Below are 57,802 nucleotides of genomic sequence, written 5' to 3'. Positions count from 1 at the left end.
AAGCATCAGCACAAGCTTTTCTTAAATCCTCTCTAGGGTTTTCTCTGATACCCCTCAGTCTAACAGCGTACTCCATAGATCTGAATTGCATCATAATAATCTCCTTATCCATCCTTTGCATATTCCCCTCCATTTCAACAAATTTCAAATCCGTTTCCTTCGTTTTAGTTTCCAAATCCAAAGCCAGATGTTCAACTTTACTGTCCACCTTAAGAACAACTTCTGACAGACCTGTGGCTATAGTGTGTAGGTTTTTATCAAGCTGATCATGTTTTTTAATGGTATCCTGAACCATTTCTTTAACCTCCTTAATTTCTTTGCGTAAAAAAGCATTTTCTTCCCTTATAAAGTCCTTGAAATCCTGATAATTTATTGTAGCACCTAGGGAAGCCACCTTTTGTTCCGTTGCCATGTTTAACAAAAAAAAACACCACTTTCTCACAAAATACTCCTCCCAATAGGTCAAATTGTATAAACTAACTTTAAAGTTGTTAATAATTCTTTCAGCCGCCTCTAGCTGTCACCATTCAATTAACTTTCATTTTCCTTAGGTATTCAGCTGTAAATTAATACTTGCAAATGTTTCCTTCTAAGTTGCTCGGAGTTAAAACGTTGTCATTTAAGTAGGTCAGGTTATGTAAACTGGCTTAGAAATTGTTAACAGTTGTTTCAGCCGTTCCGCCTTTACTGCCCCGGCTATCAGCAAGCAATTAACTTTCGTTTTCTGTAGGTTTTCAACTATAAATCAACGCCATTTTGAATCCTTTGTTCTAAGCCCACGCCTCTCAAACTCAGCAGTAGCGTTCTTTTTTTAAAAAAAATTTCCCCCCAATTAAAACTTAAAATACTTGCAAAGGTCTTCCTTCCTTCCTTCCTTCCTTCCTTCCTTCCTTCCTTCCTTCCTTCCTTCTTGAGATGTTTTTAGAAGTTAAGGCTGGTCCCGGCGACTGGTTCTGCTTGTAGCAGAAGTCATCAAAAAGACAGGAGAATACAACAACTGCAAGGGGGGGCAGACCTCGTCGCACTCCAGAGGCTATAAATCCTCCTGGAGGCTACACGAGAGGCTCAACCTGACAGCTGAATCTCTCCCTCATAAATTCCAAGAATTTAAGAGTGTCCAAGGTGTTAAAGATCGTAAAAAAACGCCTCTACTGTCTATTGATCTGACAAGCTCAGAAAAAGCCTGCCGTCGGCGCCAGGGAACAACCCGGAAGATCGAATAATGTTTATAGGTGCGGACAAAGGGAGAAACAAAGGGAATTAGAGGAAGAGATTAAAAAAAAGAGCAGGAGTTAGTGTCTAAACCAGATGATAAGAAGACAAAAGAGGTAATTACTTTATTGCAAGGGCAGTTTAATATGTTAATGTCGGACCAGATAGCCACTAATCTTCTATATGCTAAACATAACACTTTTTGCAATGCTAATAAACCAGGTAGATGGTTAGCATATATGTTAAGGAAAAAACAAAGATCTCATAATATAGAGAAAGTAGAATACAAAGGGAAAGAAGTTTTTCAACAGGATATGATTAAAAAGACTTTTTTAGAATGTTACACCAGATTGTATGCTGGTGACAAAATACAAGGGTCAGACATAGACCGATATTTGGAGAAAGAGAAAATTCCTATACTCACAGATGAGCAAAGGGGAAGATTGAATCAACTTGTAACTACAGAGGAAATTTCCTGGCAATTAGGCAGTTAAAAATTGGCAAAGCTCCTGGCACAGTTGGTTTGACAGCAGTTTATTATAAAAAGTTACAACTAGAAATGATGGAACCTCTTAGGGAACTATTTAATAAAATCCAAATGGAAGGCAAGGTCCCACCATCCTGGAAAACAGCTTTTATTTCATTGATTCCAAAAGAAGATCAGGATCCTACCCAGCCAAAAAACTATAGGCCTATTTCAGTACTTAATACAGATTATAAAATTTTTGCTAAAATATTGGTAAACAGGTTAATGCCAATTGCGCAACAAACGATTCACAATGATCAGTCTGGTTTCATACAGGGGAGACAAATGAAAAGTAATGTAAGACAAATTATCAATATAATGGAATATTTGGGAAAGTATAACCAAGTCCCGGCAGTGCTTTTATTTTTAGATGCAGAGAAAGCATTCAACCAAGTCAATTGGCAATTTTTAATAAAAATATTACAAAAGATGCAGTTCGGAGAGCATTTCATGCAATCTATCAAAGCAATATACCAGAAACAGACAGCACAAATTATAGTTAATGGAGGCTTAACAGAATCTTTTAAAATTGAAAAAGGAACAAGACAGGGGTGTCCCTTGTCTTCACTATTGTTTATTTTAACCCTGGAATTGTTATTGAATACATGGGTCTGACGAATTAAAAGGAATTAAGATTAGGCACTACGAATATAGAGTAAGAGCATTTGCGGATGACTTGGTTGTAACTTTAACCCAGCCGGGGGAATCAGTTACAGGTTTAATGAATATAATTAATCAATATGGTCAAGTATCTGGGTTCAAAATAAATCTAGGGAAGACAAAGATGATAGCTAAAAATATGACTACGGACCAAAAAAAAAAGAATTAGAAAGAGTAACAGGATGTGAGATAGTAAAAAAGGTTAAATATTTAGGAATTTATATTACAACCTCAAATGGGAAATTATATAAGTACAATTATAAACCATTATGGCATAAAATACAGATAGAAATGAATAAATGGAAAAAACTACAATTGTCTTAGTTGGGAAGGATAGCAGCAGTTAAAATGAATGTTTTGCCCAAGTTTCTATTCTTCTTTCAAATGATACCAATACTTAAAAAGGACGCAAATTTGGAAGAATGGCAGAAAGGTATTAACAACTTTGTTTGGGCAGGAAAGAAAGCGAGAATAAAACTTAAAATAATGCAAGATATACGTGAAAGAGGAGGTTTAATGCCCAAGTTAAAATTATACTATGAAGCAGCAGTTTTAACAACAATTAGTGATTGGATTAACCTAACAGAGGATAGAATATTGAATATTGAAGGTTATGATCTGGTATATGGCTGGCATGCTTATCTAATATATGACAAGAAGGCTGACAATATTTTTAAAAGTCATATTTTAAGGAATGTTTTACTTCGTGTCTGGGAAAAATATCAATATAGGCTAAATGACAATATACCTATGTGGGGGGTGCCCAGACACGCTATAGAGAACATAAGTATAGAACAAAAACAAGATGAATGCATTAAGAGATGAAAGGGTAATTCAAACCTGGTTTCAGTATGGTCAGTTATAGGCTAGATGGAAAAAAGACCAGAAATCTGGTATTATCCAAAATGAGGATAATTTGATAAAACAAATTAGGGACCAGGGTCAAATGCACATAAAAAGGTTGTATAATGTATTGATAGAAATAGACTCAGAAACAGAATTAGTTAAAGATTGTATGATAAAATGGGCACAAAATTTTGAAGAACCAATAATGATGGAAACATGGGAAGAGATTTGGGTAAGAAATGTAAAATTTACACAAGCTCAGAATTTGAGAGAGAATTTTTACAAGATGCTGTACAGATGGCATTTAGATCCAAAAAGGCTAGCCTGTATGTATCCGAATCTAGAATCTAAATGTTGGAGATGTGAATGTGTTGGTGCCACGTATTACCATATTTGGTGGACTTGTAAAAAAGGTAAAGCATTTTGGATAAAAATATGGTGGGTTATTCAAAATATTTTGAAAAAGAGGATAAAGTTCACACCCCAGTTGTTTTTGTTAGGTATAGTTTCAGATTGTACTGTTATAGAGACTAATTTGATTTTGAACCTAACGACGGCAGCAAGATTGTTGGTGGCGAAATATTGGAAGATGGAAGAGTTGCCTACTATCCAAGAATGGATAAAAGTAGTAAACTTAGCAGAGATGGCCAAAATCTCAGCGTATCTGAAGGACCACTCAGATGAGAAGTATACCGGACTAAAAAATTTCAGTTAGCTTATGAATGAAGGCATAAGGAATGCTACAATTTATTCAAAGCTAGTTTAATAAAGGGGGAGTTAAAGCACAAGAATAGTAACGTGTTAAAATTAGTTAGCTTATGTTAGTGTATGGTTGTTAGATGTTTATACCCTGTATTTTGCTCTGGGAGGTCGGGGGGAGGGAGGGAGGGAAGAGGGGTAGGGAGGGGGGAAGAGGGAAGGGTAAGGGGGGTAATAATTGTAAAACTTATTAAAATTTTTAAGAATAAACAAATGTGGCAAGGAAAAAAATTATAATGTGAACTGGCGATTCATGATACTGCAATTATATTCCTTTTTAGGATCTTTGGCCTGCCACACTTTCTATTATTTTGTGCTGTTTCATTAGTGTAGTAGTTGGGAGGGACGGAATAGAAAGGAGTATTGTGGAATGTGTTGTTGTCATTCTTTTCTAGAAGCCCAAGGCCATCTTTGTCTCTGCACCTCTGCACCTGACCGGAACCAGGTGGGTGGAGATGCCAGCATGGCCGAAGAAGATTGGACCATGTGATGGATTTATGGGTGTGGGTATAAGATCATGAACTTTCAACTGGGTGGAATCCCAGGAAGCTTTAGATGTGGGATTTCCACAGATGTGCCAACATGTCTGACTTATTAAATTGGAACTTTAAGGATAGCTGTGCCTTGGACTCTGATTTAATTCTGCATGACAGATACAACAAATGGAACAAATAAACTTTGGTAAGAATTTTATTCAAGCTATATAAACAGTATATCACAAACAAACAGCTAAGATAATGATAAATGGAGAATTGACAGATTCTATTGAAATAAAGAGAGATACGAGACAAGGCTGCCATTATCACCACTACTTTTTGTCTTAATGCTAGAAGTTTTAAATAGAAGGATCAGAGAAGAGGAAGAAATAAAGGGAATGACAATTTAAAAAGAAGAATATAAGTTGCAAGCGTTTGCAGATGATTTAGTTTTCATTCTCGAGGAGCCACTTGAATCTGCATCTAAATTGATAGAAAGAATTAAGGAGTATGGAAAAGTAGCAGGCTTGAAAATAAATAGAATAGAATAAATAATAAATTTAATTTGTTAGCCGCTCCCTCTCCAAAAGGACTTGGGGCGGCGTACAATAAAAACCCATACATATATACATACACATACAAATACATATACACATACATACAAACACATACACGTACAAGGAGGAGGTAACAATCGTTAAATGCATACAATAGTAGTAATAGAATTAAAATTAACAATTAAAATACCCTCAGTTAAAATTACAAATTTAAAAAGACTGTCAGGAGGAATGGGATAAAACCATGATTGAGCCAGGCCAGCTAATTGAAAAAGGTGGGTCTTGAGCTTTACACGGAAGGAGTGGAGATCGGAGGTAATCCTTATTTATTTATTTATTTATTTATTTATTTATTTATTTATTTATTATTTATTTATTTATTTATTTATTTATTTATTTATTTATTTATTTATTTATTTACTGAGCGCTTATAGACCGCCCCCTCTCCCGAAAGGGACTCGGGGCGGTGTACAGTCCATATCAGAAATACATCATAAAAATAACTATAAAATTAAACAATTAAAATTATTAAATAGATAAGTAGATACGAAGGAGGATGAAAAGGTTTAAAAGAACTGTACAGCTGAGTAAATAGTTTAAAACCCCTACAAATATCCCATAAAATTAAATTTAAAAAACAATTCCCCTAAAATACCAGTTAAGAAATATGTTTGCCAGGAGGTAGCAGTTATGATTATGCCAGGCCAGCCAATCGGAACAGGTGTGTCCTCAATTTTTGTCGGAAGGAGCGGAAGTCGGTGGTGGTTCTAATGTCGGGGGGGAGGTCATTCCAGAGGGTTGGGCCCATCACAGAGAAGGCCCTACTCCTTGGCGCCGCCCGTTGGCATTGCCTAGTGGACGGCACTAGGAGAAGTCCCTCCCTGTGAGAGCGAATTGGCCGCAGGGATGTGTGTGGAGAGATGCGATCCCGCAGGTAGCTAGGTCCTGTGCCATGGAGCGCTTTAAAGATGGTGATCAAAACCTTGAAACGCACCCGAAAAACCACAGGCAGTCAGTGCAGCTCGCGCAGGAGTGGTGTTACGTGGGAGTACCTAGTACTCCCCATGACAGCCCGCGCGGCTGTGTTCTGGACTAGCTGCAGTCTTCGGGCGCGTCCCAAAGGAAGCCCCATGTAGAGAGCATTGCAGTAGTCCAGGCGAGACGTCACCAGTGCATGAGTGACCGTGCGTAGGGCATCCCAGTCCAGAAGGGGGCGCAATTGGCGCACCAGGCGAACCTGGTGGAACGCCCCCCTTGCCACGGCTGCCACATGGTCGTCCATTGACAGCCGGGCATCTAGGAGGACGCCCAAATTGCACGCCCGTTCCACAGGGGGCAATTGTTCGCCCCCTATGGCCAGCGATGGAGTCAGCTGGCTGAACCGAGGTGCCGGTAGCCACAGCCACTCAGTCTTGGAGGGGTTGAGTTTGAGTCTGTTGTCCCCCATCCAGACCCTGACGGCTTCCAAACATCGGGACATCACTTTGACAGCCTCGTTGGGGTGGTTTGGGGTTGAGATGTACAGCTGAGTATCATCAGCGTACAGATGATATCCAACCCCAAAACCACGGATGATCTCCCCCAGTGGCTTCACATATGCGTTGAACAGGAGGGGCGAGAGGACTGACCCCTGCGGCACCCCACAAGTGAGTGGCCTCAGGGTCGACCTCTGCCCCCCTGTCAACACACATTGCGTCCGGTCGGAGAGGTAGGAGCCGAACCACCGCAAAACGGTGCCTCCGACTCCCATCCCCTCCAGCCGGCGCAATAGGATACCATGGTCGATGGTATCAAAAGCCGCTGAGAGGTCTAATAGGACCAGGATAGAGGAACAACCTCTATCTCTGGCCCTCCAGAGATCATCAACCAACGCGACCAAGGCCGTCTCCATGCTGTGCCCGGGTCGGAAGCCGGACTGGCGCGGGTCTAGATAATCATTTTCCTCCAGGTGTCGTGGAAACTGATAGGCCACCACACTCTCTACAACCTTCGCTAAAAAGGGAAGGTTGGAGACAGGACGATAATTGGCTAGCTCCGTTGGGTCCAGGGAAGGCTTCTTGAGTAAGGGTCTCACCACCGCCTCTTTCAAGGCAGCCGGCAGAGACCCCTCGCCCAACGAAGCATTCACTAGGCCCAGGAGCCAGTCGCGTGTAACCTCCCAGGATGCCAGTACAAGCCAGGAGGGGCACGGGTCCAATAAACGTGGTAGGTCGCAGACGTCCACGTAACCTGTCCAAATCCTCGATGGCAACCGAGTCAAACTCCTCCCAGAGTGGTCTCTCAAGACTCGCCTCGGACGTCTCCACTAGACCACTGAAAGGGACCCATTCCCTCCGGATTTGAGTGATTTTATCCTGCAGATATTTCCCAAATTCCTCTGCCCTGCCCTGTAAAGCGGCTTCCCGCGGCCTCTGAAACAGAAGGGAGCGGGTCACCCGGAACAGGGCAGCAGGGCGGTTATCTGCGGACGCAATAAGAGCGGCACAATGTCGACGTTTGGCCGCTCTCAATGCCACAAGGTACGTCCTTAAGTGGGTTCGTACCTGTGCTCGGTCAAATTCGGAGCGGGAGGATCTCCAACGACTCTCTAGGCGTCTCTTGTGGCGTTTCATCACCCTTAGCTCCTCGGTAAACCAAGGGGCCAGGGTGGTTCGTTGCCGCAGGAGAGGCCGCAAAGGCGCCACTCGGTCTAGGGCCCCGGCAGTCGCATTATTCCATGCGGCTACCAGGTCCTCTACCCGGGGGCGGGTCAGGTCTACAGGAGGTGGCCCAAGCTCCATCTGGAACTTATCTGGTTCCATCAGGCACTTGGGGCGGAACCATCTAATACCTTCCGGCTCTGCCTCCCCGCAGCGGGGGGTAGCACCAGGGAAGTCAAGTCGGAGAAGTGAGTGATCTGACCATGACAGGGGAGTGATAGTTAAATCCCCTATTCCCAGATCACTCATCCACTGGCCAGAGACAAAAACGAGGTCCAGCGTGTGGCCTCCCTCGTGTGTAGGGCCCTGAATCAATTGAGTCAGGTCCATGGCTGTCATGGAAGCCATGAACTCCCGAACCCCCTCGGACGCTTCTCCCACCGACGGCAGGTTGAAATCCCCCATCACTAAAAGTTTGGGGATCTCAACCGCCACCGATGCGATCAGCTCGAGGAGTTCAGGCAGGGCCGCTGATGTATAGCGAGGAGCCAGGTATACTATCAGCAGGCCCAACTGTCTCCCTGGGCCCCACCTCACGACAAGGGACTCACACCCGGATGTCTGCGGCACAGTGGACTCCCTCGGCTTTAAGTCTTCCCGGATAATCACTGCTACCCCACCGCCCCTTCCCTGGGCCCGAGGCTGGTGGAATGCTCGATAACCTGGTGGGCACATTTCCACGAGGGGTAGACCTCCCTCGTGGCCCAACCAGGTCTCAGTTATTCCTGCGAGGTCCGGCTCCCCCTCTAGAATTAGATCATTGATGAGGGGGGCCTTATTGACAACGGACCTCGCATTGCATAACAACAGCCTCAGGCCCTGGGTCTGTAGATCCTGACCACCTAGTATGCAGGGGTTGGTACAAGCGACCGGGTGTGACCAACAACCACGGTCCAATGTTCCCTCTAATTTTTTTTCGATGTGAGCAGAAAAGTATAGTGTTTGAGCGGCACATTTTCATGCCTGAGCACCCGAATTTTTTTCACAGATGTCACCTAAGACAACAACGAAATCAGTATTATTTGAAACTCAAAGTTATGTTTCTTCAAGGTACCCGCTTAATTCAAAGTGTTATATAATATCAGTATCACTTAACAACGCTCCTGCTTAGCAACTAAAATGTTGGCTCAGAAACTCTGGCATTTGAAGCACGCAACTCTTAAAGCTGTCAAGTTACAAGACCCTTGCACCCCTAACCCTTTAGGGAAAAAAACCCCCAGGGGTCTTCAAACCTGACAGCTTTAAGATTTGTGGACTTCAACTCCCAGAATTTCTCCTCCAGTCCTGTTGGCTCAGGAACTCTGGCATTTGAAGCATGGAAGTCTTAAAGCTGTCAAGTTACAAGACCCTTCCAGCCCTAGAAAAAAAATGCAGAGCTCTTCAAACCTGACAGCTTTAACACTTGTGGACTTCAACTCCCAGAATTCCTCCTCCAGTCATGTTGCAGCGACGTCATCTGCGTGGATCTGCTCCATCTCTGCTTTCTTCATTGTGGGCAGGGCTGCTGCTGAAGTTGCCGACGAGTTGCCACCAGAATAACTGCTGCTACCTCCTCCTCCTCCAACAGCACCACCAGATTTGCTCCTGAGCTCAGCGCTGGGTAACCCGTGCCCGCTCCTCCTCCTCCGTGCTTTTGAAGAACCATGAGGCTTTTTTTCCCCCTGCTCCCTCCCCGCCTTCCTACTGTCTCCCGCAGCCTCATGGCTCTTCAAAAGCACGGCAGAGGAGGAGGAGGGGGCAGGCAGGGGTAACCCAGCGCTGAGCTCAGGTGCTCCGAGCAGAGGGGAGGCGCCGCTGCCACGCGCGGAGATGCCGGCTGGAGCTTTGCCGGCTTCATCTCAGCCGCAGCGCCGGGCGGCAAATCCGGCAGTGCTGCCTGTTAGAGGAGGAGGAGGAGGAGGTGGCAGCAGTTCTTCCGGTGGCGGTGGGGGCTTTGGGGCTTCACAACTAGCCTCAGTCGCCCCGTGCTCCTCAAAGCAAGTCTGGGGAAGTCCTTTGTAGGCGGCCCGTTCTAGCTGCCTGCAAAGGACCTCCCCAGCTTCCAAAGCCTGTGGCAATAGAAATCACTGCGCGGCAGTTGAAAACTGCTGCGCGGTGTTTTCTTGCCACCTGAGCGCTAGCGCAGCCGCACACCTTAGAGGGAACGTAGCCACGGTCTCCCAACCGACTACGGGTTCTTAATCTGTCCTCGCACCTGCCCCTCCCTACGACCGTTGGTATCAAAAAGCCCTGTATTGGAATGATATCTTCCCTCTCCTCCCCCCTTCCACTCCCTCCTCTCTCGATCACACCTGGTGGCCTGGCTCTATCATCACTCCTGACCTGATCTACCCACCCCCCAACCCTGGAGCCCCTACAAATTCTTAAAAAACGATTAATTAAAAAACCCCTTAATTTACGCTTCCTCCACCTCTCTGGGTTAATAAACCCGTCCTCAAGGTGGGCCCTCGAGAGGGCCGGAGGCCAAACCTGCGAGAGGGGGGACTCCCGCAGCCGCAGTAAATCAGACCTCGTGTGCGTGAGAATCATATAAAATCATACAGTTAAATCATAGGGGCAAGGTTAATTACAGGTGCTGAAGATGGATCATGGTTTGTCGTACAATTGTCTTTACCCTGGGTGGAAAGGGTAAGTTGGTGGGCTAGTCGACTAGCTGGATTTCTCTAGGGAGGATCTCGAGATGGTATAGGAGTCGATAAAGCAAGATGTTAAAAGGCAAAGCCATAGACACGATGATAGAAAAAATGGATGAAATTTGAAGTTATGGCAAGGGAGTCAGTACTCAATAAGGGTGGAAGGGAAAAAGTCACGCCTTCAGCAAATGTCCACCTATCCCCCTGGTATCTCTCCTCCATGACCAGGCCCAGGAAAAAATGGACATTTGCCTCCTCGGGAGCCCTGCAGCTCATTGTCCCGGGGGCTATTGTTCTCAAAACCGAGCCTGCCATGGTTTCCTGAGGCTTTCCAAACCTCCTGCAATGGCAGCACTCTCTAGCCCCCCCGGACCTCATTCTTCGTCTTACGACTCCCCTGGAGAACCAGGGGGGGGGGGGTCATGGCGACTAGAGGGTGTGGCGCTCAGCGTCTCCAACAGCCTCCCAGCCGCCGCCAACGCCAAAAAACCCCGCCACCTGAGCTGTGTGGATTGCCAGGGTAATCCTCACCTCCGACATTGATTTTCAGGCTTGCCATTCCAGTCTGCTTTGCTCCGGTGTGCTTTACTCAGCTCCCCCTCCACCAGCCGCTTCATTTTGCTCTCCTCGACTCGACTCCATTCCACAAAACGCAGCGGTTCCCCGGTTTTTCGACCAGCGCCCCGGCCAGCACGCCAGTCACCACCATGACTCCGCACGCCTCTCCGCTCGCCTCTCCGCTCGGTGCCTTCTCGCCAGCCAGCCGACCACCCGATCACCCTGCCCAACCTGTCATAGCCAGGGCAGAGCCGGGGGTGGTCGCCGACAAATCCCGACCCTCAGAATGAAGTTGAGGGTCGGCAGCACCTCTCCCAGCAGGGAGACCCCACCGCAATTCTGCGGAGCTCACACGACGGCCGCCATTCGCCTCGGAAGCTCCTCCTCCTCTTTAATAAAGATAAAACAAAGATCTTGGCAAAGAATATACCATCAAAACAAAAAGAATTGGCAGAAATACTTGGGGATTTTTTTAACACCTATTTGTAGTACCAGTGGCGTAGCGTGGGTTGTCAGCACCCGGGGCAAGGCAAGTAATTTGCGCCCCCTAACCCGTGGATTTTAGCACTAGATTAGTTAAAGAAACCCTTACCCCCTAAGCACATGTATTGTTTGTTATGAAAATATTGATGTAATTAAAGTAAAATGCATCTAAATACAAGTTTATTTTCAAACACTTTATTGAGTTTAGTGATCCTGCCTATGCCCTGCTAAGTGTCCAGCGTGCCCCCTTTCAATGTGGAATGACCAGCATGCCCCCTTTCAATGCAGAGAGACCAGCATGCCCCCTTTCAATGCAGAGAGACCAGCGTGCCCCCTTTCAATGCAGAATGACCAGCGTGCCCCCTTTCAATGCGGCCGCCCCCCCTGCACCCCCCACGCTACACCACTGCCACAGAAGCATCTTTGGACAATGATGGCTCGCTCGGCTAAGAAAGGGAGATGAGCACTGGCCCCTAGAATCAGACATAACCTTTACCTTTTATAAGTATTACAGATAGTCCTTGACTTACAACCACAATTGAGCCCAAAATTTATGTTGCTAAGTGAGACATTTGTTAAGTGAGTTTTGTCCTATGTTAAGAAATTGCGGCCAGTTTCTTGCCACAATTGTTAAGTGAATCACTGTAGCAGCACGGTTGTTAAGTGAATCTGGATTCCACATTGACTTTGCTTGTCAGAAGGTCGTAAAAGGGGATCCCATGATCCCACAATACTGCAAGTCATAAACACGAGACAGTTGCCAAGCATCTGAATTTTGATCATGTGACCGTGAGGATATTGCAACTGTCATAAGTGTGAAAAATGGTCATAAGTCACTTTTTAAAGTGATGTTGTAACGTCAAACAGTCACTAAATGAACTGTTGTAAGTCAAGGACTTCAGTCTGTCTCACTAGGTATAGATATTTGTTAATATTTTCATAATGACCTTTGAGGGAGTTCTGTATACAGTCACAATTAACAGAGAGTGCTTAATTTGAATCTCTTTAGTCATTTCCTACATTCTACCTTGCACTTGGCTAGGAAGAATTTATTATTTAAGAGTATTGCATCTAATTAAGATGTCAGCCTCTGCTTTTTAGTCATCAAAGTTAGGTATTTTCTATTGCAATTATCTAGTATTTTGTATAATTACATAATTATATTCCTTGCTTGAATACTTTCTTCCTGAAGATAACGTAATGATATTTAACAGAATCAAATGCACATTTCTTCCCTTAGAAATCATAAATCAAATCTACAGGTATAGGATGGAGGACATGGTGATGTCTTGGTAATAGAACTTATGCAAGCATTTTGAAAAGATAAAATAATTGCATACAATATATGAGTGAATGTTGCAATGTGGCTGCAAAAAAGGCAAGCACAATTTGTATACTTTTCAAATCACAGGAAGGAAGTGTTCCCTTTCATTCTGTGTTGGCCAAATCGCATGCTGAATTATTGTGTACAATTTAGAGCATCACACTAAGAAGGATTTAGACAGATTCGGAAAATAACAGCAGAAATAAATGCAAGGGAATTTAATATGCTCCAGTTATTGTGTCTGCAACTTTAGGATTATATTACTCAATGGCAGCTGTGTTTTATGTACTCCCAAACACAGAGACTTTCACAAGACCATCCTAATGTCCAAACACTTTATTTTGCTTACTATTGATTTAAATTCCCAAGAACAGAAACTGGATTGCCAAGATTGGTCAAACATGCCTGCTTGCAGAAGAATCATATTATGAGGGGTCTTTGGTGCTCTTTGAGCTTGCTTGTTTTCTTGCAGAGGTTTCATTACCCAAACTAGGTAACATCATCAGTGCTAGTAAGGAGTGTGGCGTCACTAGCACTGATGTTACCTAGCTTGGGTAATGAAACGCAAGCAACTTCAGGGAGCACCAAGGACCCCTCATATCAACCCTGAGGTACAAATATTTCTCTTTTATTAGAATCATACTACTTTATTCCTGAATCCACAGATTGCACACGTCTTATTCTTTAATTAGGCATGAATTTGTATGAATGCAATTTAGTCAACAAACCACAGCTAAGCCAACTATGGCTTTTCATGGAAACAGATTTCACCCCCACCCCCCCAGGTAAATCCATAGTTTGCTTACTCCTAATTATTTCGCTAAGCCCGACCTGTCTCCGCTCACACATAACATGTGACTTAAATGCACATCTTGATTTACAAGCCACAAGTAAGCAAACCACCACCTGTTTTACACAGCTGCATAAATATGTTCACCCGCTTTGGTTTCTTCCAGATTACTTGAGGGATGCAAGAGACTTTTGAAGTCCCACACAAACATTTAGCGGAACCCAAATTATGTTAGTATCAGAGAAAAAGGTCAGCCGGGACAGACATGTTTCACCCTGGCACGACTTCTATTCTTCGAAGAGCTGCGTGAACGGGAGGGCAAAGCTCTACCGAGCGGATTTCAGCCCAACCCACCCACCCCCAGCAGATCTAAGTTGGCCCCAAAAGTAGCAGCTCTGCAATCGTCTTAAAGGCGCAGGAGGTCCGTCGGGGGGGGGAGAGGGGGGAAGGCCAAGAGCGGCCACGAAGGACCGAAGGACCGACAAGGGGCAAATGTCTGGCGTAGGGAGGCGCTGGCGGTGTCTTTAAGGCGCTGTCCCCGCCCCGTTTTCAGACTGCTGGACACCCCGCCTTCCTCCTGCCGAACCGGCGGAGGAGGAGCGGGCAGTACCGTAAGAGCTACGAGCCGCAGGTGTAGGCAGACGAGTGCTCCCGCGAGTGCGCCCCTCTCAGATGTTGCGCCCGGTGTGGCCGGCCCCCCCTGCACCCCCCACGCTACGCCACTGTGTAGTACTCTTAAAGAGGATAACTATCTTAGATTGAAGCAACAAATTGCAACGGACTTGATGAAATGGGAAAATCTTCAACTATCAATGATTGGAGAATCTCAACAATTAAAATGAATATTTTACCTAGAATCTTATACTTGTTCCATACAATCCCAATTAGGTTGGGGAAGGACTATTTTGAAGATCTAAATAAAATGGTGCTGAAATTTATATGGCAGGGGAAAAAAGCAAGAATAAAACTTAAAGTGTTGCAAGATGTTAAAACAAGAGGAGGGCTGGGCTTACCTGACTGGGAGTTATATTATCAGGCAACAAACCTGATGTGGATTAAGGATTGGATAACATTAAGAAATGTTAGGCTTTTGAATTTAGAGGGTCACAACTTGCTGTTGGGATGGCATGCATTTTTATGGTATAAGGGAACCAAAGCACATGATTATTTTAGAAGATATTCCATAAGAGAGGCTGGAAGAAGGTTAAGAGGTTACATTCTTTAAAAATTCCAGTCTGGATATCAACCATCGAAGCCTTTTCATATTCAATAATATACAAAAAGGAACAAACAGTTAGATATGCTGAACTATTAAATGCAGAGGGGGAACTTAAATCCATTCAAGACTTGAAACAGGAAGGAATTGAAATTAATTGGTATTCTCATGTACAAATACATTCTAGATACAATGAAGATCGAAAAATGGAGGGTTTTTATGATAAAATGGCTGAATGAGATAAAAATTTAACAGGTACTGATGAAAAAGTAATTAAAAAACTTTATGGCTACCTATTAGAGGTGAAGCTACAGGAAGAACAAGTTAAAGAAACTATGTTACCTTGGGGAAAAAAACTTTGGGCATGGGATTGACCTAGAGAAATGACAAAAACTGTGGTCTCAAAACTATAAAATGACAATGTCAACTGCATATAAAGAGAATTTGTATAAGATGTTTTACAGGTGACACTTATCCCCAATGAGAATAGCAAGAATGTCTAAGAACAAATCGGAAAAATTCTGGAAATGTCATCAGACGCCGGGCTGATATTACCACATGTGGTGGAATTGTACTGATGCTAAAAGATACTGGACTATAATCCACACGTGGCTGGAGAAAATTATACATAAACACATAGACTTAAAACCAGAACTCTTTTTATTGGGAATCATACAAGAAACATACAACAAAGACTTGAAATATTTGATTGTAAATGTCTTAACAGCTGCTAGAATTGTATTTGCAAAAAATTGGAAAAATGAGAAAATACCAACACAGGAGGAAACTATTTGGAAAATAATGGAATGTGCTGAAATGAGTAAGTTGACATTTGAAATTAGAGAACTAGAGGATGAGCAATTTTATAAGGTATGGGATTTGTTTTACCAATAGACAAAAAAACTTGGAAATGAAATTGTTTATCTATGTATTACTAGAAAGTCATAGTCATTGCTATGAAAGTTTTTTGCTATGAAATAGAGTGCTTGATCGTATATAAAAGACAATAATGAATCTAATGTATAAGAGTAGGATGACTTGATATATAATTGTATAATTGTAAGTAGTGATCATGTTATACTGGAAAGATTTTTGTATGTTAAATGGACTAATGATGATGTAATTGATACATACATGAATTGAAATATTCAATAACTACTTGGATTAACAATGGAAAATTATTACTGGAGTTGAATATGTCACACTATAAGTATTGTATACTCTATGGATGATTGGTGACATTGTAATTAATTGAAAGTAATGATATACAATATGTGGAAACAATTTTATTTTGTATGGCCAATAGAGATAGGTGATTTTATAATTTTATAAAGATTTATTGTTACTTAATAGATAATTAAGGATTTAAGGAAATAAGGTTTGTTCGAAATGAAGGAATATTAATGGTAACCTGAACACATAATGCTCAATGATAGCAATGTATTTAGTTATGTTTGATGGACAACCAGTGATTTTATTTCTAATTGTAAAAGCTGATGCACAAAAGCTTGTAACCAAACGACATGCTTAACGAAATTGAGGAAAGTTTTTTGTAGGTGTTGTTTTGTTTTTGTTTGTTTTAAAAATAAAAAAATATATTTTAAAAAAACTAAGTTAAATTTAGTTAAGTTTTGTTTATTGGGGGGAAAATGTTATGATAAAGGACACAGTCAAATAAAGGAGGGATAATTATATATATGTATGTATGTATGTATGTATGTATGTATGTATGTATGTATATGTATTTGTGTTACAACCCCTTGTATGCCTAGATCTAAATAGATCTATACTAGTCTCCCTTTATTTATTTATCAGTACAAATACAACACACACACACACACACACACACATATATATATATAATTTGTTTTCGTAGATTTTCACGGGTGTAGGTATGCTGATTTTGTTGTATTCGGGTCTTTTCCTGTGTAAGGTTGAGATTTTCTTTGCACAATCTCAACCTTACACGGGAAAAGACCCGAATACAACAAAACCAGCATATATGTATGTATGTATGTATGTGTGTGTGTGTGTGTGTGTGTGTGTATATATATATATATATATATATATATATGTTGTAATTGTACTGATAAATAAATAAAGGGAGACTAGGATAGATCTATTTCGAGCTAATTAGCTCTCATCAGCTAGCCATACCCTTACTGGGATTAGAACCCGGGCTGTATATATCTTAGGCAGGAGTCTTAACCACTAAGCCACGGGTTCTCTTCCTTATCAGTTGAGCCAGGGAAATAGGTATGTATTTGTGTTACAACCCCTGGTATGACTAAATATGGGAGGAAGGTCACTACTTCCTCTTTCTGTCCTTCGGCTTATCACAAAGACCATGCAGGCAGAAAACCATATTTTTATTTTTACTGTTGCCTTTTTATATTTGTGTTGTAATTGTACTGATAAATAAATAAAGGGAGACTAGGATAGATCTATTTCGAGCTAATTAGCTCTCATCAGCTAGCCATACCCTTACTGGGATTAGAACCCGGGCTGTATATATCTTAGGCAGGAGTCTTAACCACTAAGTCACGGGTTCTCTTCCTTATCAGTTGAGCCAGGGAAATAGGTATGTATTTGTGTTACAACCCCTGGTATGACTAAATATGGGAGGAAGGTCACTACTCCCTCTTTCTGTCCTTCGGCTTATCACAAAGACCATGCAGGCAGAAAACCATATTTTTATTTTTACTGTTGCCTTTTTATATTTGTGTTGTAATTGTACTGATAAATAAATAAAGGGAGACTAGGATAGATCTATTTCGAGCTAATTAGCTCTCATCAGCTAGCCATACCCTTACTGGGATTAGAACCCGGGCTGTATATATCTTAGGCAGGAGTCTTAACCACTAAGCCACGGGTTCTCTTCCTTATCAGTTGAGCCAGGGAAATAGGTATACATAACACAATAACACAAATACATACACACACACACACACACACACACACACACACACACACACACACATATATATATATATATATATATATATATATATATATATATATATACGCATAGGTACAACATAAGGAAAGTAGATGTAAATTGGAAACAGTGATTTGGAAAGGAGGATTAGAAATATTATGGATGTTTAGCCAGAATAGGCCATAAGGATTCAGTGTTATTTGAAGATTTTAGAAATAGCAAATGAAATGCCAGTATGTGGTTATGTATTAAATCTTGATATATTTTATGATGAAGGACATTTAAACAATTATAGCCAAATGAAAATGGATGTATGATGATGGTAATATGTATAAATATATCTGAGTTAAAATACTTGAGTTAATATGAATTATGGTTGATGACTGTGGAAGAGATGCACGAAAGTCTTTTGTAACCAACTGATACACTTTCTACAGTATGTACAGGAGGAGGATTTTTTGTGTTGTGTTTGTTTTGAAAATTAAAAATTTATACACACACACACACACACACACACACACACACACATGGTATAAGGACCTGCCCCAGCTGGTCTCTCAGGAAAGCAGAACTCTTGACTCCATTGAGTTGAATCAAAAGAACTTTTATGAGAGAATGTGGTTGCAGTAAAATCAGGTGGAATCTGAAAAAGCTCACACAAAGCAATTATTTCATGCCCCCAACCCCCCTGAGCAGTCCCTCGGCAGCCAATATGATGCTGCAAGATTGTTTTGAGAACGCTGAGGTGCTAGGCAGATAACACTTCTCTCTCGGGGCATGGATGGCCTTGAAACCAGGCTGGAACTGGATGGGGGGGGGGAGTGTACTCCGTCTCCAAAGACAATCCCCCTCCCTAATTGCCAAGCAGTTACAGGGAAAGCAAAAGTATGCAGAAAATGCCAGTAAGTGTTCTCCCCCCCCTTCCAACAGAATGGCAGGACACGATAGCGGACCTGATAGATGGATACGATGAACGGTTGTGGGAATTAGATATGTCTAATTGTACAAGGAGAAGGTCTAAAGGTGATATGATAGCAATCTCCCAATATTTGAGAGGCTGTCACAGTGGATTGATCTATTCTCTAACACACCTGAGGGCAGGACAAGAAGTAATGGATGGAAGACTCTGGAAAGAATGCAGAGAAGAGCAACAAAGATGATTGGGGGGCTGGAGGCTAAAACAGATGAGGTACGGTTGTGGAAATTGGGTATGTTTAGTCTACTGAAAAGAAGGATTAGGGGAGATATGATAGCCGTGTTCCAGTATTTGAGGGGCTGCCACAACAATGAGGGTGAAAACTATTTTTCAAAGCACCCTAAGGTAAGACAAGAACCAATGGATGGAAACTAATCAAGGAGAGAAGCAACCTAGAACTAAGAAGAAATTTCCTAACGTGAGAACAATAAAGCAGTGGCATGGCTTTCCTTCAGAGGTAGTAGGTGCTCCATCACTGGGGATTTCTAAGAGAGATTGGACAATCATTTGTCTGAAATGGGTTAGATTCTCCTGCTTGAGCAGGGGGCTGGACTAGATGACCTCCGAGGTTCCTTCCACATTTGTTATTTTATTCATCATGAAAGAGTGTTCCAACCTAGAACTAAGGAGAAATTTCATGTCAGTGTTAAATTAATTAAGAACAATTAATCAGCTGCGGGTACTGCATCACTGAAGGTTTCTAAGAAGAGACATTCTGGGCAGCCATTTGCCCAGAATGGCACAGGGTCTCCTGTTTGAGAAGGTGGGAGGGGGGGGGGGTTTGAACTAGAAGACCTCCAAGATCCCTTGAAACTTTGTCATTCTGTATTCAGTTGATGAGAAAGTCCCTGGTAGAAAAATAAATGTGGATCCACCAGTGCAATCCATGACAACAGACTTGAAGTCTATATATATTTTCAACCTAGGGATGCAGTTCAGTGCAAGACCTCTGCTGAAACAGCCCAATCAACCTGCCACCCAGAGGAGGACCCTATTATGGGTTATACTGAAGCAGGGGCACCCACCCTGCCTGGTCAAAGAAGGGGTGGGAATTCATCTGCCTCTTTGTAAGCACACAGTTGACTTCCCTGCTGTCTTGGTCTCTATCCTGGTCATGCCGGTTGCCTTACCTGGCTTCCTTAAACCATATTGTCTTCCCCCACCTTGATTGTGCTTATGAACCACTTCATTGAAGTTTGAAAACAGAAGAAGGGGGCACATTTCCCATGAAAATCAAAATGCTCCCTGGCTGCACACAATTCTGCTGCTTTGCGCTTAAACCCTGGGAAACACTTTTGGGGAGGGGGGATTTCCAGGGACTTACACAGGCGCTTGTGGACACAGAACACCAGAGGCAAATGGAGGTTAGCATTGAGCTTTTCCATGCTCAAGGGGAAGGGGCAAACGTCCCCCCTGCTGCCCCCCCCCCCCCGCATTCCTGCAAGTATCCGGGGCCAACTCAAATATGGGAACGAGCTTGTACTAGAAGCCGGTGCCTTTTGATGTGTGTCTGTCTGTCTGTCTATCTGTCTGTCATAAGATAAGTAATCAATTCCCCAACGGCTCCCCAAGTTAGAGCCTTCATTAGTATTAAAGAGAATTTGCCATCCATCCGGAAGGACTGTGCAAATGAAACCATCTTGAAATAATATGAGCAAAGTGACTTAAGAGGCAATCCAGAAAGTTGAGCAAAAGACCTGGTGACAAATTGGGACCATATGTAAACACAAAAATAATATTTTGAATATATGCAGCAATTGGTTCTGAGCATCTGTCTTATCATTTTGCCTCTCTTGCCTTTAATGTCATTATTTTAAGATATAGGCATGCTACATTGCAAACTGGAACCAATCCCTTCTTATTTGTAAGCAGAAGTATATAGAGCAATTTCTTCCTCTTAAGAGAAGAGGACGACATAGTGAAATGTCAGAAATCTTTAAGTTAATTTTATTAAGCAACATTGCATGATGCTATGAAAGGTGCTTGCCAATTTACCAAAAAGAAAGAAATTGAAGAATGACAAAATGCAGCATTTATCAAAGTTGCTGCAGCCTCTGTCCAATTATCACTGGAGAAAGTTTTAGGAGGCCACCAACCTGCCAGAAAATCACTCGGGCAGAACTCTTCATCCTGGGAGCCAAGGGGCCAAGGCAGCTGGGGCCCTTTGCCTGGGTTCCATGCAATGCAGCGCTGGGGGGAGGGGGCTTGGGGGGGTACCTCATCAGCCAGCAGCATTTCTCTGGACCCTTGCTCCCCCCCCAAACCTCTTGCAGTAGAAGCAGCAGGAGCCCCCCTGCTCCCCCTGCCTCTGAGGCAGGAGGGGGGAGGGTGATGGATGGACTAAGTGGAGCCGATTGCTAGGACTCAGCGGTTTTTTATTCACTTGAAAAGGGAAGGAAGGAGAATGGCCCAGCCTGAGAGGCCATGGCTTCTGCTTCTGAGCCTGTCCCCGCCCTTCCATGGCTTAATTTATCAACCAGCTCTCTCCCCTAGAGCTATGGATGGGTGCTCTGGACAGAATATTCCTCCGTGTTGGCTTGTCAAAGTGGGTTCTTTTTCTACTTAAGCTGCTCAAACCATTTGGGAGTTTCTTGTGAACTCACTGCATCCAAAATATCGGGTTGATCTATGAACAGGAATAATGGAGGCATCTTAGTTCTTGCTTTAATTAGTTCATATTTGCACTCTAGTGATGCGTCCCTTCAATCTGATCTCTTGATCCAACCTACATTTTTGCAGATCTTTTATATCCTCTCTGGTCGACTAGAATCGTAGAATCATGGGGCTGGAAGGGACCTCAGAGATCTTCTAGTCCAAACTGCTACCCAAGACAGGAGACCTTATTCCATCCTGGACAAATGGCTGTCCATTTTTTCTTGCACACCTCCAAAAATTATTTTCAATATCTGTTCCTAGTTCATTCTTAGTCTTAGCTTTTCTAACTTCATCTTCGGAGATTTGGACTACTTGCGGCTATTCTATTTTAATAGTAGGTCTCTCTGTCTTTCTTTTTTTATAAAGTAGGCTGTCATTTTACTGCCTGCTTTGCAACTTGAATTGTCTTGTGTGGAACTGTCATTACAATGTTACAAGTCTGGTAGGTGATCTGTTCCACCTGTTAATTGTTCTCATGGTCAGAAAATCTCTCCTTACTTCTGGGCTGGATCTGTCTTTAATGAGTTTCCACCCATTACTTCTTGTCCTGCCCTCAGGTGCCTTAGAGAATAACTCCCCTTCTCTGTGACAGCCCCTCAAGCATTGGAAGACAGCTGTCATGTCACCCCTTAATCCTTCTCTTCATTAGACGTGACTCTCTTAACTGTTCCTCATATGGTTTGGCCTTTTGCTTGCTCTTCTCTGCGCTCCTTCTACAGTCTCAGCATCTTTTTTGTATCATGGTGACCAGAACTCACCAGTATACTGTTAGATCGGGTAATGGAAAGGCACACTCAGGCTTAGGCAACAACAGTTCTTTATTGTAACAGAACAACTATGTACAATCCAGCGAAGGTTCAGTCTGACAGTCTCCCTTTTATAGGGAGCTGTCAGACCCTTCGACCAATGAGATTAAACCTCTGTTCCCGCCAGAACAGAAGACCTTGGTGGAAACCATTATGACAGTTGCTAGTATCTAATATATACAATAGATATATCCCTTCTAGGATCAACAAGGCAACTAAATCAGGAAAAAGGAAATAGCAGCCATGAAAAGAATTATTCCGTTGAATTGCGTAAGGAAGAAGGAGCAACAGAATTGTTATTTTTTATTGAAACAAAACCAAAAGAAGTATTCAGCATATCCTTGAGAAGCAACTGACATCTAGTTCAGTGGTGGGATTCAAATGTTTTTACTACTGGTTCTGTGGATGTGGCTTTGTGGGCGTGGCAGGAGGATACTGCAAAATCCCCATTCCCTCCCCACTCTCAAAATTTCAGCTACCGTTGCTCCAGAACCTGTCAGGACTGGCTGAATACCACCTCTGATCTGGTTGGCTCGACTACCTAATTGCCAGGTTTATGAAGACCTGGATCATTTTGGGAAGAGAGGGTTTGCTGCAGGCCTTCCCAGCTGAGACGTAGGCCAGCAAAGCCTGGGACCTCTGCCTCTTAAGTGGATTATCTCAATGTAGAAATGCAATCCTGTGAAGTGAAGATTTCCCGCCTTAGAATAGTTATTTATCACTATAATATTTTAAGGAGAGGTGCTTGAGCATCCCTTAGGCCAGGCATGTCCAAAGTGCGGCCCGGGGGCCAAATGCGGCCCTTTTTCAAATTGCAGGCGGCCCGCAGCCTCTTCTCCCCACCGGAGTTATTTGTTTAGTCTTTCATAAAATACCGTAATTTTCGGAGTATAATGATGCATCTTTTTCCCCTCAAAAAAAAGGCTAAAAATCTGGGTGCATCTTATACACTGAATACAGCATTTTTTGCCTCCTCTCTGCCCCCTTCACCAAAATGGCTGTGCATAGCCTTTAGGAGGTTTTCAGAGTGCTCCTGAGGGCTGTGGAGGGCATAAATGAGCAAAAAAAGGGCTGTTTTTTGCTCAACTTTGCCCCCCCCCCAACCCCCAGGAGCACTCTAGAAGCCTCTTAAGGGCTATTCATGCCCTTTAAAAAAAAGGCCCATTTTCACGAAAAATGGGCTGTTTTGGGGAGAGTGCAAAAACTTTTTTTTTAATTTGCCTCTTCAAAATCTTGGTGCGTCTTATACTCCGAAAAATACGGTAGTCAATTCTCATTTAATGTTAAGGGTTCAAAGAATGTCAGACTGAATTATCGGCCCCACACATTTTCACCTCACCAAATCTGGCCCTCCTTGCAAAAAGTTTGGACACCCCTGCCTTAGGCAAAGGATAAGCCACTCTCATGCTGAACTATCTGCATTTTCTACTCATCTGCTTCTTTCCTCTAGCTGGAAAGCAATTTGGACTTTATTTCTTTCTAAACAGTTTTTCTAGGATCAAAATTATATTCGGTATTCTTGGACAAACATTCCATTAAAATCTCTATTACAATTTTACTCTAATTTTTACTCCGCAATTCTTCTTGAAGAGATTTCTGTTGTTATTATTCCATACATTGGAAGACCCAAAACTCAAGAAAACCCCAGAGATAAGGATTTGACCCACAAAATATAATGCCCTTGCGTAGGTGAACTGCTCTGACGGGGATGGTTTATTTTGCCCCGTCAACATTTCACAAAAAATTATAGCATCCAAAACCAGGACAGGATACAGGGAACCTTTCCCATTAGGTTTTTCATTTCACAACAAAAGCTACAATTCTGAACATGACTACGTTGCGGTTTTACATTTAAGTAAAAAACATGTAGCATCTATGAAGTGCTCCCCAGGCCTGCACAATGTACACAAGAAAAAATTACATATACGGTAAACAGCACATTGTCTCTATCTTCAACCCCTCCCCCCCCCCATTGTTCAGCCTGGTTCAGAGCCGCAGCTGCCTAAATGGTTTCACAGCAGTATAAAAAGCATCACGATTCTCCTGTCTGATTTGCTGCTGGCCCATTCATACAAGCAAGGTCCCTTCCGCTTCAGGGTGGGGGCGTCACATGGTGCCCAGGCCTCTGCGGACCCATTCTTTGGGGTAGGTGGGGACTGGTACACCCCCACGCAGAACAATAACTGTGGGGAAGAACAGGAGTCACTCCTTTCCTTCCCTCCTTCGGAGGAGCCGCTGAGAAGCGGTTGGCTTTGACCCAACCGGGAATGTCTTACGTTCTGTCATGCAGCAGTCCAAATATCCTGTGACTGGTCATTGAGTGATGGCTGTCAACTGCTTGCTTGACAGCTTGCTTTGTTTGTTTGTTTATTGATGAGTCCACCCAACTTCAAATGACTCTGGGCAGTGTCCCCTTTAGCAGGCAGCACAATAGGGAGGAGAAAGAGATCACAGGCACTCAGAAGAGAAGAGAAACTAAGTGAAAGAGAAAAAGAAGAGCTTATGCAGAGGGCTTCGGCAGCCACCCCGTCCTGGGGGGAACAGCCAGCTTCTGAAAGATTTCTGGAACATTAATAGGGTGGGAGCCTTATCCGTCTGTAGTGGGATATTATTCCAGAGGGCAGGTGCTCTGATAGAAAAGGCACATTTCAGGGCCCCAACAAATGACATTGTTTAACCAAAGGGACCTTGAATGTACTCTCTGCCAAATTTTACGGAGTGGGCAGAAATGATAGAAGAGAGGCTTTTTTTATAAATAGCCAGGCCTTACGCCATGAATGGCTTGTAACCAGCATCTTAAACTGAGCTCGGAAGCCCAGCGGCAATCAGCACAGCTCACAGAACAGTGGTGTTCCATGCACATCACTCCACACACCACCATGTTCTGGACCAGTGTCTGATCTTCAAGGGCAGCTCCATGCAGAGTGCATTGGGGAAGACACCAAGTTGTGCATCAGTCTGAAATGGGGAAGTACAGCCTTTTCCAAGACTATAAATCAAAAACCCCAAAATTCATAATCACTCAGTCTTGTCAGGATTGAGCCTGAACTTCTCTTCACCATCAAGACCTATGCAGCTTCCAGACGCTGGGATTTGTCTGGAGGCTTCAACTTGAATGGCCCACAGTTGAGATGTAGAGTTGGGCATCATAATCAACCTGACGACCACAGACCCCAAGCTCATGAATAATCTCATCCAGCAGACTCACCTAGATGGATGAAAAGCCTTGAGCCCTGAGGCACCTCACAAAAATCTTACCACTGAACAACAATTGAAATCACTCAAGGAGATAGGAGGATAACCAATGCAACATGGTGGCACCCTCTTCTAAGACATGCAGCCAATCTGGAAGGACTGTGTAAACAACACTCTCCAAAGTTGCTGGAAGATCAAGAAACACAGGAAATGGATACACAGCCCAGCTCTGCCCAGGGACATCAGCAAGTCTCTGGCCTGTATTATGGTCTGGGCCTTTTCCTTTATTGCGTATTTGCAAGAGGCCCTTGATGCAGGCATAATGGGTAAAGTGATGTTCCGTGATGTTGATCTTTGGCATTTGTGGAAATACTATAGGAGGTTTTGGGCAACTCTTGTGCTCAGCTTTGTGTCTGTGGAAAACTGGGTTGTACCATTTTTCAGGACAATCAGCAAATACCTCCTAGCTATCATGTAGTTGCATAACATAGTACACAATGAAAAATATTTTGCCACACGAGTTTTGTTATAAAGGTATTGTAGGTGGATGCAGACACACATGTTCAAAGTTAGATAGCAGGTAACTGAACCACTGACTAGTTTGTCATCTCGTTAGAGAAGATTTTTCATACTGACTTGGGCAAGTCTTCATCCCATCCTCTTCTATGCAACAGAGCTAATATTGTGCTATTATGATCACTTTTGTCAGCAGGAGCTGATGCAGCACTCCGGCCGTGGCGAGAGACCTGTGAGTCTCTCCTGTAGCCTCAAAATTTCTCCATAACTGGAAGAGATGGCTTTCTTGAGAAGCTGATGGCTCCCTTGTGATAGACCATAAGGCTCATGCTGAAACGGGCCTGCTATATTTTCACCCACAACTGATTCTATCCTGTTAAATTATTTTATCCGATTTTTATTACCACATAGGCTTTTCTAAAATGCTGTTTGGTTCCATCTTATTAAGCCAGCATCTATTCATCTCTGTCACACGAGCTTGGTGCCAAAGCAGGCTCTGCATTACAATCACACATTCATTTTGGTCCTTTGCCAGCTGCTCAAGCTGTGTGTGTTGCAAGGAGGCATCAGTCCTGATGCTTGCAGATAGACAGGTGGCAGCCTCCCCTCCCCTCCCCTCGGCTTTGCTAGTCATGGAATGCACAAACTTCAAGGAAGATTCAAACATGTCATGGCCAATTCCCACAATCCTGTTGGAAATTCTGGAACATCCCAGATGATGCTTTGGGTGGATGACTGGAAGGCTGCTAGGCCTGAGTTAATCTTTTCCTATGAAAGAAGAAACATTTCTTGCTAACAGAAACCATACAGTCAAATCTTTCCTCGCATGGTTTTCTACATTGAATGAGTCTTATGTTTTCATCGAGGAGACTGAGCCCTAAGAAAATGTTGAATGTAGCCTTGAGCCATATCTTACGGTAAAGGCGGAGATCCTGAAACAGAATTAATTCACCTCACTAGAGGTGGTCAAGAACTTCCCCCCAACCCCGGGAACAAACACTGACGAATGGATGGAAGAAAAGTGATCCTGGAAGTATACCAGTTACTCAAGGAAAGTAACTGAAAGTTCACTAATGGAACAAAATACTATTAAAAATATTATAAATTCAAATGTTCTGTTGTAGAAATGGATTTTGAATTGAGTTCCAAGAAAAAGTAATGTCTAAACGCCAACATCGTATACATTTCATTTACACCCCTCCAAAAAACCTCAAACACGTTTCATTCATATTCGCTGCTTCCACAACGGCAGCTTGATAGAGTGGAGATGGCCAGAGAGGAGGAAAGGCCGGGCGGAAGGAAGGCACAGGATCCATGACCGGTGGAGAAGAGCAACATCGGACGGAACCCCTTGGAAGGAGAATGGGGCAGCCACAGGAAGGGCCCATTTGTCCCGGGGTGGGGGGGCTTCATTGGAGGGATGGAAGTGGTGTCACGGTGTGGCTAAATCATGAGTTTGCTCAGGGAAGCGTGTTGGAATAGAAGCTGAGGCTCTCTGAGATGGTTTTAGTGTCACTGCGAGAAGAGCCGTTGGAGGTCAGGTCAAGGGAGGGCCGCCTGGGTTTGCTGCCGTCCTCCGGTTCCTCCTCCGGGTTGCCAGTGACGGAAGAGACCGTCGTCTCCATCCGGCTGGTCTTGTAGAGGCTGTTCTGGACCTGCAGGTACCTGGCTGACTTCATTTCCAGTCCTTCGTATTCGCTGGCATGGATGAATGGGCACCACTGGAAAGCCTGCTTGAAGCCCACCCGGAACCTGAAAAGACAGAGCACATCAGCCGCATGAGGAGAGCCTGCCTGGGGGCTGCCCAAGCCCCCTCGGATGCCCTCATGCCTCCCCTCGGCTTCCAGGATCAGCACAGGAAAGGGGCCTCATGACCCCGGGGGCTGAAATAGTTCAAGGGTCTTTGTTGCATTAATACCTACCGTTCCTTCCATGCTAAGAAAAGCTGAGTCCATTTTGCATAAATTATGTTAATTTGTATGTTTTTACTGTAATTTGCCTTACATTTATTTATATTCAAGGGAAGAAGCTGCCATAAGAAGAAGAAGGTCTTACCTGTCATTGAGGCAACAGTAAATGATCGGGTTGTACATAGTGGAGCTCATGGCCAGCCACATGATGGCCAGGTAGACCTGCTGGATGTACTTCTCAAAGAACATCTCATGCTCAAAGAGTTGCAGGAGGAAGTAGATGTGGTAAGGCAGCCAGCAAATGGCGAAGGTGCAAACTACCATGATCATCATCTTGACCACCTGCCAGAGGAGGAGGAGGAGAGCCACCCAGGTTAAGCATGGAGCCCGGCTGAGGAGACAAGTGGGGCTGCTCCCATGGAGGCCCCTGGGGCCCACAAAGCAGCATGGCCAGGCAAGGCCAGAGACACCTGCAGCAGCTTTTGCCTTCCCCTAATGCAGTGTTTCTCAACCTTGGCGACTTTAAATCCTGTGGACTTCAACTCCCAGAATCCCCCAACCAGCAGAGCTGGGGAATTCTGGGAGTTGAAGTGTCACAGGACTTAAAAGTCACCAAGGTTGAGAAACACTGCCCTAATGGAAACAGCTGGCCAGCTGTGGGAAGATGCCCTGGGAGACATTGCATCCACTGTCAAGGTTGTGATCCTTTGGATTCTTCCTTCCCCTCTTCGAAGAAACCAGGAGCTCCCTCAGAAAGGGAATGGAGAAGCAACTGAGGTCCACTCTTATTGCGTCCGCAGAAAACCGCCCTGCCGCCCTGTTTCGGGTGACCCGCTCCCTCCTTTCACAGAGGCCGCGGGAAGCCCCTTTGCAGGGCAGAGGAATTTGGGGAATATCTGCAGGATAAAATCGCTCAGATCCGGAGCGAATGGGTTTCCTTGAGTGATCTCGGGGAGACACCGGTGGAGAGTCTTGAGGTACCATGCTGGGAGGAGTTTGACTCTGTTGCCGCCGAGGATATGAACAGGTTACGTGGGCGACTGCGGGCCACCACATGTTTATTGGACCCGTGTCCCTCCTGGCTTGTACTGGCAGCCTGGGAGGTTACACGAGACTGGCTCCTGGGACTAGTGAACGCCTCGCTGAGGGAGGGGTTCCTACCAGCCGTCTTGAAAGAGGCGGTGGTGAGGCCCCTACTTAAGAGGCCTTCTCTGGACCCAGTAGAGTTAGCCAATTATCGTCCTGTCTCCAGCCTTCCCTTTTTAGCGAAGGTTGTTGAGAGTGTGGTGGCGCAACAGTTCCCTCGACACCTGGAGGAAATTGTTTATCTAGACCCGCGCCAGTCCGGTTTCCGGCCCGGGCACAGCACTGAGACGGCTTTGGTCGCGTTGGTGGATGATCTCTGGAGGGCGAAAGATGGGGGTTGCTCCTCCATCCTAGTCCTCTTAGATCTCTCAGCGGCTTTCGATACCATCGACCATGGTATCTTATTGCGATGGCTGGAGGGGATGGGGGGCACCGTGTTGCGGTGGTTCTCCTCCTTCCTCGCTGGTCGGACACAATGTGTGTTGACGGGGGAGCAGAGGTCGACCCTGAGGCCGCTCACGTGTGGGGTGCCGCAGGGGTCGGTCCTCTCACCTCTCCTGTTCAACATATACATGAAACCGCTGGGTGAGATCATTCGAGGATTCGGGGTTGAGTGCCATCTGTATGCAGATGACACTCAGTTACACATCTCTACCCCGAACCACCCCAACGGAGCCGTCGAGGTGATGTCCCGGTGTCTGGAAGCCGTGCGGGTCTGGATGGGGGACAACTGACTCAAGCTCAACCCTCCCAAGATGGAGTGGCTGTGGCTACCGGCGCCCCGCTTTAGCCAGTTTGCTCCATCTCTGGCCATCGGGGGGGAACAACTACCCCCAGTGGATAGGGCACGCAATTTGGGCGTCCTCCTAGACTCCCGGCTGTCGCTGGATGATCATGTGACGGCCGTGGCTGGGAGGGCGTTCCACCAGGTGCGCCTGGTGCGCCAATTGCGCCCCCTACTAGAGCGGGACGCCCTTCGCACAGTCACTCAGGCCCTGGTGACTTCCCATCTTGATTACTGTAATGCTCTCTACATGGGGCTCCCCTTGAGATGCACCCGAAGGCTCCAGTTGGTTCAGAATGCAGCCGTGCGGACAATTTTGGGGAGTACCAGGTACTCCCATGTAACACCACTTCTGCGCGAGCTGCACTGGCTGCCTGTGGCTTTTCGAGTGCGTTTCAAGGTGTTGATTGTCATCTTCAAAGCGCTTCATGGCTCGGGACCTAGTTATTTGCGAGATCGCATTCTACCCCATACATCCCTATGACCAATCCGCTCACACAGGGAGGGTCTCCTCCGGGTACCCTCCGCTAGACAATGCGGGCGGGCGGTGCCCAGGAGTAGGGCCTTCTCTGTGATGGGCCCAACCCTCTGGAACGAACTCCCCCCTGATATTAGAACTACTGTTGATCTCCGCTCCTTCCGTAAGAAACTCAAGACCCACCTGTTCCGGCTAGCCGGCCTAGCCTAATCGTAGTCATAAGTACAATCTATTACTGACCTTCCTGGATGGCTTTTTAATATTGTAAACTTTGGGGTTTTAATTTGGTTTTAGACTGTTTTTAACTAGAAATGAGTTCGGGCATTATACAGACCGTATGTTTATGTTGGTTGTCTAATGTTTTGTTGTTCCTGCTTTGTTGTTTTATATGTACTGTCTGTACACCGCCCCGAGTCCCTGCGGGGAGAGGGGGGCGGTATATAAATTTAATAAAACTCAAAACTCAAACTCAAACTTTGGGATGTCGCTCAGCCACAATTCCCAGCACCCATCATCCTTAGCCCTGCTTTCTGGCATTAGTGGTGCTACCTCGAGGGCTTCCCCATTCTTGAAATAAGCCAACCTCAAATGACTCCAAGTGGTTGGCAAGAGATCCTGGCTGCCTGTTTCTACCTCCGTCTATTCGGTTACTGTTTGGACCCCGACCCGAACTGCCTTCTTAGACGGGGCTTTCCTTGTTTGATGGAGCTTCTTCTGACAAAGCTTACCTTGCGCTTGGCAGACACCTGTTCATGGTAGCGGTCCGAAGAGTCCCCTGGTATCGCACTAGCCCACAGGGTAATGCCCACCATAATATAGGCATAGCCTATCATTATGAGTGGCAAGACGTACGCTAGGATAGTGATGCAGACCTGATACCTGGAATAAACGAGACACAAGTCTGAACATCCTTTCCATTCTATTCCTGATATAAATCTGGCTACTAGTCGGAACATCCCTGCAATCTCGACAAATGTATGATGGTGTAACTTGGGCTGCTTCTTAGAGGAAGAGACACAACCTTCAGGCTGATGATAGATGTCCTGGATAACTATAGCAGCCCACATCTAATGGTTTTAGCTCCCCCCACCCCATACAGACTACAGACCATCAACTCTTAACAGTCACACAGAGAAATTTCCCTCCCGATGCTGTGAGGGAGACGTGAAGGAGAGCTGGACATTTTCCCAGAGAGGCAGCATTTACTCCTCCTCACCTGCGACCTTCAGCTCTTTCGAGATGGCCAATGCTGAAATAGGAGATATCGCACCAAGAATAAACACTGGCGTTACACCAGGTTCATTTTTCAATTTGCTGCGGCAACAAAAGATGCCAGAAGTTTATCCAGGGCCAATCCACTTGGTGAGAAGTTATTCTGGCCTCGGGAGGTGGAGGGGGCCACAGGACCGGAAGTGACCTGAATGGCAGCCAAGGCAACAACTGCCCGAATTCGGTCTGAATGTAGCTCCCTTACTTGGAGGCCAAGATTCACCCAGGAAAGAAAGAGACTGTTTTGTAGAACGCGTAAGGCGCCTCCCTTTCCATCACTGAGAAGTGATGACAGAAATACAGAACCAAATAAAACAAAAAATGGAATAATCAAATTGTCATTCTGGAAGAGGCTGCAAAGATAATCTAATCCAACTCGCTGCAAATAGGTAGGAAAACTAATGAGAAGTGGCTGCCCAGCCTCTTTTTAGATGGCTAACCCACAATCTCTGGATAGGTAGTATAGCTCTTTCCTTCTACTTAAGTGAAATCTAGGCAGTTGCAACTCATGAAGATTATTTGCAGTTCTGGAGTCTGTAGCAATGGAAATAATTCATGGACACCCTCGCTCTATTTTTATGTTTGCAAACTCTGATATCATTTCTCCTGTATTTTTTCTCCAGACTGAATGCCTTTCAGCCTTTCTACAGCTGAGAGTCATTCACTCAATTCTTAGTTTCATTTAGGCAATTTTCAGCACCTTCTCTAGAACCCGGAAAGAATATATTATATAATACTTATTTAATTATTCATTGAGTTTGCATTGCCTGACCCTCATCTGACACCACAAATAAAAAACATTTTAAAACATGCAATAAGAAAAAGAAACAAGGAATAAAAAGGTAGCGAAACACTAGAAGCCAACCTAATGGGGGCCTGTAAAAAGAGTTTCGGGGGCAAAGCTTACATTCTGTTGAACTGGGGCAAAGGACCGGGGATCTCTGGTGCGGCCTTCACAATTCTGGGGCTTGAAAAGCGAAGATGTGTGGAGGCTGCCAGGTTGGGGAACCCCAGGAAGATTATCATTAAGAGTAAAAGGCAGGTAGGAGTCTCTTGCATGCATGATGTAAATATTTATGTGCTGATAATTGCAGAGTTCCTTCCATTGGGAACTCACATCCATCGCTTTGCTTCTCAAAAGAAAAATCAATAAGGGGCCTTAAGCCACTCTCTCCTTTGGAGGCTGGGGGAGCACAAGGGGAAAACACCCAGGGTGTGTGTGTGTGTGTGTGTGTGTGTGTGTGTTAAACGCCCTGCAGTGCTGTTGGTGCAGCTTCTTCTGCAGGGGGCCAGGAGGCTCTCAGCCACAGGAAGTTATCCTGGTATGTCGGCTAAGCATTGACATGTGGCTGCAACAGCTGTCTGACCCCCTGGGCAGCCAGCGCTGGATAAAAACGTTACAGAGGATTTTCTTCCCAGCCGTATTGCCATGCCCACCTTTGTCACCTGCAAGTATTGAGTTATAGCTAAACGCAGCCCTTGTTGCAGGTGTCACGCGCTGACGTTCCCCAAAAGGAAAACTGACTGTACATATGTTGTCTGCATTGTATTTTCAAGGTCTCGATTGATCAGGATGGGCAGAGAAACGCATTGCTCTGCAGCTGCTTCACCTGCATTTCAAATGCATTACACAGGCCCCACGTGCATTGGTCCAGTTAATGTCCCTCTCCAGTTAATGCAAGGGACTCTTCCCTGAGCTGGAGATCCGATGGAAAAAGAGAGAGAGAGAGAGAGAGAGAGAGAGAGAGGGAGAGGGAGAGGGAGAGGGAGAGGGAGAGGAAGAGGAAGAGGAAGAGGAAGAGGAAGAGGAAGAGAAAGAGAGGGAAAGGACTGGTGGGGAGCAGGGAAGAGTTCAGAAGAAAATCCTGAAGTTTGGAAACAGGGAGGAAGAGGAAGCGATTTCATTTCATGAGGTTGAGAAATTCCAGAAGCAAATTCCCAGATACTGGTAATATTTTTTTGCCATGGTTACGGTACTAGAAAGAATGAGGTAGAACTAATTGTTTTATTTACAACTACTGTATATGACTGACTGAAGTCATGTAGCTCATCTAATTGTTCTGCAGGAATCAATTGGCCCACTTTTCATGTTCTTGGAGCCCTCGGGGCAAAGAGCCCCTGAACTCCAGGTTGAGATTTTTAAAAAAGGTGAAAAAAGTTTAAAATATTGAAAGTACAAATATACCAGTAGGTAGTCCTTGACTTACAACCGTTCATTTACCGACCGTTTAAAGTTATAATGGCACTGAAAAAAGTGACTTAGGGCTGTTCCTCGGACTTATGACCGCTGTGGCATCTCCATGGTCACGTGATTAAAATTCAGATATTTGGCAGCTGACTCCTATTTATGACGGTTGTAGTGTCCTGGGGTCACGTGATACCCTTTTGTGAACTTCTGACAAGAAAAGTCAACGGATTCACTTAATAACCATGTCACTAACTTAACAATTGCAATGATTCACTTAAAGACTGTGACAAGAAAGGTCATAAAATGGAGCAAAATTCACTTAACTGCCTCATTTAGCAACAGACATTTTGGGCTAATTTGTGGTCGTAAGTTGAGGACTACCTGTAACCTGCTGTACAAACAAGTTCATGAGTTTGCGGAGGGAGACCGCAACACCCATTCCTTCATTTTGGTCCTTTTGAAACCTCCTACAAGTCTCCCACGGACACTCGAGCCTCACTTAGGACTCAAACCTGTCACTGCTCAGCCTTTACACCAAGGTGTTTTTGAGCAGGTTTCAAAAAGTCCACTTCGAAGGACTCTCTGCGTTTTACGGCATTTTTTACAGTCCTTTCCCCCACTGTGATTGTCCTCGTTCCTCTCCTACTTCTAGCTCTCTAAAGAGCTCTCCACCCACGAGGACATTTGTCCTCTGAGCCCATCAGAGAATTCCTGGCAGTTGTCTATTCAACTGCGGATTCGAACTGCAGGTCCAGGGATTGGCCCCCCTACTTCCAACTCTGTCATAAATTAAAGGAGGTGGTGGGGAGCGTGAGGCCAGACTGAGCTTGTGTTACATGCGGTGCTTTTAAGGCCTGCTTGAGTGAGAAGCTTCCAGGGCCAGAGGCAGATACGTTCTTCACTGCTCCATGGTTTCTCGTTTCAGTGGAATGTCAAAATTCAATTTATTTTCTTTGGCATTTTTCATATTGTGATTACTTTATATTCGTAAGAAAGCCATTCGACACAGGAAAGATATATTCCAGAACAGAAAAGAATTGCTTAGAGGCAACTTAATAAAAAGGACGTTAATAGAACAAAATAAGAAAGGATCAAAATGGATAGCAAATGTCTACAACAAAGTTGTAATATCTAGGATTTTGAATATCATAAACTGTCTGGGTTAGAAGGAACCTTGGAGATCATCTGGGCTTGGATCCACCCTGCCTACCAGAAGCACCCATTACTTCAGCCTTCCTAGCAACAGAGGGCCAGAAGGGCTTGGTTAAACCCACCACCACCACCACCACACACACACGTAAAAGAGAGGCCATCACCTCCCTGGCAATCTGGCAAACCAGGTGTGTGTTGCGTTTTGCACAACCACCCCAGTACTTCCACTGTAAATTCATCATAGCTCTCAATTGTTTGAGCTTTGTTTCCATTTAATTCCTTTCTAAATTATAAATACAATTACCATGATGTTTGATTAATCAATCAACCAGTGGAAAATAACAATAATTCCTCAGTTTTGTAATGTTTAACTGCCTGAGGGCATTTTCTTGGCCAAATATGGTATTTGACGATGGGAGGGTGACTATCCCCTTGTCGACTGCAAGGAAGGAAATGCAGCCAAGACCTCATCCGACCCATGGAGCAACATTTGGATGCTGTACAGGGAAGCCAGAAAACCAGAAGGGGGTGAAACCGGAGAGTCTGGCTCCTCTGGAATCATGAGCGCATTCTCGGAAGCGAAACGCCTAGCCCTCCCTTTCCACCTCCAGCCACGGCAACAGCAAGGCCCAACTCACGTTATTGCAGAGAACTGGGTCTGATTTTGTGGCCAATCGATAAAGCACATCACTCGCCCCGACATCTCTTCAGTGGTGGAATAGAATCCTTGAGGGAATGAGAGGAGCGAAGCCAAGAGCCATATAGCACAGATGACAACCTTGGTGGCTGCAGCTGATAGCCTTGGTTTCAGAGGATGGATAATGGCCATGTATCTTTAAAAGAGAGGGAGGGAGGGAGGGAGAAGGGGAGAGATTTAAAATGTAGCAAGAAAATAAATAAAGAGAGACGTTGGCATCCACCTGCAGCCACGTGCCTCCTCTTTAAAGGTGCAGGGGAGAGCTTCTCCATCCTCTGCTGCCAGTTGAAATCCATGGACGCCCAGCCCACTTCCCCTCCGCTGCTTTGTCCGGCTCCCTTCCCATCTGCAACTGGCAGGAAGCCACCTGCCCTAAGCCTCATGGAGCCCACGGTGTGCCCTTGCCCGGAGGGCATCTGGGCTGCCATACAGCTTGGATTGAGATTGATGGTTTTGGGGGCTACAATTCCAGTCCCACCCAACCTCATTCCCAATATGAAAAGCCTCCTACAATTATGCACAACACCACAATTGCTCTTTGTTCTGCAGCTTCTCTCCTGTTCTATTGTTTGCTGATTTATTATTTCTTGCTCCTTAAACTAAGGGTCAGCCAGCTGATTATCCGACCTATAGACTACTAGGTGGCGGCTGAGAGATGCCATCTAGCGGCTGTCAGGAGTTTCATAGCCAGAGAATAAGCGCTGTGGTAGAGTTGAAGTATGGGAAAAGGCTTCAGCTGTGGGTGTCCATTACCCTAGGATATTAGGGGAGCAGAGGAGGTGAGGGGCTGGGGCCGATGGGAGCAATGGGCAACGGGCAACGGGAAGGAACTGGTTAAGTTAGAGAAAGATCAAAGGTCCTTTCAATTGTATTTCCCAGTTAAGTGTGCTAGGCAGGGGCTGTTAGCTAATTTCAGAGCTATCCAATTCTAGGTTGACAAGACTGACCAATCCATTTGCTCTTTGATCTCTGCCTTTTATTTTGACCTCCCAAGTGAAAAACTCGATAGTTGCCTCTGTTAAATTTCATCCTGTCACTTGTACAGTAGCCCTTTCCAACTCATGGCCCAGGGGTCACACATGCAGCCCTGGATAGCTAGTAATGTGGCCCCACAAGTTCATAAACTATTAACATTATTATATGATTAATATACATTCACTGTATGTTTACAGCCCAAGACCCTTCCTCTTCACCGCTCTAATCTATCAACAACATTTCGGATGTGATTTCTGTCTTCTCAGCTACAAGGCCATCTACTGTGGGTAGAGATGAGGTTGGCCTTCCTTCCACCCTTCATTCAAGGCACTGCTCTAAATACTGACTAGTAGAACAACAGGAGCTGATTTCTGGGCAATCCATCTGACTCTCTTCCAATTTGACAAGACGCCATAGATAAGCATTCTGATGCAGTTTCTGAGCTACCTGGGAAGCCTCTGGTGGCTAACAATTTTTTTAGCAAACTCAAGGTCTTACACTTAGGTAAGATGGTCCCACCAGTTTTTGCCTTCAGGCAAATTGTATTTCTTGCAGATCTTCCAAACACCATTGTTATTATTACATTATTATTACAGTTTTTGAAATATACTTAATTTGTCTCATTCAACACTGAACATATAAAACAGACTACAAGGTTTGGAAGGGACCTTGGATGTCTTCTACTTCAACCATCTGCTCAAGCAGGACACCTTATGCCATTCTAGACAAATGGCTGCCCAGGACCTTCTTGAAAACCTCCAGTGGTGCCCCCCTCCCCCAATTCTGGGAGGCAAGCTGTTTCACTGATTATTTGTTCTAATTGACAGGAAAATAGTCCTTAGTTGTAGGTTGGATCCTTGATACGTACTTCTTGACAGAAAGTGGTTTATGATAGATTAGAAGCCATTGTGGACTTTCTGTGAGTTAAATGCAATAATAGATTTCTAATACAGGGTAGCTGTTAGTGGTTCCTTTTTACAGTAGACAGATGCCAGGTCAAATTGGTTGGGTTAAACAGAGTTGTAGAAGTTCCTGAATTGTGGACCTGTTTTGCAAGGGGACAGAAGCTGTTATTGCTGAAATACATTTATCAGAATTCAACTGTGGGAGACATTCAATATGCGTGGGGGTTTTTTAATGCACATTTTTTACTTGCCTTGTTTAGTTTTATTCTGTTCTTGTTTTCTTCTTTTGTTTTTCCTTTTGGAGTTTATATTTTAACTTTGGGAATAATTTTTTTAAAATATTGATGAGCTTATCTTCTAAAATGTTGACTATCCCTCCCAGTATGGTATCATCTGCAAATATGATGTGTTCCCCTTCCATCTCCTCATCTAAATCATGTATGAATATGAGTACTGGGCCAAGGACCCCCTGACATGCTTCCCTCCATGTAGATGTAGTTCCTTTGAATTACAATGTAGTGTGTAGATGGTCAGCCAGTTGCAAATCCATCTGATGGTGGTACTATCTAACCCGGATTGTTCTATCTACTGGGTTACTTTGTCAAATGCCTTACTGAAATCCAAGTATACGATGTTTAGCATTTTGCTGATCTATTAATTTTACTCAGTTTGTCAAAGAAAGTAATGACATTTATCTGGAATGATCTGTTTTTGACAAACTCATGTTGGGTTCTAGTAATAGTTTTGCTTATTTCTAGGTATTTGCAGATCCATTGCTTGATGTTTTCCAGGATCTTCCCAAGTATACTTGGGCATTTTTGCAATATTCAATGTAACTCCTCCTCCTGTTGTGGTGCTTCTATTCTTTTGGAAGAAAGAATATTAAAAAATGGGACGTTGCAGGGCAAATGCTTTAAATCTTCTTCCTATGGGGTTCTTGCATGATGGAAGGAGAGAACTTTAACCATGCCCATCTAGGTCATACTGTTCTCCCTTTCTTTTTAAGCAAAATAGCCTTTAATGGCTGGGTGTTAATTACTATATTTGAGAATATATTGATTGATTGATTTTAAAAAATTATATAACCATCCAAAATACACATTGTGACCCTGGGCAGCTTACATTATTATTTCATTGTACACATGTTGTGCATTGACAATAAAGGTTTGATTTGATTAAATTCTCTCAGCAAAGGGGGGGGGGGAGATGACATCACCTATCTCCAATCTACAACGCATCTCTTGCCGCACTTCCAAGAAGATCCCACCCTCATCTGCACTCTGATTCAGGGGGCCCTGAGGGCACAGATAAACCCCTAAGTGCCCTCCAGAGCTCTCAGGGGGAGTGCTCAGAGCAGATGGCTGTGAAAAAACATGAGCCTTCCATTGCCCCCCCATCCTGTCAGAACTGATGAAGCTTCTTGCATGAGAAGCGAAACGTCTTCTTTTTCTTCAGGGGCAAAAAATACCGCAGTCCAGCTGCTTTTGAAAAAGCACCTTTGAGACAAATTCTCTTCCTTCCACTGCCATGCCATGCTTTACAGCTTCTTCACCACTCTCAAAGATGTGAGCAGGAGCGGTGTGTGTGTGTGTGTGTGTGTGTGTGTGTGTTTGAAGTATCTGATTTGAAAATAGAGGAATACTTCGAACATGTGCAATAACACATCTTAAATGCATTTAAAATGTTGGAGCATCGCAATTATAAAGATAAAAAGATTTGGCATCTACTGCTCTGATATTAAGCACATTTATTTGAGAATATCATCATTTTCTAACGGCAGCACAATCTTTATTATTATTATCACTGATCAAAATCCTGAAAAAAGATAAGCAAGAGGAGGGGTTGTGAGCACCTAGAAACAAACAAGACAGTTTACTAGAAGGCATCTAGTATGGCCAGCCTAGAGAAAAGAAGGCCCGCTACGGGGGACATAGATAGCATCGTTCCAGTATCTGAGAGGTTGCCCCAAAGAGGAGGATCAGCTTATTCTCCAAAGCACCAGAAGGCAGGACAAGGAATGATGGATGGAAGCTAATCCAGGAGAGAAGCAACCTGGAATTAAGGAGAAACTTCTTCACGGTGAGGGCAATTAACCAGCGGAAGAGAAATTACCTTCAGAAGTGCTCCATCCTGGAGGTTTTCGAGAAAAGACTGGACAGCCACCTATCTAAATGCTATATAGGGTCTCCTGCTCCAAGGGTCACTTCCAGCCCTCTCCTGATTCTGATTCTTCCAGGGATTGGGTCAAAGGGTTGCTTATCACCTATGAAGACCTACATGGCCCGGGGCCAGGCTACCTATGGAAGCCCCTTTGTCCTTAGCCCATCCCACCGGGTCAGGCAGGGAAGGATGTGACAGAGCCCTCAAAGACCTTTGACTGGGGGAGGGGTCTGGGAAGAGGCCATTCTCTGCCGCTGCCCCCACACTGTGGAGCATCCGCTCCCCAGAGGTGAGGAGAGCCCCCAATCACCTGGCCTTCCACAAAGGTGTCAGAACCTGCCTCTGCAGTGTTGCTTTGGGGGGGGGGGCACAGAAGACCATGCAAAACTGGGGCTGGCTGGCCCCAAGGAAACCCCCCCCCTTGTATTAACTAACGCTAAATGCTCACCTTGGATTTTTAAAAATCCTTTTGAAATGTTGTTTTAAAAGGCTTAATCTGAAATTAATTTTAATATGTTAATATCAGTTTTATACACTGTTTATATATTGATTATATTATATACAAAAGATCCATGCAGAGAGATAGCACATCCTGAGGGGAGAAAGCACCGGGAATCTTACAGAGAGAAATGTAATTGGCTACTTGTGAACAAAGGGATTATTCATAACCCCTTGTTGAAAATGATTAATTGTAAATATATTTTGCAAGGAAGCAACCAAGAATATTTGTTCTTAAGATTTATGATGCCAGTAGACTGAGCGTCATGGTATGATTTCAGTGGTTCATGTTGCATAGGAGGCTGTTTGCTCAATTGGCTGTAAAGGAAGAATTAAAAGCAGAGACGGGTTTGCGGGTGTGTGGATGACATGCTTCCCCTCCCTTCCCATGAGGTCTACTCAGAAGGAACCCTGTGGTGATCAGTGGCATTCATTGGCACATAAGGATGTGGATGAAGCCTGGCCTTTCCTGTATGTGATCTTTTAGAGAAATTATTTGTTTGTTTATTGGGCTTATATGCCAGCTATCTCATATAATGACTCTAGGAGACTCACACCTATAAAAAAGAATTAAAGTTAAAAAATACAGGTAGTCCTCAGCTTACAACCCCCTAGCCTAGAACCCTCACCTTGCAACTGATTTGGAGCTGTAGAGATGATGAATGAAAGACGTGACCAGATTTGGAAACTTATTTCACTTATTTCCCCTGTCCTGTTTTTTATAATTCTTTGCCTGAGTAGTACCTCTGGAAAAGATACTTCTCCAAGAAGAAGGAGAGTGCAAAAGTTGGCTTGAAACTCAACATTAAGAAAACTAAGGTCATGGCATCTGGCCCTCTCAATTCCTGGCAAACAGATGAGGAAGAAATGGAGGGAGTGACAGACTCTATTTTCCTGGGCTCCAAGATCACTGCAGATGGGACTGCAGCCAAGAAATTAAAAGACGCTTGCTCTTGGGGAGGAAAGCGATGGCAAATCTAGACAGCATCCTAAAAAGCAAATACATCACCCTGCCAACAAAAGTATGTATAGTCAAGGCGATGGTCTTCCCAGTTGCAATGGATGGCTGTGAAGGTTGGACCATGGAAAAAGCTGAGCACCAAAGAACTGAAGCCTTTGAACTCTGGTGCTGAAGAAGAAGACTCCTGCACTGAGTCCCTTGCAAGGTGATCAAACTGGTCAGTCCTAGAGGAGACTGCTCTTTAGAAGGCCAGATCCTGAATATGAAACTCAAATACTTTGGCCTCCAGGGAGGAAGGACTCCCTGGAGAAGAGCCTAATGCTGGGAAAGACTGAGGGAAAAAGAAGAAAGGGACGACAGAGAATGAGGTGGCTGGGTGGAGTCATGGAGGTAGTAGGCGTGAGCTTAAATGTACTCCAGAGGATGGTTAGAGGACAGGAAGGCCTGGAGGAAAGCTGTCCGTGGGTGGGTTGGACACGACTTTGCAACTAACAACATCCTATCTGGAGAATTCAAAGGAATGTACAAATGGCATGAAAAGGGAATAAAAATATCCCCATGATTAATTTCATACTGTACAGACAGAGAAAGAGGCTGTTTCCCCCGAGTGGATACTTTCTATCCTACTTGGTTTCTTCCTGCATAATATGAGTAATATACTCCCTGTGTTGGTCCTGGGGCAATTACTCTCCCCCGCAACTGCAGCCCTGTCCAGCACAAAGCTTGGGTATTAGAGAGCCGTGTCTTTCCAGCTGTTATTTCAATTAACTTATTGGTTTTATTGCTATGTTTTTAACCTGGCCTCTCCCTCTCCCAGTGCTGAAGCTGCTTCGGTTGCTGCAGTTACTCCAAGGCGGTGTAGCATCTTTCCATCATGCTGACTGATCAATAGCTCAAAATGCTGATACTTGCACGAATTGAATGTTGGTGTGTATTCAAATGCGTAGGAAATATTCTGCTCTTAAATCATCTCACTTGAGCAACAAAAGACGCCAGTCTTGTAATCGGCTTAATTTGCATTTTGCCCATTTATTTAATTAATTTTGCTTTTGACTTCGTCCACTCTGCTTTTCTTAGCTGTGGAAAGATGAGGAACCAGCACCTGATGTGTGAGCGCCCACTCTTAACTTCTCAAATTCTCCAGACTCAAAGTAATTGCTGTTGAAAATCCTAAGGATTAGGATTTTAAGTTTCAAAAGCAAATGCCCAACAAAAGAAAATAAAAATAAAACAAAGGACACATTTTCCGTTATTCCAAACCCCCAAAGACTCGTAGCATAGGCAGAAGGGGAATGTTGGGCACTAAGAGTCCAATAATAATAACAATAATAATAATAATAATAATAATAATAATAATAATAATAATATTTAATGCTTCTAGACCGCCCCCTCTCCCGAAAGGGACTCGGGACGGTGAACAGTTCATACAAAATATAACAAGATACAATGGCAGAAACTCACCCTCTCCTTGCATGAAATGAAAAGCGTTCATTACAGCAGAGCAATAACAGCCAGACAGATGAAAAACTGCAGCTCTGACAACCACATTAGTGGTGGATGAAGCCTACGGGGAGTTCCCTGCCACCCCCAGCCTTCTAGCTGGAATGTACCAGCATGTTCCAGGTGAAATCAGCACATATTTCAAAAATGCAAGAAGCGATCGTCCAGACGTTCCTATTCTTTAGAGAAAAGCCCCATGCCCCCCTCCCCCCCGCCCCCCCCCCCGCCCTTGCTTTTCATGGTAGGGATGTTTCAAGGTAGTCAAGAGGGAAGTAAAACGTTTTCCAGGTTTGCTATGGTGGTTAAGGGCAGCAGATGCTTCCTGCATTGCTACCATTCTACAACAAAGAAGGCTTTTCACTTCATGTAAGGATGGTGGGTTTCAGAACACACACACACAAACACACAAAACCCTCCATGAAACTCTTCCCTGAGAAATACTGAAAAATGGGGGGGGGGGGAGGGAGATGTTATTAAAATCCTTTGAAAACCACAAAGAGCTTCACTCCTGGCAAAATATAAAGGCCCTGATAGATATCCTCAGGTTCAAAACCGATCTTTACAAAGTATGTCAGCAAATCTCTCCCCCACCCGCACAAAGGAGGGCAGAGAACCTTTTTCATTAAACCAGCTGATCTCCAAGACCCTGCTGGCCATCACCGGTGCAAGGGGACTCCTCCCCGCCTGCCTTCCCGGCTCATGTCCCGCAAAGCACGTTCACCAGCCCCTCATCCCAGCACGGGCAGCAGAGGGCGTTTGCACAGTCAGTGGGGTAGCCGTGAAGGAGGAGACCCGGTTGGCTTTGCTCCCTCCATGGGCCACCAGCTATAGCCTACGGCAATAGAATCTGAGGATGGGCATGCAGGACAATTTTCAAATTCATACAGAAATAATCCAGCCTTCTTCTTCCCGGGTGGCCCCCAGGCAAAGGAGAGGGGTAATAGCTCACTTTGCCAGCCGCTATCAAACCTCATCAAACGGTTGGGAACCGGCTGTCAGATCCGTCCTGGACCCAAAAGGTTCCCCAAGCTCCACCAGAGACATTGGTCCCCGCAGCCCAGCCAGGCTCCCAGGGGGCTGTTGAGGAGAACAGCCTGGAGGAGGAGGGGGAACAGCAGGGATCCCACTTGGGGCTCCGGGCAGGACTGAGGTGGAGGCATTCGCATCGCCGGTGCACCTCTGGTAAAGCCAGAGTGCCCGTTTAGGGCATTTTGCCAAGGCAGGAAAGAGATGAATTCTGAAACAGGGTTTGAGAAGCTGCCGGGATTCCTGAGGAAACCTGCACAGGCCTTAGCTGCCTCTCTGGTCTTCTTCGCTCCAATTCGGTAAAAAAAAGGGGGGGGCGGGGGGCTTACTCTGATGTAAGAGGCGAAAATGCACCGAATCTGAGCAAGTTTCTGCCTCTCAGCCAAGCCGCCTGCCGAGGTTGTCGGGAGAACCGCATTGTTTTCGCTGCTGCAGCGCGCTTGGTGTGCGAAGTCCGGCAAGCATTTGAACAAGCCGAGGCTCCGGCAACTGAGCAGAGAGCGGGGAAGGACCGGCCCGCCTCGTTCTCCAGCAGCCCCTTTGGAGACGCACTTGGGGAAGGGAGTCCGGGAGGGGCCCCAGAGCAGGTGGGGGGGCTTTCCCCAGGGGCCCGGGCAAGAACTGTTAGATCTGGGCAACGAGAGACAGACTGCGGACACGACGTGACTTAACAGCTCTTTATTAGTAATAGTAGTGATCCAGCTTACTCTGTGGTCGGAGGGTTCCCCTTTTATAGGGATGAGGCACGCCCATTGACCAATCAGAGGAATACCTGTTTCCCGCTGTAGGAGCGGACCTGAGGGAAGACTTATCCCGATATATGCTAATATCTAACACCCCTCCCCTCCTAGATGGGACGTTGCGGTAGGTGACATAGTCCTTTAGGTAGGTGGGTGTTTGTCTTGCTCGGGAGGAACGTCGGAGTTCAGGTTGCGTTGAAGTACTTGCAGGATTGGTTTCCTGTTGGGTTGAAGTAGTTGCAGGATCGGGTGCTTTTTCTGTTTCTGGAGGTCTTGCGTTTTCGATGCTCTTTTCCCTGGTATCTTGTTCGGCTGCGATGACGGGGGTTTGCTCAGCGGCTGTGATGACGGGGGGTTGCTCAGCTGCGTGCGTGATGTCCTGTCCCCCGCTTAGCTCGCCGGTGTCGTCGTTTCCTGGGATGAAGTTTCCCTGCGGTTGTCTTTCTGTGGACAGGAAACTTTCGCCCTCATCCCTTAAGTTGGAGTGTGCTAGGCGACCTCGAAGCTGATCGATGTGCCTTCTCCAATTCCGCCCATCTTCAAGCTCTAACAAATACGATCGAGGGCCCATGATGCCAATGACCCTCGCCGGTATCCACAATGTCCCCCCTGTGTAATTTTGAGCATAAACAGTGTCTCCTTCTCTAAAAGATCTGACCTTACTTGTAGAGTCTGGGGGAGCCGAGGTGGAATAATTCGGGTGGAGCCTGTCCAGGTGAGACCGTAGGCGGCGACCCATTAGTAGTTCAGCGGGGCTTCTACCCGTCGTTGCGCTCGGGGTAATGTGTTGAATGAGGAGGTAATGGTCAATGCGTGTTTGCCAATCCCCCGGGCCCATCCTGGCGAGGGCCTCTTTCGCGAACCGCACCATTCTTTCTGCCTGACCATTGGACGCTGGATGGAATGGCGCGATGAGGGCGTGTCTGATTCCCAACCCTGCTAAAAATGTTTCGAACTGCATGGCCGTGAATTGGGGCCCGTTGTCCGATACTAACAGATCTGGTAGACCATGGGTGGCGAAAAGCCGCCTAAGAACCTTTATAACTGCCTCTGCCGTGGTTGATGTCATTAGGACTACATCCAACCATTTAGAATAAGCATCTACAACTATGAGGAAGGTTTGACCCTGGAATGGCCCTGCAAAATCAATATGAATGCGTGACCAGGGTGCCTTGGGTTTCTCCCATTCTGTGGCGGGCGCTTCCGGGGGTGCTGGTCTCGACTCCTGGCATGGATCGCAAGTGGCCACCCACTCCTCTATTTCTTTGTCCATATTGGGCCACCACACATAACTTCTCGCTAACGCTTTCATTCTCACGATCCCCGGATGCCCCATATGTAAAGCATTCAATACCTTTTTTCGTAGCGCAAAAGGAATAACAACTCGATCCCCCCACAACAAACATCCCTGTAACACGGAGAGTTCGTCCCGTTTAGACCAAAACATTTTGAATTCCGGGCCCACATTTCCCTTCGGCCACCCCCTCCATACCCAAGTTTGCACTTGTTTTATTAAATTGTCCTTCGAGGAGAACCTTGCAACGTCGTAAGAAGAAACCGGTCCCGAATCCAAACAGTCAATGAGCAATACCGGTACTTCTGGAGTGGGGTCTGGCAAAATGTCTGGTAATGGGCAACGGCTGAGCGCATCTGCGTGCCCTAGAGTGGAGCCCGGTCGATGAATTAACTTGTAAGAGTACGCAGCCAGGAAAACAGTCCACCTGGTCATACGTGGAGAAAGGGAGACCGGAGTGGGGCGATTTCCCGCCAAAAGTCCTAACAGCGGTTTGTGATCAGTAATGAGTTCAAAATCGCGGCCGTAGAGGTATTCATGGAAACGTTTCACACCTGCAACGGCAGCCAATGCTTCTCTGTCCATTTGGCTGTAGTTCCTTTCGGCCGATGAAAGAGTTCTGGAGTAGAAAGCAATGGGTGCTTCTTTCCCGTCGGGCATCCTGTGGCTGAGGACTGCTCCAACCCCGAACGGCGATGCGTCGCAGGTCAATACCAGCGGGAGGGTCTGACTGTATTGTACAAGTAGTGAGTCAGTGGTGAGCAGGCGCTTTACCCCGGCGAATGCTGCAGCTTCTGCTCGTCCCCATCTCCATGGTGCGTTCCTCTGGAGTAGACGGTGTAGTGGCTCAGCAACGGTCGCCTTCTGTCTCAGAAAAACGCTGTAGAAATTAAGTAGTCCGAGGAAGGCCTGCAACTCGGTTTGATTTCGTGGTGTGGGGGCGTCCTGGATCGCCTTAATTTTTTTTTCAGTGGGGTGAATTCCCTGACCATCAATTCTATAACCCAGGAATTCTACGCTAGGCACGTTAATTTGGCATTTTTCTTTTTTCAGGCGGAGACCCTTCTCTCTGATTCTGGCCAAAACCGATCTGACTCTTTTGTTTAGTTGCTCCTCGTTTGCAGCGGACACCAAGATATCGTCAAAATATGGGACGACTCCCGGTATCCCTTGCAACAGTCGTTCCATGACGCTCTGGAACAATCCTGGAGCAATACTTACGCCGAATTGTAGCCGGTTGCATTTAAACGCTCCTCTGTGCGTCACTATAGTCTGGGCCTCCGCTGTGGCGCTATCTACTGGCAGTTGCTGGTAAGCTTGTGCCATATCTAATTTAGCGAAAACTTTTCCTGGCCCCAATGAGTGCAATAGGTGCTGTACTACGGGCACAGGATATGCGCTCTGTTGTAGCGCGACATTAATTGTGCATTTATAGTCTGCGCACAAGCGGACTGATCCGTCTGACTTAACTGGGGTCACGATAGGTGTCTCCCAACGCGCGTGATCTACCGGCTCCAGGATTCCTTGTTCCACTAACTTATCTATCTCTTTATCTATTTTTGGGCGGAGTGCAAAAGGCACTCGTCTCGGTTTAAGCCGGATTGGCGCCACATTTGGATCTAAATTGAACGATATTGGTTTGCCCACATACTTACCAAGACCGGAGCTGAACACATCCTCGAACTCCTTAAAGATCTTTTCAGCGCTGCTGTTTCTCACGGCGTTGATTCCGGTGACTTCTAATCCCAGGGCTTCAAACCAATCAAGCCCCAGGAGGTTCTGCAATGGCGCGCTGGAGATGGTCACGGGCAGCTGGGCTTCGATGTCCTTAAACTGGATGTGGAATGTGCCTTGGCCCACGATGGGGACTTGGTTCCCCTGGTAGTCTCGTAGCAGGACGTCAGGAGCGCGCAGTTGGCTCTTTCTGAGGCCGGGAATGGCCTGTTTCATGGATGCCCATGAAATGATCGTCAGGGTTGATCCTGTGTCAACCTCCAGCTCGCAGGGTGAGCCCTCCAAGAGGACTGTGACTTTCAGCCTTTTGGGCCGCTTAGGGCGGACCTGATGTATCGTGGTGAGATACGTTCGCAACTCCTCTCTCTGGGTCAACTCTATCTCATCGTCTATATCCTGAAAATACTCTCGTTGAGCGTCTTGGTAGAACGCTCTTTCGGCTCTCTGTGTGAATTCTCTCTGGGGATACGCTCGCTCACTTTCTTGTGAGTAATCTCTCTGGGAATACGCTCGTTCAGCTCTTTGGGGAGTTTCTCTCTGGGTAAACACTTGTGGATTTCTCTCTGGGCGCCCTTTTTGATTTCGCCAAGCCCCTGGGTTGGGCTTCTGTTGGCGGTACATGGGTGGCTGCCGTGAGGCAGGGACTCCGCTCCGGCACACTCGTGCGATGTGCCCAAGTTTGTTGCAGTGCGAACAAACAACGTTCCTGAACCTGCAAGTAGACCTGGGGTGATTCCCTCCGCAGCTTGCGCAGGGCGGCAAACGGGATCCGGGTTTCCCCCCAGGCCTCCAGTGACTGCTCTGCATTAGGTGACTGTCCTCGAACTCGGGATCCACGTAGTCGGGGCTTGCGTCTTCGTAGTGGACTCTGGTTTGTCTCGGTGCCGGCTGGGTTTCGTTGACCCTTCGTTGTATGGTCACTGCTGATTTCTCCGCTGATTCCGACGCTCTTGCTTTGTTCAATGCTGACTGTAGGGTTAGATTCGGGTTGGCTAACAGTTTCTTTTGCAACGAAATGTCTCTTACCCCACAGATGAATTGCTCTAAGATATGCTCTTCCAAATCCCTGTATTCACAGTGGGCTGCTATTCTTCGTAGAGCTGCAACAAATTGGTTAATGGATTCTCCCGCCTTTTGAGTCCTCATGTTGAACTCTTTGCGGCTGACATGGCGGGACGGTTTTGGCGCGTAATGTGTTTCCAAGGCTTGTTTCAGCGTCGCCCACGGTACTGCTTGTATTGGAGTAGGCGCGGTGAGGTCTCTGGCCGTATTGAAGACTTCCTTTCCGCAGTAGCCGAGGAAGATATTTTTCTTTCTTGCATCGGTGATCCCCGTGTACTCATTTGCTTCGAGGAAACACTCGAAGCGAATCATGAAGGCTTCCCATTCGTCGGTTGCTGGGTCGAGAGGAGCGGGGGGAGCATGCATCGCCATCTTCTCAGTTTGAATTTGCCGCGCTGCGGTGATCTGAGATGGCTGCCGGAATTTCTGCCGAATTCCTGGGCTGGATCAAATCCGGAGATTCTTGAAGTGCGCTCTTCGTCCTATCTGTCTCTCAATCCCACCCTCGTCGCCAATGTTAGATCTGGGCAACGAGAGACAGACTGCGGACACGACGTGACTTAACAGCTCTTTATTAGTAATAGTAGTGATCCAGCTTACTCTGTGGTCGGAGGGTTCCCCTTTTATAGGGATGAGGCACGCCCATTGACCAATCAGAGGAATACCTGTTTCCCGCTGTAGGAGCGGACCTGAGGGAAGACTTATCCCGATATATGCTAATATCTAACAAGAACAGCGGAGGCCCTTCCCAGGGGAAGGCTTCAGCGCACTGCGGGCAGGCAGCCGCCGGGGCTCCGTCCCTGTCCGTGGGAGTCCCGGCTATCAATCACCGGCGCCGCCCGCCCCTCCTTCAGAAGCGCCCGGGGGACAGAAGCCGGGCGGGGGTAAAGGGCGGAACTTTCTGCTCCTGGACGGGCAGCATCACTTGCCGCGGCAAAGCCCGGAGCCGCCGCCGCCGCCTTCCCGCGGGCGTCCGGCTCCCTTGCCCGTCTCCCTCCAGCGAGCCTCGCCCAACTGCGGCCGGCCGGGGCAGAAGGAGCGGAGCCCGCCCCGCCGCGCTCCCCTCCCGCTCCTCCCGCCCGAAGAGCCGGTGCCGGGACGGGCGGCGGCGCCTCACCTGTCGGCGGAGATGGCCGTCATGGAGTAGATGCTGGCGAGGACGGAGGCTACCGGGAAGAAGTTGTGGAAGCGGCAGTAGGCCCGCCCGTAGTACCAGTCGTTGTGCACGGCGTAGGTGAAGTTGACCAGCGTGTTGAAGGCGGCCATGGCGGCCTCGGCGAAGGCCAGGTTGACCAGGAAATAGTTGGTGACGGTGCGCATCCGCCGGTGGGCCAGCACCACCCACATCACCACCAGGTTGCCCACCACCGACACCAGCACCACCAGCGCGTAGGCCGCCGACCACAGCGCGATCCGCCAGCCCGCCTGCACGAAGGGGTTGCCCGCCGAGCCGTTGCCCGCCGAGCCGTTGCCCGCCGCCGCCTCCATGCCCGCCGCGCAACGCCTCCCGCGCCCCTCGGGCTTTGAGCCGCCTTCCCCGGCCGCCTGTTGAGCCTCCGCCGCCCGAGCCGCCCGGAGCGCCTGCCTGCCTTGCGCCAGCCCGGCGGCTTTTTATAGCCCGGCGGCGGCGCGTCAAGGAAGGTGGGCAGCGACGGCTGGCAGCTCCCCGACGCGCCTCCCGACCAGCCCCGCCTGCCGCCTCGTGGGGAGTCGGATGGGCCGGCCCGCCACCCAGGCCTTGGGGCGCTCGGCGCGGAGCGGAGAAGGCGGTCCGGTCCCGGCCTCCAGCCGCCTCTTGCGCGGCTCGGCTCGGCGGCGAAGGCTTCGCCTCAGGAAGTTTCTTCCGCGCGTCAGGCGGGAGCGGCCTTCGGCGGCTTCGAGCTGCCCCGCTGCCTCCTTTCCTCGGGGCGGAGAACCAGCCGGGCCTTTGCGAAGGCCGGTGGGTCTCCCCCGATTCCCTCCCGTCTTCAGAGACGCCGGGGCCTTTGGGTCAAGGACTCCGACCGCCTCCCCCCCCCCCCCGCCCTCCTCCTTAAAAGGCGGCTTTGGAACTGGAGGCCGGAGGAAAGTTGGTGCGATTTTATTTAATTTCTTCAGCCTGAAGGATCCAGTGTCTCTTTCAGGAGACTCCAGAGGAAACCGTCCCTTCCTTCAGGTTTGCCACCTAAAGTAGCAACGCAAGAGGGGAAGGGAGGCTGGGTAACAAACCCCTTAGAGTCTGCAGTCCCAATTGGCCTAGGAATCCCTGGGGCCAGTTGCTGCTCCAAGCGGCCCCCAAAGCCATGTCTAATGGGAGGGGGAGGGGCCCTTGGTCCTCCCCTTCCCAATCGGTCCAGGAGCCTGGGCAAGGGGGAGAGGGCAGCGGGGCCTCCGCAGGCTCCTTTCCTTCTCCAGGGTAAAATGGGTGAAAAGGAACCGGAGGCCAACTCAAACCACAAAGCAGGAGGAAGGCTGGCTCAATTCCAGCTGCCAACTAGCCAGAGACCGGTGGGGAGCAAGGGGTGGGGGTGGGGTGGGGAGTGCCAGAGCTTTTAAGCATCCCTCCCATTGGAAGCAGGCCCTCCAAAGGTTGCTGCCATAAAGAGGGCAAATAATCCGACAACTGTTTTAGTTTTGGACTCTCCATCTCAGGTTGGTTAATGCTAGCTATTATGCTGTAGGTTGGCTGAGGCTAATGATTTCTTGTGCCTTTTTAGATCTAAGCCTGAGGACGGGGCTTTAAAGGCATAAACAACCATGTAGGAGAGAGTCCTAACCCTTCTGGGCCTCCATTTTGGGAGCACCTTCTGTGTTTTCACTCTGCCCAGGAGTCCATGCCTGGGAAATCCAGTGGCAAGAAATGCCTGTGTCTGCAGCTGTTCTTCAGGTAGAGTTGAAGTTCACATGTCTTGAACTTGTCAAGGTTGAGAAAGACTGGGCTACGATTTTAAACTCACAAGATTCTTGCACGCTCTTGGTTATTACACTTTTACGCCTCCCATCTCTCCTTTAAGGCAACACTTAGACCTTGCTTGGAACACAGAACATCGAATAACAGGGTTGGAGGGTCTTAGAGGTCTCCTAGTCCAACCCTCTACTCAAAAAGGAGCCATTGCACCATTCTGGAAAATTGTCATCTGGTTTCTTCTTAAAAGCCTCCAGTGATGGAGCACCCACAACTTCTGAAGGGCTGTTTGTTCCACTGATTAATTGTTCTGTCAGGAAATTACTCCTTAATTCTAGGTTGGCTCTCTCTTCAGTAATCTTCCACCTGTTACTCCTTGTTCTGCCTTCAGATGCTTTGGAACATAGATTGAACCTCTCCCCTCTGTGAGGGGAGAGCCCCTCAAATATTGGAAGGCCGCTATCATGTCACCCCTAGTCCTTCTCTCTGCTCTACCGGGCACACTTAATTCCCTTAACTGTTCATTGTACAGTTTAGCCTACTCACCTTTGTTGCTCCTCTCTGCCTTCTTTCTAGGACCTTGGCATCCTTTTTGTATCGTGGTGACCAGAACTGGATGCAGTATTCCAAGTGTGGCCGTACCAGAGTATTATAAAATGGCATTGACACTTCACCTGGAGATCTGGATGACACTTTCTCTGGTGGCTTGAACAGACTTCTTCCCCAGAGCATTTAGCATGGAGGCATCTCTGGAAGATGCCTATTCACTCTGCTTTCGAAGAGGTCACCAGAGATTTCTTTACAGTTGTTCTGAGTGGATGCCAGGGGAGGGATTTGGTTTACAGGTACAATTTAATGGCAAGTTCAAATGGTCTTTATTGGATTCATAAAAATATCAAGTCCTGGGAATCCATGTAGGGGCAATAGTAAATAGACCTCGCAATACGTCAATAAATGTGTAAGAGAGGCCACATTATCTGGGCATTCAGTGAGGCTGCAGATCCAAATCCTCTCCTTATTTAGATCTTACATCCACTAGTGATCTGCTTTTCTAATGGCCTCGTTCCCCAGGTGGCCTTCAGGAAAGGGAGCGCCCAGTGGCTGGTATCACCAGAAGAAAACACTTTGTCAGGTGAGGTGGCTTCTCCAAGTCCAAGCATGCCAACTTGGAAACAAAACATTTCATTGCAAGGGGGTTAGATATGGACATTGAGCAAACAAAAGGAAGCGGCTGTAGTTGTGCCTTGAATTAAGCCATTATAACTTTTGGGTGGTTTTGACTTCATTGGTTTTTTTTTGTTTTTTTTTATTAAAAGAGTTTTGTACAAACAATTTTCCCCCCTTTTCACCCCCCCCGTCATACAATATAAATCTCATACAAATGCTATACCCCCCAACCCCCCCACAAAAATTCACTTTCAAATATTATACCAAATACTTTGCCCCCTCCTCTCCCCCCATCTTAAAATAGATTACTCGTAACCCCTCTCCTCCCAACAAACACAATATAAATTTCTCTTAGATTAGTAATAACACATTGATCCCATTTTCTAAGCTAGTTTAACATCTATAACTCTTAATATAAATTTCTCCTAGCCTAACAATGTTTCATTAATCCCATCTTCTAATTTATTCATACATATATATTGCCCCACCCTCCACCCTAACCCTCCCCCACCTCCCACACAAACCCACCCCCCTGACTTCCGCTGTATACCACTCTAACATGAATGAACATCTTTATAGCTTGTAAACTGGGATTTATGGTCTCTGCCCAACCTATGCTGCTTGGACAGTAAGACAAAGATAAGAAAACCACCGATGGTGTGTCAAATCAAAGAACAAGCATCCCCTGAAGGAGTGCATGAAAAAACCCAATAAAGCTTTCATTTAAAGGTCTGCAACCTGTCTTATGTCCAAAAGCTGAAGTCCCTTTTTAGCCAGCAGGGGGCAGCACTGAAAACAAGTCATGAAAAGAACAATCCTGATAGTCTAATCTGCTTTACTTAAATTGTTTTCCGCTTTACTTCTACAGCATTCCACTTAAGGTTGCTTGGCCCTTAAAAAAAGTTAGAAACAATCCCATCTCACAGAGAGGGATTCAAGAACATTCAACCAGGCCCACCAAAATCCAGAGTTTTTTGGTATTGGCAAGTCAGGTCTCCTTGTGACCAAGAATTGAGAGCAAAATATAGAATAACAGAATTGGAAGGGGCATTGGAGGTCTTCTAGTCCAACCTCTTGCTCAAGCAGGAAACCTTAGAGCTTAGACCATTCCAGACAAACGGCTGAACAACCTCTTCTTGAAAGGCTCAAATGATGGAGCTTCCACAAGCTATTTCACTGATTGTTCTCCCTGTCAAGAAATTTCTCCTGCACAGGTACAGAATAGTGGCACCTGACTCAACAGTAGTAATTGAGAGAGGGAGATCTAGGTGTCCTACTGCACCACTGCTTAAGTATAAGCCAGCAATGGGCTGCAGGTGCCCCAAAAGCCAATGCAGTCCTGGTCTGCATCAACAGAGCAATAGCAACAACATCACGAGAAGTGATGATATCACTTTATATTCCACTGGTGAGAGCACACTTGGAATACTATGTCCAGTTCTGGTCACCACAATGCAAAAAAGATGTTGAGCTGCTAGAAAGAATGCAGAGAAGAGCAACAAAGATGGCAAGGGTCTGTGGGCTCAGTGTTATGTCTAACCTATCAGAGAGGAGGGTTGGGCAGGGGAACCTGATAACTCTTCTTCCAGTACTTGCAGGGCTCTCACAGAGAAGAGGGGACTGACTTGTTCTCTAAAGCATAAGAGAGCAGAACAGGAAGTCACGGGGGGAAGCTTGTTAAAGAGAGATCCAACCTAGAATTAAAGAGATGTTTTCTGGCAATCAGTGGAACAGTCTGCCTCACTGAGTTATGGGTGCCCCATCAGTGAAAGTTTTAAAAAGTAAACTGGGCAACTATTTGACCAGGATAGGATAAGGTCTCCTGCCTTGAGCAGGGGGTTGGACTAGAAGACCACCAAAGTCTCTTCCAAGCCTATGATTCCATGTTCTGTGAAGGTAGCAGTTTGGAATCTAATGATGGATGAAATCCTATGCAATAAGTAGGTGTGTTTGGTTTCTCACATTCCCCAGCTGGAAATTCCCATTTCAGTTTGTTTTGAGAACAAAAAGGCACTGTCCGCTTGTTTAAAGGCTCTATGTCTTCCATAGTATTGGCAGATGCTTCAAAGCCCGAGATCTACAAATGGGGAAGTAATCTTCTGGGGAAACAGAGGAAATTTCTTTGGAACTGTTTTTGAGATTATCCCTGCAAATGCCATCTTTTCATCGAGCTTCTTGGCTTAAGGAAGGAAGCAAAGCCCATCCATTTTCCATCCATATGTGACCCAGAAGGGGAGGGAAGTCTAAGGTGCTTCCCTCCACTCTACCCAGCAGCATCCAGGCAATATGGTCATCTTTTAGTTCTGATTCCAGGTTTTATCTTATTTTCCTCCATTTTTAGTCAAAATAGGGACATTTACTTTACTCAGCTGCAACTTGTAAAGGTAAAGAGTATCCCTTCATGCGCCGCTACCATTGGTTTTCATCGGGTGAACTCTTAAAATCCAGTGGTGGGGAGTCTTTGGCACTTCTTGAGCTGCTGACTTCAGGGTGGGAGCCGAGTCCTCAGAGGGAGATAGCTGACTCTGCTCTCCTCTTCGCCTCCCATCTGCGTGACCCTTCACCCTCTCCCTTTCTTCCCTGCACAGAAGAGAAGCCTTTGCTTCTTCCCCCTGCTTTTTTGTCAGGCTCTTGATGAGAGCGTGGAGTTTGCTTCACCCATTGTGCTCAGGTCAGGTTTCCATTCTTGAGGACATTCCTTTGCAGGCACAGAATGCTCTGCTCCCCCTGCAACATCCGCAGCCATTCACAGGCACCACCAGACCCAGGGGTTTCACTTCCTTGTGCCTGTGGCTTTAAAAAATGATGCCCTGGAATTTCAAAATCACCATACTGATTCTGAGGAGCCCAAGAAGCGGAATGGGCCCACTCACTGCGGGACAATTCAACAATTCAATTTAATTATTTAAAATAATTAAAACATTATTTTAATTTTGTCATTCGCATTTCATTCTGTTCCTCCTTTGGCACCCTTTCTTTACTGATTCTATTCCTCTGTTTCTTTGATATTAGTGTGACATTATTGTCCCAGGGCGAGTTGTGATAGAGCCCTCAAGACGATCCTCGGGCACACGGGGTCCTTCTAGGAAGGAAAGCCCAAAGAGGCAGGTTGGATTTCTTCATTTTCCTGAAAATCCTGACCTCTTCCTGACCTCATGATGGAAGGAGTGTGAGAGATGACTTGTTTTATTGCCACCACTGTGATTTTAGGTCTTTATCAATGAATTTTCTACAGAATTTCTTACCTTCACGATTCCACCTTTGCTGAACTGAGAAAGGAAGCCATCTCATCACCCACTGAGTACGATGGATGGAAATGGATTGTGTGGCCAATGAGTTTTGGTTCCACAATTAGGGGAAATGGAAAAGCCAGAGAATGCAAAAGAAGATTTGTGCTTCACAAGCTCATCTTTTTTGGGGGGAGCTAGAAACAATACTGTTATATAAGGCCCTCACTATTTCTTTTAAAAATTCTTATTAGATTTTGGCAGTGGTGAAATTCAACAATTTTTACTACTGGATCTGTGGGCATGGCTTGGTGGGCATAGCAGGGGAAGGATACTGCAAAATCCCCATCCCCTCCCCACTCTGGGGCCAGCCAGAGGTGGTATTTGCCACTTCTCTGAACTACTCAAAATTTCCGCTACCGGCTCTCCAGAACCTGTCAGAACCTGCTGGATTTCATCCCTGGATTTTGGTTCCTAATTGTAGGCTGCCCAAAGTGACTTGGGAATCGGGAGGTCTATAAATGAGATAAAACAAATGTCCCACCATTATTTATATAGTTTCAAGGCAAGCAACCTCTGATATCCCCATCTTTCTTAGACCTGGCGATTCTTCAGCTCAACTCAGTCCATCAGAGAGGAGCCATCCCATTGCAGGTTGCTGACAGGATTCAGGTCCTCTGTATTTTGCATGGGGGCTTCCACAAGGTCCCCTTTCATTCCCTGCCTCTCCTGGGGGATGAGGGGGGAGCTCTGAAAGCTCTTGGTCAGGTCAAAGGCATAGCACGGCCTCATTTGGCATTGCAGCTGTTTCGACAGCTTTCCCTTACCTCCAAGGCTGAAAATGCCTCTTTACAAGTTTATCCAGATCTAACCTCTTGCTGTCTTTAATTATAGAGATTGCTGTTTTCCATTTATTTAATCAAAGCTGGGCACTCTGAGATGGCAGCTGATGTGGTACTTAACACAGATGCTGCTGCCATAAAATCTTGCTTTGCATTTTGTCACCTCTCATGGAAGCCCGTTCAAGTGAATAATGCAAAGAATTCCTTAAAGTGAGTAACTCCCTTCAACTAAGGACGCTCCTGAAGCACACGTAAAACTGAACGGGTTAAACCAGAGGAGAGGTGTGTTGAGCCAACTGACTACCATGGACAACTTGTTTCCAGAGTGGAAGACAAGAGGTCCTCTCTCCCTTCATCTAGGCTTGCCCAGGGAAGAGGGATTGTGGCTGGCAGAGGAGGGATTTTTCAAAACTGCCTGCTCTGCCAAAACTGGTAGCATCCCTTGCGGTGGCATAGAAGTTACCCCAGAAGCCACCTGTAAAGAGCAGGATGCAGCCACATAGTTCACTGATGTGAGTCAAGTGGTTAGACCAAATGAATGGATGGATGAATGAGCAAACCCTACTAGTTGCATGTGACAAAATGTGTTAGAAATATGGGATGCCATCATTACAATTATCCTCAGAGGATTGTTTTCTGCTCGATCGTTTATCTAATGTTAATCCTGGATTTAAATACTGAACGCCGATATTCAGACCAAAACTAAACCGATTACCAAGCCTAATCGATGGCTGAGGACCACAGGGGGGAGAGCTGAAGTGGTGAAACCACACATGAAGTACCGCCTACAGTTCTGGTCACCACAATCCCAACAAGACGTTGAGTCTCTAGAAAGAGTTCCAATAAGAGCAGCAGGGATGATTGCAGCAGGTCTGCAGGCTAAAGTATGCGGTGAAAGTAGGTGTGCCTGGCCGATTAGGGCTACCCCTCTTCTTTCCCTTTGATGGGCCAGACGTACCTACTAACCTCCTAGTAATATAAGAACTGTCTTCTAGTACTTGAGGCTGAGTCAGAAAGAAGAGGGGATTGAACCCAGGGACAGTTGGGAGCCCGTGTGCTTAACTGAACAGTTGCTTAAGGCCCCAGGCTAGAACCCAGGAGGCGGTGAGTTCTAGTCCCACCTTCAGCAGAGAGCCATCTGGGTGACTTTGGGCCAGTCACTTTATTTCAGCTCTAGGAAGGAAGCAACAGCCACTTCTGAGAAACCTTGCTAAGAAAACTGCAGGGACGTATCCAGGCAGTTTCCAAGAATTGGACACAATTGAACAGAAGGAGAAAAGAGGAGAGAAAAAGAAAGCGACATTTGCTGCTGGAAATGTCTTTTGGGATAGAGAGAAATAATTAGAACAAGGTGTTACTTCTAAATGGAGAAGTTACCGAATCCCCTCCCAGCTCTCTGGCTTCCTTTCTTTCCCATTGTTCTCGGGTAACGTTGACT

General features: G+C 46.0%; 1 protein-coding gene across 1 annotated transcript; it reads right to left on the bottom strand.

The window, feature by feature from the left end:
- Positions 1–23,667: 23,667 nt before the first annotated feature.
- Positions 23,668–49,870, bottom strand: LOC309396124 (substance-P receptor-like). Its single transcript, XM_081960927.1, has 5 exons — positions 49,362–49,870; positions 35,331–35,525; positions 30,812–30,962; positions 27,881–28,077; positions 23,668–27,577 (listed from the first exon to the last, which is right to left on the bottom strand). The coding sequence occupies exons 1-5, from the start codon at positions 49,730–49,732 to the stop codon at positions 27,286–27,288; spliced, it is 1,206 nt and encodes a 401-aa protein (XP_081817053.1). The 5' UTR covers positions 49,733–49,870; the 3' UTR covers positions 23,668–27,285.
- Between the last annotated feature and the right edge of the window lie 7,932 nt (positions 49,871–57,802).

The sequence above is a fragment of the Natrix helvetica genome (genome assembly GCF_964273705.1).
Source record: "Natrix helvetica genome assembly, chromosome: 8".
Lineage (NCBI taxonomy): Eukaryota > Metazoa > Chordata > Lepidosauria > Squamata > Natricidae > Natrix > Natrix helvetica.
This window is presented reverse-complemented; position numbering and strand designations above follow the sequence as displayed.

Bases quoted from the DNA above. Each gene is read 5' to 3' on its own strand.
- LOC309396124 (XM_081960927.1), bottom strand. From the start codon at position 49,732: ATGGAGGCGGCGGCGGGCAACGGCTCGGCGGGCAACGGCTCGGCGGGC. The intron at 35,526-49,361 runs GTGAGGCGCCGC...TCTCTTTTAAAG, and splicing joins ACGGCCATCTCCGCCGACAG to ATACATGGCCATTATCCATC. The intron at 30,963-35,330 runs GTGAGTTGGGCC...CGTTTATTCCAG, and splicing joins ACCCAGTTCTCTGCAATAAC to GTATCAGGTCTGCATCACTA.